At 36.2% G+C, this 68557-nt stretch overlaps 8 protein-coding genes and 1 long non-coding RNA gene across 21 annotated transcripts; 4 read left to right on the top strand and 5 right to left on the bottom strand.

Annotated features, from left to right (window-relative positions):
* The first annotated feature begins 13207 nt into the window (after nucleotides 1-13207).
* LOC133670196 (calcium uniporter protein 6, mitochondrial-like) lies at nucleotides 13208-16210 on the top strand. The gene is made up of 2 exons (XM_062090704.1): nucleotides 13208-14063; nucleotides 15426-16210. Exons 1-2 carry the CDS (start codon nucleotides 13536-13538, stop codon nucleotides 15906-15908), a joined length of 1011 nt encoding a protein of 336 aa, XP_061946688.1. The 5' UTR covers nucleotides 13208-13535; the 3' UTR covers nucleotides 15909-16210.
* Nucleotides 16211-16439: 229 nt separating this feature from the next.
* Nucleotides 16440-25449, bottom strand: LOC133670195 (uncharacterized). 4 transcript variants are annotated; one of them, XM_062090703.1, is made up of 20 exons: nucleotides 25294-25449; nucleotides 24938-25050; nucleotides 24755-24830; nucleotides 24510-24652; nucleotides 24331-24417; nucleotides 23997-24080; nucleotides 23014-23221; nucleotides 22172-22257; nucleotides 21800-22031; nucleotides 21518-21641; nucleotides 21247-21383; nucleotides 20703-20811; nucleotides 19577-19619; nucleotides 19252-19423; nucleotides 18760-18830; nucleotides 18568-18661; nucleotides 17679-17888; nucleotides 17394-17603; nucleotides 16883-17278; nucleotides 16440-16771 (listed from the first exon to the last, which is right to left on the bottom strand). In XM_062090703.1, exons 1-20 carry the CDS (start codon nucleotides 25309-25311, stop codon nucleotides 16751-16753), a joined length of 2634 nt encoding a protein of 877 aa, XP_061946687.1. In that variant the 5' UTR covers nucleotides 25312-25449; the 3' UTR covers nucleotides 16440-16750. The 4 variants fall into 4 exon arrangements, 2 of the variants coding, with proteins under 2 accessions (XP_061946687.1, XP_061946686.1); XM_062090702.1 differs by having other exon boundaries at nucleotides 16440-16760; XR_009834022.1 differs by having other exon boundaries at nucleotides 16621-16760; nucleotides 16883-17036.
* Nucleotides 25450-25615: 166 nt separating this feature from the next.
* Nucleotides 25616-28976, bottom strand: LOC133670197 (bifunctional bis(5'-adenosyl)-triphosphatase/adenylylsulfatase FHIT-like). Its single transcript, XM_062090705.1, has 4 exons — nucleotides 28615-28976; nucleotides 26439-27322; nucleotides 26187-26285; nucleotides 25616-26079 (listed from the first exon to the last, which is right to left on the bottom strand). Exons 2-4 carry the CDS (start codon nucleotides 26631-26633, stop codon nucleotides 25963-25965), a joined length of 411 nt encoding a protein of 136 aa, XP_061946689.1. The 5' UTR covers nucleotides 26634-27322; nucleotides 28615-28976; the 3' UTR covers nucleotides 25616-25962.
* Nucleotides 28977-29274: 298 nt separating this feature from the next.
* LOC133668902 (uncharacterized) lies at nucleotides 29275-31395 on the top strand. Its single transcript, XM_062088906.1, has 3 exons — nucleotides 29275-29607; nucleotides 30005-30237; nucleotides 31004-31395. The coding sequence occupies exons 1-3, from the start codon at nucleotides 29368-29370 to the stop codon at nucleotides 31194-31196; spliced, it is 666 nt and encodes a 221-aa protein (XP_061944890.1). The 5' UTR covers nucleotides 29275-29367; the 3' UTR covers nucleotides 31197-31395.
* Nucleotides 30058-33091, bottom strand: LOC133668900 (reticulon-like protein B6). Its single transcript, XM_062088905.1, has 5 exons — nucleotides 32675-33091; nucleotides 32410-32590; nucleotides 32078-32219; nucleotides 31921-31990; nucleotides 30058-31788 (listed from the first exon to the last, which is right to left on the bottom strand). Exons 1-5 carry the CDS (start codon nucleotides 32859-32861, stop codon nucleotides 31616-31618), a joined length of 753 nt encoding a protein of 250 aa, XP_061944889.1. The 5' UTR covers nucleotides 32862-33091; the 3' UTR covers nucleotides 30058-31615.
* Nucleotides 33092-33235: 144 nt separating this feature from the next.
* On the bottom strand, nucleotides 33236-36400 carry LOC133668899 (cytochrome P450 714C2-like). Its single transcript, XM_062088904.1, has 5 exons — nucleotides 35180-36400; nucleotides 34808-35034; nucleotides 34458-34705; nucleotides 34000-34357; nucleotides 33236-33853 (listed from the first exon to the last, which is right to left on the bottom strand). The coding sequence occupies exons 1-5, from the start codon at nucleotides 35457-35459 to the stop codon at nucleotides 33428-33430; spliced, it is 1539 nt and encodes a 512-aa protein (XP_061944888.1). The 5' UTR covers nucleotides 35460-36400; the 3' UTR covers nucleotides 33236-33427.
* A 6897-nt stretch (nucleotides 36401-43297) lies between these two features.
* Nucleotides 43298-44668, bottom strand: LOC133669317 (NAD(P)H-quinone oxidoreductase subunit N, chloroplastic). The gene is made up of 4 exons (XM_062089408.1): nucleotides 44129-44668; nucleotides 43923-44039; nucleotides 43683-43768; nucleotides 43298-43544 (listed from the first exon to the last, which is right to left on the bottom strand). The coding sequence occupies exons 1-4, from the start codon at nucleotides 44558-44560 to the stop codon at nucleotides 43484-43486; spliced, it is 696 nt and encodes a 231-aa protein (XP_061945392.1). The 5' UTR covers nucleotides 44561-44668; the 3' UTR covers nucleotides 43298-43483.
* A 2021-nt stretch (nucleotides 44669-46689) lies between these two features.
* On the top strand, nucleotides 46690-56154 carry LOC133669907 (ABC transporter B family member 25, mitochondrial). 3 transcript variants are annotated; one of them, XM_062090234.1, is made up of 19 exons: nucleotides 46692-47261; nucleotides 47366-47789; nucleotides 47888-47949; nucleotides 48058-48101; nucleotides 48218-48320; nucleotides 48567-48674; nucleotides 48929-49012; nucleotides 49210-49270; nucleotides 50153-50298; nucleotides 50394-50510; nucleotides 50795-50880; nucleotides 52201-52289; nucleotides 52697-52752; nucleotides 52965-53045; nucleotides 53171-53236; nucleotides 53321-53413; nucleotides 53919-53983; nucleotides 54601-54736; nucleotides 55418-56154. In XM_062090234.1, the coding sequence occupies exons 1-19, from the start codon at nucleotides 46938-46940 to the stop codon at nucleotides 55559-55561; spliced, it is 2289 nt and encodes a 762-aa protein (XP_061946218.1). In that variant the 5' UTR covers nucleotides 46692-46937; the 3' UTR covers nucleotides 55562-56154. The 3 variants fall into 3 exon arrangements, with proteins under 3 accessions (XP_061946219.1, XP_061946218.1, XP_061946220.1); XM_062090236.1 differs by having other exon boundaries at nucleotides 47206-47304; nucleotides 47486-47789; XM_062090235.1 differs by lacking the exon at nucleotides 55418-56154 and having other exon boundaries at nucleotides 46690-47261; nucleotides 53919-54011.
* A 6780-nt stretch (nucleotides 56155-62934) lies between these two features.
* On the top strand, nucleotides 62935-66738 carry LOC133669657 (uncharacterized). 8 transcript variants are annotated; one of them, XR_009833942.1, is made up of 4 exons: nucleotides 62935-64152; nucleotides 64430-64498; nucleotides 64591-64835; nucleotides 65878-66738. It is a non-coding gene; the product is annotated as an uncharacterized LOC133669657 (long non-coding RNA). The 8 variants fall into 8 exon arrangements; XR_009833937.1 differs by having other exon boundaries at nucleotides 62935-63311; nucleotides 63407-64835; XR_009833941.1 differs by having other exon boundaries at nucleotides 62935-63506; nucleotides 63727-64835.
* Nucleotides 66739-68557: the final 1819 nt, after the last annotated feature.

Raw genomic sequence — 68557 nt, 5'->3', positions numbered from 1 at the left:
CATGATCCAACTAGCAAACAAGAAGTGCAGTGAATGCATCTTCAAGGTGGGAGACTAGGTTTACTTAAAATTACAGCCCTACAGGCAACAAACGGTAAGTAGGAAGGGTTCACACAAGTTAGCAGCCAAATAGTATGGTCCTTACCAAATAATTGAGTTTATAGGGGCGGTAGCATACAAATTGAGTCTTCCCAGTTCAAGCGATATACACCTAGTGTTTTATGTATCCCACTTGAAGTAACATATAGGGAATAAGATAGTGTACGACAACTTACCTGCCAAAAACCCAGATTCGGAGTTGCAACCCCAAGCCATTCTTGACAGGAGGATGGTCAAGCACCAAAATTAGGCAGCGACACAAGTCTTAGTTCACTGGAAGACCTTATCACCATCTGAAGCCACCTGGGAATTTGTTGATGACCTCCTCATGAGGTACCCACAGTTTTCCCTTGAGGACAAGGAAATTTTTTAAAGGGGAAGGTATTGTTGCGAACTAGGAAGCACAGTAGCGGGAAAATAAATTTTAAACCAAAAGATCATTGATGAAACGATGGCATTTCAATGACGCTGAACCTGTCCTTTAGTTACACAGACCGTTTAAATAATCCACTGCCAGCATCAGTCTTGTGTTTTTAATTCTGTTATTTGTTACTATTACGAGAGTCTTGTATGACTCAGCTAATAGACTCTAGAATCTACCAACTCCTATAATTGTGGCAATGCATGTAACAGAAGAAAGAAAAAAATATACAATGCAATTATCGTGCTTCTCTCCTGTTCTTCCTCTCTATCTTTCTTTCCCTTTTGCCTTCATCATTCCTCTATTATTCTTAGTATTCTTATATTAACTAGAAAGGTGCCTGCCGCCTTAACTCATCAATTGGATTCCTTGCTAATTGGTTCTCTCAAAGTTCATCCTGCAACATATGGCAGAAAGATGAGGGTTATTTGGGAATTTTTTTTGCAACGGTTATTTCTCTATCTTCTGATAGTGTGTGTTTTAAAGTGTTTAAAAGAAAAATGTTTATGTGAAGAAATGAAGATAGGAAGAATAGAAGAGACAACAAAGATTGTATTTGAATTTATTACAGATTGAATGAGAAACCGATTGCATACATTCTATTGCAATCTTTACAAATATATATTTAAACTAAGCAAAATAGAATTGCAAACTTATAGCAATAAATCATGTTATGTTCTGTTAACATATTAACATATTAACTAACTCTTAGAGACTAGGAAAACAATTTATTATTTACATAAAACTGAAAATAACAAAGCAGAAATAAAATCTTTGACAGCTCCTTCTTTGACAACTCCTGAAGCAATCTTCAACATTCCTCCTTGCTTTAGAAGCTGCAAACTCCAATCTCTTGTCTTAAAAACTCAAACCTTTTTATTGGAAATGGTTTGGTAAACAGATCAGTTAATTGATCTTCAGACTTGCAATAAATCAACTTAACATCACCATTTTTCTGCACTTCACGTAAAAAATAAAGCTTGATGTTAAAGTGTTTTGTTTTTCCATGAAACACAACATTATGGGAGATTGCTATAGCTGCTTGATTGTCAACTGAGATTTTAGTTGCTTCTTCTTCTTCCATGTATAAATCACGTAATAACTTTTGAAGCCATAGTGCTTGATTTACTCCTGCTGTGGCTGCAATGAACTCTGCCTCTGCAGTATATTGAGCTACAATGTCTTACTTCTTGGATGACCATGAAAATATTATTAATCCTAGATTAAAATAGAATCCAGAGGTGCTTTTCATGTCATCAATGAATCCACCCTAATCACTGTCAGAAAAACCATGTAGTCTTAACTCTTGACACTTCAAAAATTTAACACCAAAGCTACAAGTCCCTTTGATGTATCTCAGGATTCTTTTAGCTACTCTCATATGAATTTCACTTGGACAATGGATAAAATGTGATAGAAGACTTGTTGCATGATGTATGTCAGGTCTGGTTGCTATTAAATACAACAAACAACCAATCAAGCTTCTGAATTTTTCTTCATCTACTCTGGTAGTGCCATCTTCTTTGCTAAATTTTTCCTTTTGATTTATTGGAGTGGCTATCGATTTGCGATTCTCCATATGGAATTTCTTCAAGATTTTCCTTGAATATTTCTTCTAACAAATGAATATTTCTTCTTTGCTTTGTATGATTTCCATTCCCAGAAAAAAACTCATGAAACTAAGGTCGGTCATTTCAAAAATTTACATCATATTCTGCTTGAATTTTTCGACCTGCTCTGTATTGCTTCCTGTCACTGAGAGATCATCAATATAGAGTGATATTATAAGCACATCATCGTTGATTCTCTTCACATAAAGAGTTGCTTCAGATAAACTTTTCTGAAAACAAGAACCTGTCAAATAGTCATCAATCCTACTATACCAGGCTCTAGGTGCTTGCTTCAACCCATAGAGAGCCTTATTTAGTAGATAAACTTTGTCTTCTTTTCCTTGAATCACAAAATCAGCTAGTTGTTCAACATAAATTTCTTCTTGTAGAATGCCATTTAGGAAGGCTGATTTAACATCTAACTAGAATACTTTCCAGTTCTTGTATGCAGCAACAGCAAACAAAAATCTGATGGTGTCCATCTTTGTTACAGGTGCAAACGTATCTGAATAATCAACACCATAAATCTGATCATACCCCTTAACAACTAGCCTAGCTTTATGCTTGTTGATGGTGCTGTTTGCATTCAGTTTAGTCCTGAATATCTACTTCATACCAATAATGTTTTTGTCTAGTGGTTTGTCAACTAGTTCCCATGTGCAGTTCTTCTTAATCATGGATATCTCCTCCTGCATTGCTTTCTGCCATTCTAGGTTCTGTTTGGCTTCTTCATAGCCTTCTGGTTCGCAGATAGCTACATTACTCCTTTGATAAATATCCTTAAGAGATTGGGTGCCTCTAATTGGTGAGTTATCAAATGATTCATCCTGCAATGGATCTGCAAGCTGCACATTTCTTTATGAGTCTCCCTAGTCCCATTGTTCTTCTTCATGAAAATGGACATCCCTGGTAATAGCCATCTTCTGAGTTTGAGGATGATAAACTTTGTAAGCTTTAGAAATAGCACTATAACCAACAAAGATTCCTAGCATAGCCTTATTGTCAAACTTGTCCCTTTTGATATGTGGAACATGAACAAAACAAATACTGCCAAAGATCTTAAGAAAACTTAGTGAAGGTTTGTAATTATACCAAACTTTAAAAGGTGTCTTTTCTTCCAGCAATTTTGTTGGAAGTCGGTTTTGAAGGAAAACAGTTATGTTAGCTGTTTCTGCCCAAAACATCTTTGGCAAATTCTTTTCATGTAGCATGCATCTAACCATCTCCATAATGTATTGGTTTCTTCTCTTACTGACTCCATTCTGTTCTAGAATGTAAGGAGTAATGAATTGATGTTCAATGCCAGCTTCCTCACAGTAAAGATTGAATTCTGATGAAGTATATTCTTTACCATTATCTAATCGAATGGTTTGAATTCTGCAGCTGCTCTTATTCTCCACATTCTTCTTGAATTGCCAAAAAATCCCAGCTACTTCTGACTTGTATTTCATAAAGAATATCCAGTACATTCTAGTAAAGTCATCAATAAAAAGTATGTAATATCGACTACCTTTTATTAAAAGTGTGCTAAGAGGACCAGCAACATCAGTATGAATCAACTGAAGTTTCTGTATAGACCTCCATGTTGATTTTGGAAATGGTTTCCTGTTTTGCTTACCAAATTGACAGGCATTGCAATTTGGTAAAAGATCAGTGAATGGAGGCACTCCTCTTACAACATCATGCTTCTTCATACTGATCATCCGTTGTTGATGACAGTGACCCAGTCTCTTATGCCACACTTCCATGTCATTCAGCTTTGTTGGAAAGGCTGTATACTCCTCCTCAAAAGATAAAAATGAAAAGCTTTTGCCTCTCATCTTGGCTTGTAATATTTTTTGTCCAGCAGCATCAAAGATATAACAAGATTGATTTTCGAAAACCACTTCCATGCCTTTCTCTATTAATTGCCCAACACTTAACAAATTCTGATCTATACCAGGTACATAGAGAACATCAGAAATAGTTTTTGTACTTGAGTTTGTGGTGATGGCAATCATTCCTTTTTCCTTTGCTGCTATACAATCACCACTACCAATTATTACCTTTGCAACTTCAGTAGATTGCAAAGTTCTAAAGAGACTTTTATTAGAAGTCATGTGATTTGTGCACCCACTATCAATTAACTAGTGATCTGAGGAGGTCTGGACTAAAAAACACGTAGCTACAAACATTTGATCTTCATCATCTTGACTGGCAACTTGAGCATCTTCTTCCTGTTTCTGAAATTTTGTTCTACAGATGATTGCTTCATGTCCAATTTGATTACATTTGCTACACTTTGCATCAGGTCTCTTTCAGCACTTACATGGTGGATAACCTATCTTATTGTAGTGTTAACAGGGTGGAAAGTTTCTCTTAAGAAATTTTCCTTTGTTCTGGAATTAACTGACAGTAGTCTCACTACTACTTGAAGCCTGGTTTTTTCTGAAGAATTTCTTCTTGTCAGAATCAGGATACTTTACTTGTAAAGCTCCTTCTGTAACACAATCTTGCCTCATAAGTCTCCGTTGCTCTTGAGTCTGCAAGGCATTTATTAGTTCTGCCAAAGTGATCTTGGACAGATCCTTTGTATTCTCCGAGGTGGTTATAGATGCTTTATATCTTTCAGGCACAGTTACAAGAATTTTCTCTACAATTCTGCAATCAGAGAAATTTATGCCAAGTAACCTTACCTTGTTGACAATTCCAAGCAATTTGTCTGAGTACTCTTTGATGGTCTCAGAATCCTTTATTCTCTGCGGTTCAAACTCTCTTATCAGGTTAAGACTTTGCATGCCACGGATTCTATCATCTCCTGCATATTTCTTCTTCAAATAATCCCAAACATTTTTCGCTGATTTAAGAGATATAATTCTAGTGAAGATGGTTGTGGAAATAGCAGCAAAAAGACATGCTTTTGATTTCGATTTCCTTGTTTTTCTCTCTTTGTGATTTTTGATTTGAGCTACAGTTGGATTATTGAACTTCGTAATCTTCTTCAACAACTTCCCAAAGATCTAAACTTCTAAATAAGTCTTTATTTTTACTGCCTAGAGTTAATAATTTTCTCCATCAAAGATGGGAGAAGAAATGTGAGAAAAACTAGTTTCAGCCTCCATTACAGGTCCATTTAAGATAATGCTCTGATACCAATTAAAAGTGTTTAACAGAAAAATGTTTATGTGAAGAAATGAAGATAGGAAGAAGAGAAGAGATAGCAAAGATTGTATTTGAATTTATTGCAGATTGAATGAGAAACCGATTGCATACATTCTATTCCAATCTTTACAAATATATATTTAAACTAAGCAAAACAGAATTGCAAACTTATAGCAATAAATCATGTTATGATCTGTTAACATATTAACAGATTAACTACCTCCTAGAGACTAGGACAATAGTTTATTATTTGCATAAAAACAAAGCAGAAATAAAATCTTTGACAGCTTTTTCTTTGACAGCTCCTGAAGCAATCTTCAACAGTGTTGTCGGTGATGAGGGAAAAATGAGGTGAGAAGACCCTAAAAGCTGGTCTGGGATGCTTTTCTTCAACCTCAATTTTTGATGGATCCTACCATTTAAAAACACTGGTTCAACCTTAGCTAAACACAAATTTTTGTGGCTCATTCAAAATTCACTCGTAGCCACATGCTCAAACACTACCTTAGGTGGTTAAGCATATATAGATTTACATACTAAAGGTTCTCTTTTCTGAGATCAGACCAACCTTTGTAAATTTAAAATGGTAAGGTTATCATTTAAAGGTTCTCCATAACTTCCTGATTTCTTAATTTTCAGCATTTCCTGCTAAATGCAAATCTAGGTAGTTTGACGTTGCTGGCCAGAAGAGCTCTAAGTTGTGCACTTGGAATGGAGTTATATAGTTCCTAGGGTGGCTGGTACTAACATACATGAAAATCCTGGTTATTTCAATTGCCTAGTAGTATTTTTCGTATGATATGCACATATGATGTGGGCTTCGTTCCTTATTTTGCAAGTATAATTACATTACTTTAGATATTAGTCATGATTGCCTTTACATAATATTTGAGTGTTGAAATTATCCAAATTTTTGTTTCGCACATGGCGGAAATGAATAAGGCTTGAATTGTTTGCATCCATAGATGGATCATTAAGGTCGAAAGGAAGAGAAACCCCTCATTTTATTCTAGACAGCCAAAGGTGGATGATTAAGAACACACGTTTTGAAAATGATGAGTTGCATGAGTCCACTCACAATATCTTACATTGGAATGCCCTCTTTCTGATGCCGTCTTCTTTTTGTGAGAGATAGTAATGTTCTCGCAGTCTTTTGGGACTATTTTAATTAGTTGAGGTGAACTTTAAAGAGGCCACTGCATATATGCCATTCCCATATGGGGATTGCCTTTTGAACCTTCAACTACATAATTGTTGAAGTAAACTTAATCTAGAAGGTCAAGGAAGGCAACCACCACTTGCAGCCACTAGCTGTCACTGCCCAACCACCACTTGCAGCCGCCAGTCACCGCCACCAGCTGTATGCCGCCAGCCGCCTTCACACTTGAAGTTTGATTTTTTTTTTACTTTCAATTTGTGTATAAATAGGCAGCTAAGTTTATGTTATTATGTGTGGAGAGATTAGAGAGAAACACTAGAGAGAAAGAGAGAGCGTGTATTGAGCTTTTGTTTAGTTATTGTATGCTTATTGTTGTTACAATAAAACAGTGTGTTTTATCCCCTCCGAGTGTTTCAAAGCCACCACTAGTGGTTTCTCCCACCAACAATTGGTATCAGAGCCCCGTTCGTCAGAAAACAGAGGAGTTTTGGGATATACCTGAATTTTCAAAGTTATCAAAAACAATTTTTGATAATTCCACAGTGTAGGTTTCATCCATACAAACTCACTAGTGCAAAAATCAGCTTCATCGGATCAGGAGGTAACCCACACGCGCCACCTGAAAGTTATGCACTGTATCTCACGCGCAGCCGACGCGCCCCGAGGAAGAAGACGACTGGAGTCCACGCGCGCCATATTTGAGCTGAGCCGCGCTGAAGAATATTCCCGGTTCAACCCCAGCGAACCACCTGACATCCAGAATCGGTTTCCTGACTGGTTCAGCCCATTTCTGACCCATTTTTAACAAAGTCAGACTGGCTCCCTACTATTTTTAGCATTCCGGATCCATCTAAGGTGTCCTTTTTGCCAAATTCAACTCCTAAAAGGTGATATAGTCATTCAAAGAGCAAAATAACAATAGAAAATGCACAAACACTCATCCCGAAGCTAACCAAAGACAATTATGATAGTTGGTGTATCAGATTGAAGGCATTTCTTGGTTCACAGGAGTGTATAGAGATTGTGCAATATGGTTATGATGAACCAGAGTCCAAAGAAGTAGAAGATACTCTACAAGAGGCAGAAAAGCAAGTCCTCAAAGCCAATAGAAAGAAAGACAATAAAGCAAAGACCATCATCTATCAAGGTCTTGATGAAGCAATATTTGAGATCATTGCTTCCGTAGAAACATCAAAAGCAATATGGGAGGCTCTCCAACAAAAATACAAAGGTCTTGACAAAATCAAGAAGATTCGTCTCCAATCTTTACGAGGTGAGTTTGAATTATTACAAATGAAGTCCTCATAATCTATTTCTGACTATTACACAAGAATTATGGAGATAGTTAATCAGATGAGAAGAAATGGAGAAGCCCTCATAGATGCTCGGATTACTGATAAAATTTTAAGGTCCCTAGATCTAAAATTTGATTTTGTTGCTGTCATTATTGAAGAGTCTAAAGAAGTGGACAAGTTGATGGTGGATGAGCTTATGAGTTCTTTACAAGCTCATGAGCAAAAGATCGTGAAAAAAAATGGAGATAAGGCAATTGAGCATGCCTTATAAGCAAAGTTATCTCTCAAAGACAGATATGAGCAAGGGGAGACTTCAACAAATAGATATACCACTCAAGGAAGAAGTCAACAAACATGAGGAGGATTTCAGCGATTTCAAGAAAGAGGATCTTGGAATACAGGTTTCAGAGGAAGAGGTGGTAGAAACACCACCAGAGGAGGTCGAGGACAACAAGCATTCACTCCTAGAGGAAGAGGAGGCGGTTATAATAACCGTGACAAGAGGAATATCCAGTGTTATAATTGCAATTAATTTGGGCACTATAGCACTGAATGTCAAAGGAAAGCTCCATTAGAGGTACGTAAACAAGCCAACTATGCAGAGGAGGATGCCAACACCAGAGGAGCAGCTGCATTATTTGTCCAACAAGGACTTGGCAAGAATCAAGACAATATTTGGTATCTAGATACTAGAGCCACCAATCACATGTGTGGCCAACAAGACCTATTTGATGATCTAGATGAGACCATACAAGGTCTAGTCACCTTTGGAAATACCTCAAAAGTTCCATTCAAAGGTAAAGGCAACATCCCAATCAAGTTGAAGAATGGCGATCATAGCTACATCGCAGATGTTTACTATGTCCTGGTCATAAAGCAGAACTTGGTGAGTATAGGTCAACTTATGGAGAAAGGTTATACTCTTTACACGAAGAATTGTCATCTGACAATTATAGACTACAATGGGAGATTAATTGCCTATGTGAAGATGTCCAAGAATAGGATGTTTCCTTTAAACATCCAATATGATGCAACAAAGTGTTTGAGTGCCATCACCAATAGTGAAGAGTGGCTTTGGCACCTAAGGCTTGGACATCTGAATTTCACAAGTCTGAAGATGCTAGCAAGCAAGAAGATGGTCAAAGGTATGCCCCACATTGATCATCCAGATGAAGTCTGTGAGAGTTGTGTCCTCAGCAAACATCACAAATCCAGTTTTGCCAAAGAAGTCAACTGGAAAGCAAACAAGCCACTAGAGTTAGTGCACACAGATGTGTGTGGTCCCATAAAGCCTATATTGATTGGACAAAATAGGTACTTCCTTACTTTCATTGATGATTTTAGCAGAAAGACATGGATATACTTTCTGAAGAGGAAGTCAGAAGTGTTCAATTGTTTTAAGGATTTTAAAGCAATTGTTAAGAAGCAAAGTGGCTATAAGATCAGAACCGTGAGATCTGATCAAGGTGGAGAATATACAACAAATGATTTTAAAGTCTTTTGTACACAACAAGGCATCAGACATCAGACAACACCAGCTTATACACCACAGCTGAATGGTGTAGCTGAGAGAAAGAATTGAACGATTCTTAACATGGCAAGAAGTCTACTCAAAGCAAAGAAGCTGCTCAAACAATACTGGGCTGAAGCTGTATCATGTGTAGTGTATCTACTGAATCTATGTCCAACCAAAAGTTTGCAAGCTGTCACTCTAGAAGAAGCATGGAGTGGTCACAAACCAAGTGTTACTCATCTTCGAGTCTTTGGTTGTGTGGCATATGCAAAGATCCCAGATGCAAGAAGGACCACACTCGATGATAAAAGCGAGAAATACATCTTTGTCGGATATGATGATAGAAGGGTAGGATACAAGCTGTATAATCCCATCACAAAAAAGGTAATTATGAGTAAAGATGTTATCTTTGAAGAAGATAAAACTTGGCAATGAAATGATGATCAAGAAACAGTCAAATGGATCAGCACTGATTTGATCATTGAAGACGAAGTGAAAGTACCAACAGTACTTGCAGAAGGTCCAATATTACCAGCAGAGCCACAAAGTCCGGTACACAGATTCCCTATATTCAACAGGAGAAACACACCAGAATCATCATCAACACCACCATCCTCATCCTCATCCTCATCAGAAGGACCAAGAAGGATGAGAAATCTAGAAGAGTTGTACGATGCCACTCAAGTCATGGAAGATACAACTCTATTTTGTTTCTTTGCAGATAATGACCCACTTAGCTTCAATGAAGCTGTTACAGAAAAGAACTGGATAGAAGTAATGGATGAAGAAATACATGCCATTGAGAAGAATGATACCTGGAAGTTAACTAATCTACCAGAAAACAAGAAAGCAATATGTGTCAAATAGGTCTATAAGACAAAGAAGAATGCAAAAGGAGAAGTGCAAAGATACAAAGCAAGATTAGTGGCAAAAGGCTACAAATAGAGAGAAGGCATTGGCTATGGAGAAGTATTTGCTCCAGTAGCCCGGCTAGAGACAATCAGACTGATGATCTCACTAGCTGCACAACATAGATGGAAGATCTATCAACTCGATGTGAAGTCAGCACTTCTGAATGGCTTCCTAGAAGAAGAGATCTATGTTGAACAATCACTTGGATACATTGAAGCTGAAAATAAAGGCAAAGTATACAAGTTGAAGAAAGCCCTCTATGGTTTGAAGCAAGCTCCGCATGCTTGGAATACCAGAATTGACAAGTATTTTCAAGAAAATGGATTTGAAAAATGTCCATATGAACACACAATATATATGAAGAAAGAAGCAGATGGCAACATATTATTTGTGTGTCTATATGTTGATGATTTGCTATTCACCGGCAACAACCCTACCATGTTTGAAGCCTTCAAGAAAAGCACGGTACATGAGTTTGAGATTACAGACATTGGTCTGATGGCACATTTTCTTGGCTTAGAAGTGGTGCAGAAAGAAGAAGGGATTTTTGTATCCCAAAGCAGTTATGCCAAAGATATTCTTGAAAGGTTTAAGATGGAAAGCTGCAATCCGGTATCAACTCCAGTTGAGAATGGAGTAGAATTGAGGAAGAGTAAAGTTGGAAATGTAGATCCAACTTACTTCAAAAGCTTAGTAGGAAGCTTAAGGTACTTGACATGTACCAGACCAGATATACTCTACGAAGTTGGCCTTATCAGCAGATATATAGAGACACCAGACCAGTCTCACTTGAATGCAGCCAAGAGAATTCTTCGCTACATCAAAGAAACAATAAATGAAGGTATGTTTATACCTCAAGTAAAAACTTCAATCTTGTTGGCTACTCGGATAGTGATTGGGGTAGAGATCTAGATGAAAGGAAAAGCACAACGAGATTTGTTTTTTCATGGGAGATACATCTTTCACATGGTCATCTAAGAAGCAATCGATAGTAACGTTATCAAGCTGTGAAGCTGAGTATGTTGCTACCAACTCAGCTGTATGCCATTTAATATGGTTAAGAAATATGCTGAAGCATTTGGGATTTCCTTAAGAAAATCTCACAGAGATTTATATTGATAATCGATCAGCGATTGCATTAGCAAAGAACCCGGTGTATCATGAAAGAAGTAAACACATTGATACACGTCATCACTTTATCCGAGAACATGTGAAGAACAAAGAAGTTGAACTGATATCATGCAAGACAAATGATCAAATTACATATATCTTTACAAAGCCATTGAAGGGAGAAATATTTATCAGATTGAAGTTCATGCTTGGCATGACATCCCTCGATTGAGTTTAAAGGGGAAATTTGTTGAAGTAAACTCAATCTAGAAGGTCAAGGAAGGCAACCACCACTTGCAGCCACCAGCTGTCACCGCCCAACCACCACTTGCAGCCGCCAGCCGCCAGCTGTATGCCGCCAGCCGCCTTCACACTTGAAGTTTGATGTTTTTTTACTTTCAATTTGTGTATAAATAGGCAGCTAAGTTTATGTTATTATGTGTAGAGAGATTAGAGAGAAACACCAGGGAGAAAGAGAGGGCGTGTATTGAGCTTTTGTTTAGTTATTGTATGCTTATTGTTGTTGCAATAAAACAGTGTGTTTTATCCTCTCTGAGTATTTCAAAACCACCACCAATAGTTTCTCCCACCAACAGTAATAAATAGAAACGGTAGAAGGTATGTAGTCTTGTAAAGGCCTCAACAGTCTTGCTAATATTTTGGATGATATGTTTTCACTTTCAGTCAACAATGTTCCTATCTTATGTCGTTATTCTTTGCTCCAATTCCTGTCTCGCTGGTGATTACACTAGGACAAATAGGTTCGTGTGAATTGAAAGCCGATCTTGTTGTTATGATTGAGTTTGGCCGGGACTGAACAGTGACAGGTTTCCAAGCTTGATGGTTTTCACTTGGCTTTTCCACGTAGCTGGAACCCTGCTCTGTAATACTACCATGCATCGTATTTGGTTTACTTTCACTGTTCTTTAATGTGACTCGATAAGGTGACAGCAACTGTTGATGTGGTCAGGTTGCAAGGTTTTTTTTTTTTTTAATCTTCTTCACTCACGTGTTTATGCATTTTGATCACAAGGCCGTGGGTGATGCGTCTCGGTTTAGCCCTTACCAAAATGAGTTTAAATATCCAACAGCTATAGAAGTAGCATGTTTTTCGACCTGTTTCACTCAAGGTTTGGAAATGGAATGGCATCAGAATACACATCATATTTGCTTTCACTCTGTACGTTTTTCGGCGGCTGTACGTGATGCTGTGATATGCCGGCAAGGAAACTGTGGAAATTCGGGATCATGCAATTATCTCAGTTACTGGTTGTATGGGTTTTTAGGTTACATTTACTTTAATTTGTGCTTGTCTCTCTTTCCGTCATCTTGCATATTTCTTTGTTTCAGGTCAGCCAAATTCTTCCATCGGATTTATATAGCATCCTTGTGATACCTTGTACGTTGGCGATCGATGATGAATGTGTTTTGGTCTTGGAAGATAGTGAAAGGTCTGGTGAAAACCTGTCTAAAGCTAGACATAGTCAGTGACCCTATCCCAGCCCTTTAGCTTGTGCTAAGATGATGAACATGTATACGTGTTAATTCTGGGTAGCTATCTATGTCCAGACTTGTGGAAGGTTTGAGGTCTGTGTAAACAATCAATTGTTGTATACTGTACAGCATAACAATCCTTCATGAAATTACTCCATATCGTGCTACTCTGGGCTGAGAAGTTAGTCCTCTATGTTGCTGTTTTCCAATCACATTATAATCAAATAGATAGTACTATTGTATTTGTAATAATGATAGGAGTCACGATTGGAAGCAGGAAGAGAAAGAGTCTGGTCTAACAGTGGGTGCTCAAAAATGGAAGATGATGGATCCAAAAGGATGGATTGCGGTCAAACTTGGAAGGCCTCGCCACCGTGTCCTATGGGTAGTTTTGGCCTTGGAATTGGTCAATTTAAGCTACTATCCCTTTTTAACTAGTTATGAACGGTAAGCTAATTAAAACCGGAGCATAATCCTATGCAAATGCAATTTTTAGTCCAGCGCCTAGTCACTGGCATACCACACCACACCTATGTTTGTCGATTTGATCTTATCGTTTCTTTTTTTCTCGCCTCGCTTGCATTGAATTTTCCCCTGCCTCCGATCGCCGTCTCGTCCCTCCATACTATAAACACTTAGACTTCTCCAACTGCGTTCTCCTTCCTTCCTTCCCCCTTTCGGCCTTAATTCCTTCCTTCTTTCCCATCAACCACCTTTTTCCATGTTGCTACACTGTATTATATCAAAAAGCTAAAGGTAAAGCTGAAGGAAAAAAGAAACAATGTGGAGCAGATTATGGTCCTCCTCTGCCCCTGGGGTTTTGAAGCGCACTCTGTTAGCCGCCAACACTCAATCCCTCTCAACACCACCGCGATGCACCACCACCAGGACTATTGCTTCCTCTGCCTATTCTTATTATTATTATTCTGGTAGGGGAGGAGGAGCTGCTGCTGATGCTTCAACTCCATTCTGCAAAATCACATCCATTTGTTTTTCTTCCGCTATTGATGCTGATGCTGAAGCTTCTTCTCCCTCCTCCAATAATAAAAACAATAATAAGAATGATAAAAATATATTGATAACAAGTTCGGAGGCGAAGAGGCTGATGAGACTGGTGAATGTGGAGGCTCTCAAGATGAAGCTTGGCATGGAATCCAGGGAAATTATCCCTTTCTCAGACCTCCTCGAAGCCTGCCAGAGCATCGGTATTGCCAGATCTCACGATGAGGCCGTTACTTTTGCCCATGTCCTTGATGATGCTGGGGTCGTCCTTCTCTTCCGCGACCAAGTCTATCTTCATCCTGATAAGGTAGGTAGCTACCCCTGCCCTCCTTTTCCATCTTTCTTGCTTTGCTTTATATGCACCTTTCTTCCCTTCTACTTATTATGTATGTTCTTAATTGTCAATCTTGTTTTTAACTTATTATCATATGTATGTTTCCATAATCCAATCAATTGCTTTGCTACTTTACTTTCGGGTGGATGGTGGGGGCAGACTGAGACATACACCGCATCTCCTCCTCCTTCCCCTCTCTTTCTCTCTCCCCTTTTCTTTTCACTGTTTTTATTCTTCTGATTTTTCAATTCCCATCATTAATTTCACATCCCTCCTTCTCTGTTACTGATTTATTGCTGCTCCATGATAAGCACAGGATTTTCAACTTCCAGCTTGCCATATTGAAGTGCTTCTCTCTATCTGCATTCTGTATTTACTCAGTCCCTCCCTCCCACCAAGCAAAGACCAGATTAATCTTTGAGTGATATTTAAACGTTCTAGACCGAGAATATGCCCTTAAAATTTCAGTATTGACTACGTTTACATTCAATCGATTTCTCCTTCCATTTATGTATATTTGACAATGAGCTGCTGCTATTAGTATCTTCCTCAACTCATAAATGTTCCCGCCATTCCTATTTTAGCTAGCTTGTTGGGGCTGGGTACATTCATCAAATCTTCCCTTTCCATTTACAATGTACTTTTTTTTCTCCGCTGTTTGAGCTTACACTTCTTAAATTCTCTACTTTTATTCAGCATCTCTTTCAAAATTTCCATTTCTCTATTACTACTACTATAGTATTTGCAGCGGTTGGGGACATACTGAGAAGCATATTTACTTCTTTCTTTGCTTATTGGAATGCCAATCGGGGCAGTTAGAAAGCTGTTCTGAAAACACCCTTCACCCTATACAATTTCTCTGTGTATAGGGTGCAGCAAAGGAAGTCAAATGAATGATAAACGTTTAGATTTTATTTAGCCACTATCCATTTGTGCATTTGGCAGTGAGCTTGCCTGCTGATATTTGTCAGAAGTTGCTTTTGCTTCTGTCTTGGTACGTTATCAGAGCCTTGTGTGCAGAACTCGTTTTCTAGTTCTCGTTTTGGTTGGGCTATATCTATGCTTTGAGCTTTCAGAGGAACACTATACTTGACGTCTAAAGACAGTATGGCTTGTGGTTATTGGGCTCCGAGTTGTATCAGGCAGAAGCAGCATGATCCTTGGTTTTGGGATTTCACTTGTTTATATATACAATAATGTTGGTACAGATTTAGAAAGTACATGAATTTCCTTTGTACAAGGCAAGGGATTTAAACTTTTTTTTTTCCTATGCCTTGGATATTAGTCGTCCTGACTACAAATTGGTTTTGCCTTGATAGTTTTCTTATGTTGCAGGTGGTAGATCTGATAAGAAGAGCAGTGCCGCTCGCTTTAACTCCTGAAGACGACCCTGCAAGAGATGAGCTAAAGATGCTTCAGGAGAAGAAAGAAGAAATTGACGTACAGGCACATAAGGAGGTTCGCCGGATCCTCTATAGTGGATTGTGTTTAGCTTTATTGCAGGTTGGGCTGTTTTTCCGGCTAACATTTTGGGAATTTTCATGGGATGTGATGGAACCTATTGCATTTTTCGCCACAACCTCTAGCATAGTCATAGGTTATGCCTACTTCCTGATCACTGCAAGAGATCCAAGTTACCAAGACCTAATGAAGAGGCTGTTTCTCTCAAGACAAAGGAAGTTGTTCAAGAAGCTTAATTTTGATGTTGAGAGATTCAAGGAGTTACAACTTAAACACAAATCACCTCTGGATGCCACAGCCTCTATTAAAAAACGTGTAGGGATGAAACTGGAACTGGACGATGCCATGCACAAGTAGTCACCTCTTGCTTTGGTTTGAAAGATGGGAATCCAAGTAGGATTTTCGAAACCTTTCGTGAGAATTTATCCCACTAACCATCTTGGTCCCTCCCGCCTTGCTAAAGGATTAACATCATTCTTCTTTTGAGAAAATACTATTTGCTGATTTGTCGTAGCTCTCTCATTTTTTGGTAAAAATTTCGTTCTATTAGCAGTGCTGGATCCTGTATTTTTTTTTGTTGAACAGCATATCGTAATGCTGAAAGCATCGATGCCCATGCCATTCAGATGCTGACCATCAGATACAAAATTTCTTTGAAATTACTGCCTCTTTCCACGATTAGGTAATTAGTCTTGGTAAAAGTAGTCGACGAGAGTTTGAACATAAGAGTAGATTTTTTATGATGATTTCTTGAAATTGCCCATCGAGCAAGTATTTAGATTGCAGCTTGTTTGCCTTGCAAATGATTGGATAAAGTTGCAGTTTTTTTTTTCCCCCAATCTTGAAAAGGGATTCTGTTGTAATAATTGAATATAACTCTCACTGGGATTCAATAATCAATGAACAATTTTCAGTTGGAAAATGAACTCTGCGCCTGAAGACAACACTCCAGCTGCTGATGATGTTCTTAACTGATTCATGTTTCATGACAACTTAAAGCTCATAAAAAAGCTACATGGTAAAAGTCTAAACAAAATGAAAATACATCCAAATTAGTGCCAGCAATCTTGATTTATCTCATCATTACAAAAGCATATACAGATCATTCTTCTTAAATATTACGAAGTCGCTTTCAAGGCTACTTAGTAAATCAATCACCAATTCCTCTTTGGACCCGTTGAAATGCTCCAAAATATCTCTCATGAAAACCTGCAACACATCTGCATCATCAAATTGCCACGTAAAAGAAATATGAAAGGCAACATATCCAAAGATCTTCATCAGTTAGTGCAGAGATATGGATTAAATGGGTTTGCTCATGCTGAACTCACCCCTTCATCATACTTCTTGAGCCAATCCAGTATGGAACTCTCCGTAGCTTCCAATGCAGTTGAGCTTTCTTCAGGTATATCTACCTTTTGACGTTTCCTTGGGGAAAGTACATTTGCATCATTGATAGGATGAACCTCTTGGTCCTGTGCAATTCTGACCATAAGGGAGGAAGTTTCTTCATTATGATCTGAGCAACAATGAGTAGCCATAATCTTGACTGATATTTCAACCTCATGAACCGTGTCCAAGCAGCTGGTAACAGTGGAAACCATTCCAGACTCACTTTCCACAAATTCATCAGCCTTCGATGTGTCAAGGTGGCTAGGTGGAGTCACTTCAGGTGAAAACCCACAGTTTTGCATTGCCAGACAGATCTTGATGTGTGCGTAGCTTATCTGATGTTATTAGTGAGTTTTCATTCAGTTGTATACTTTTTAAGTGATCCTGAACTCAATGATCAGTAACAAATATTAAGCCAGAAATATCAGAGAAATTAGCGCATCAACTTACATCTTCTGGTAATTCATCTTTAATGGGCTTCAACTTTTCCCTAGAGCCAACCTTTGAGATTGCACCCTCAATTTCTGACAATCTTTCACGTGAAAGTCCAACTTCACCGCACAATCTAGTCCATTCAATCTGGAGTCCTCCTTGTGCAGCTTCTAGAAGATATTCAACTACAGTTCCTTCTTTTATAGGAGCTGATCTACCAGGGAAATTCTGGGAATAAAAATTAAAGTGATTAAAGCACTAAAATGTCTATAACATATAATTGTAAATTTTGTCAAGAAATACCGCGATTTTTTGAATTGGTAGACCATTTTCATGCCACATTTTCCAAGCATCTAACTTAGCTGGGGTTAATATCTTGTGATTTGGTACTTGATTGGCTTTTCTCGTATTAGCAGTCTGCAAGTTTGCTCCCCCGTCCAAGGAAAGGTTAAGTTCTTGTGACAGATCCCTAATAGTTTGAAGAAGATAATCGCCATGTCTCACAACAAGATGCTGCAACATCACCACATTCCATTCTTAACATTGAGAAGTACAAGCAAAATGGTAAACCGTGACTGAAAAAACAAATTTTCTGCTTTTCTTAACTCCTTAAATTATTCTCTTGGTATGTACTAAGTATGCCCATTCACCCCACCCCTTACCTCCTTTGCAGAAGAAAATGGAAAGGTGTAGCAAAGTGAATGTCAAAGGATCAAATGTGATAATGATAGAAGATGCCTTATTTTCTTTTTTTTATTATTATTTTCTCAAAATCATGCAACAACAATAATAGGAAGACCAGCCACTAACCACCCAATCTACATATCAGAAACTCGATTGCAATATGGAGGTGGCTTGTCAAGACAAGTAAATATGACAATAAGTTCAGTGATCTCTGTTTCATGGGTGTGGAAAAGATTAAAAAGTCAGAGAATTTCAGTCACCGCATAATACATCTACAGTAGCCAGAAATTCTTAATTTACATATTGAAATGGATAGCGGTAAGATTGCTTGTACAAACATCAAAATTAGGAAAAATAAAATTTCTTTAAAACTCCATTCCAAGAAAAAAACATTTCCTGGTTAAAGCACAAGGAAGGATGCCAAATTAAGAGATAGATAACTAGTGCAATGAAGAAATGAATAAAAAATATTATGAAGAATTTTTTTGTCCCAGTCGTTAAGACTCACCTGGTTGACACCATCAATGTTTGCCAACCTTGCTTTGGTAGATGGTCTCACCAAAGCAATTTTTTTTATTGTTTGATCACCACATACAGCATATCTGTAGCAAGCAATAAGAACAGGTGCTCAGATGGTATATTCCATATTAACTAAGCAGCTCTTTAGGGATTTATAGCCTTCAAAGAAATATGAACCTACGGAGCAGTCCCAATGCTTTTAGCAAGCTTGGTTCTCTCATCCAAAAGCATGTGAAAGATTCGTGCTTCAGCCTGCATAAAAAAATGCATGACTTCACCAAGAAGTATATATGGTAACTAAAAAAAAATATTTTACTGCATGGGTGGCAGATCAGCGATGCAGTTTGTAAGCTGAATTCATGAAGTGTGAGTAGAACAGAATTCACAAACAGTTCTTTGCAAAAAAAAAAAAATAGAAGGAAGCGCATGGAAGAAGAAAGGGAGAATTTGCCTCATTGGCTTCATCTTGAAAACACACAGCATGCAGGGGTTTTGAACCAAGAGCACTTCAATAATAGTGCATGAAGTTTTAAAACATGCCTAACAAATCCAATCCCTCCTGTCATCTGATAATAGAAGCCCATATTCCTTTCCACCAACATATACCTCTGACAATATCATAAACAATGAGGATAAAAGAAAAGGGAACAGGAGATGGAGATAAAATATCAACCTCTGACAATTGTTCACATTCTAAAGTTGCCATGCTATTCAACTCTCCAACCCCGCCTGTTGTGCATTGTTGTTCTTCATCCTCAACCATTTCATCAGTCAATGATAATATTAGAGCTGGTTGGTGATCAGGTCTAGCAGACTGAATATATTGCTTCCCTTTTGGACTTACTCTGATGCATAAAGACATAGACTTTAGTCAATTGTACTTAGCTGATCGATTATGACAAACAGACATAGCGGGGGAGAAGGATAAACAAAAGAACTCTATGGAAGTTTTCTAGTATGTAAATTTGCACTCAAGAAAATGAAAGAGCACAATTTACCTTACAAATTTATATGTATCTCTAAAAGTCTCCATCAGATAACCTGTTTGTAAGTAACACTTATTAGCTAAAACTGGCAACTATGACTTTATTATTTCAAAGAATCATCAACAGACAGTACAATATAAAATTTTGTAGATAAAATGTATTTCAAGGAAAGACATGAACTATAACTACAAACATGAAGTCAACAACTAATGATTATTTGTGATAGGCAAGAAGATTGATTTTCAATACTGCAATTGGTGCTATGTTATGAAAGCTGGAACTGAAGCTTTTTATTGCAACTACGAAATTTTCTTTTGTGGATAGGCTTTATCCCAGATAAGCTCAATGTCAATCCTTCACTAATTTGAAGCTATTGATCATCAGCAGAATTTGTCTAAGTATCCTTTGTGAATGAACAGGAGAAAAATATATCTTCTTTCATCAAAATGCATACAGAACATCCAAGTTGTAACCATCCCCCCTTAATTAACTTGTCGATCATGTGCTGACAACCTATTGCAAGTTAGCTATACAGTGGTGCCCAGAAATTGAAGGGCACGTGCTAACTTGTACCAATCTACTCCCGTATTCTTCTCAAGAGTTTCCCCAGAAAATATTACAAGGAAGTTATTATCATTTGTTGGTTTCCATGTAACAGTGTCTTCCTCCTCTTGGTTGGGATAAAACCAACCACATAAAGTTACTTGATTGTTGACTAAATCCTCCAAGTGAGTAAGCAACAGGCTACCTACAATCATTATTGGAAATAGACACTAAGACTTCAATCAGAGGAATACTCTGCTATAAATCTTCAAGGGAGCCATGAAATGTGGAGAATCCCGCTATAAAAAGGTGTTTTGGCCATTACCCAGAGTGATGGGGAGTATCCTTTCTAAATCCATTTGTTTCAGAAGCTTCTTCTAACTCCCAGTAAAGATACTAGAATCTATTAAGCTACAGAAAATTCTAATTTTGAGTAAATATATGTGACTAAGTAGTCAATGCCAACTCACAATCATTATAAAACACGTCAATACAATCAATAATTCTTTGCACCAAGTAACCATAAATGACAATTGCTCATTTCTGAATGATAATAACTGAATTGTCAGTCGCAAATATATATTGCTTCAGGTACCGTGAGAAATTAATTGGTAAGCCAGTGATTTCCACCAATTTGACGAGTAGTCTTTCCCAAGTCCATGAAATGGTAGCTTGTCAAAATGAGCATTAAGAATTTTTTTTGCCTGTAAATTTAGAGAGACAGCAAAAGCATCTGCATAAGAATTGAGGGTGAAGAAAATAATAAAATCTTGAAGCCATAGAAAAACAAAATTCAAAAGATTCATAGAAAAGCTTAAATTAGTTGCCAATGCCTTATCATTACAGCTAATAATTTTCCTTATACATGCCAGCAACTTTAATCTCCTCCACTCCACCCACCAAAAGAACAGGTAAGTAAGGTGCTTTTATTTCTTCTTTTCCCCTCTAAAATATCTACTGAAAGCATGCAGCATTTTGTTGTTTATCAAAAGAGATATCAAAATTTCCTTAAATACCTTACTTTTAAGTTTATACATACATCAATGAATACAAGTATACATATATACATGCATGTATGTTTGTATCTATAATGGAGAATGACCAGCAATCATGAGCTATTCACAATAAATAATACTTACCCTGGATCCACGAAGAACATCTACAGGCATATTGAGGCCCCAGTTACCCTCACATGATTGAATGCAAGACATTAAAAGAAATGATTCCTTAGACATGTCACGCTCCCTCTTTGAGACCATGCAGTTATCACAATTTCCTGAAAGTGCAACGCATATTAATCATGCTCAAAATTGGATACAACAATAAGTAATTTTGTAAATAAAAGAAGGTCTGTTATTGAAAGCCAAAGAAGGACAAGTTCGATTAGATGTATTCAAGAAAGAACCAAACCACATTTCTCAGCTGAAAATTTTTCCCCGAAATAACTGAGCAAGAACTTTCTTCTGCATGTGGTTAGTGAGCAGTAGTGTTGCGCAGCCATCAATGACTCCATAACAGCCCTTCTTTGATTTTCCTGGAAAATGGCAGCAGGAAAGAAATGCAGAGCATAGCACATTTCAAATATTTCATCATTTAAGAAATTTAGCAGAGTAGGTCAACCATCAGCACCATTTTAACAAGCCAAAGAAAAAGTTTGACGAGTGTCATGAAAGAAGAAACAAAGTTGCGTACTGTTCTTAATCCTCCACAATAGAAATCAGCTTTTGCAAAGTCAGCTCTTGTATAATATAGCCAACAGACAGAAGGAATACCATCTCTCCCACATCGCCCACTTTCCTGATAATAAGATTCTATACTCTTTGGACAACCATAATGTATCACCTGCCTTACGTTTGGCTTATCAATGCCCATGCCAAAGGCAATAGTAGCAACCATGACCAGCAGTTCATCTCTTACAAACGATCTGAATAGAAGTAAAGGAATCAGTTAATAAAATAAAGAGATAATTCAAGGAGACAAATGAGAGTGCAACACGCAAAAGTTGATTAATTAGATGCAAGAAAACTAAAACCACTACACTCCTACAATACATAAGGTAAAAACCTGTGGGACTCCTCACGAGCTTTGCTGCTCATTTGACCATGATATATTCCAGTCTTAATTCCTGCCTCTTTCAGTGACTTGTGAATCTAGAGAATATATTACAAAGACGAAACATTGTTCAGAAGTTAGTCAAAATATTCATAATAATGACACATGCTTATAAAAAAACAAAAAAGCATCCAGAGGATGGAATGGGAAGAGAAATTGTCAGATAAAAATTTGTCAACATCTTCACATGGTGATGATCAAAATTAATACAGAAAGCAATCTGTGAAAGTTAATTTGTTCCGAAAGAAAATTTTAACTCCCAAATGATTAAACAACTTCTTTCCTGCTCCAAATGAAAACTGATGAGTACATAATATAACATTACAAGGAGGTTCTAATCCATGTGGTGCGGGAACATATCAGGCATCTTTAATATCTCTTTCTAAAAATCGATTTAACCTTCCTTTTCCTTTCTCAATCTCATCTCCTTGGTATATCACTAGCACATATCAGTAACAACCATATTCTCGCAGTCAAATATAAGAATGCCATAGCTTAGGCGGTACTGTGAGTTTTAACTAATCCTCAAAAGCCCTCAGACAGATACTCCCTAACCCCTTTATGGTTACATGAAAATGAAATAAAATCCTTTGTGGTTATACAAACATAAATTTGGTCCTTTGCTTTTAGAGCTTGGTCAATTGTAATTACAGTTGTGGGTGGTGTTTCTTTCTGAATTGAAATGGATGGTGAAGCTTAATTGTTTTGAGGATATGCAATTCCTCTTTTCAAACAAAGAAGCAAATAATAAAAGGCATACAATCTTTAGTAATAAAAACAGGAACAAAAAGAACCTGCTCAACATCTTTTATTGTTGTACAGTAAATAATAGTTGACCCGGCCTTCCTTGCATATTTTGATATTTCTTGCACAAGCTCATCCACAAATTGAAGACTGCGATTGAAATGTTTGACACCGTAGAAGAGATTTTTACGATCAAATGAGCCAACAGCAACATAAGGATTGTTCATCTTCAAAGAATTGATGATGTCAATTCTAACCCTGGCATTATGCATGCAGAATAGACAGCATTAGACTACCTCTCCCCAAAACATAGCAAAGCAAATAAATAAATAAGTATAGAACACCTAAGTAGATAACACCACAAAATTCAGTGCCTTATAAAACTACGAAACAAAACAATTATATACTACCTAGAAGCAAACAATTATATAAGAATTAATGTCCAAGAACATTTGTTGGCTTAGAAATACACAATTTTTACTTGATGTAGTTCTTGGCTGAATTATGAAAGGAAAAATGTGAGGAAAAAAGGTATGCTGCTTCTCACTTAATGTGGACAACTAAGAACAATATTCAGTTCCCTATTGAACCTTTGTAGCATCTGCTTCTAGATCTGTTAGAGAATGAGCAGTTGATCTGTGTTCAGATCATGTTTTCCAACCAAGCCATAGAGGATACGATGTAAAGATGTCTGCTGGTACATGTGTCTTTGTATTTTGTGGGAGGTAAATGCAGCTACATGAGGACTGGAGGGGGTTGGATTTTGAGTCTAGACTTCAAAAATGACTTGCTCTAGCAACAGAATGAGATGATTCATATATGTACACTTGAAAGTAAAGTATGTCATAAAGATAAAGTAACAATTAAGAGTAAGATCAATTTATAGAAATCTAAAATTTAGATAAATCCAACACTGAATGTCAGTGAGAAAGCATGAAGATTTTCGTTCTCCAAACACATTCTTATACTAGAGACAGGAAAGGACGATCAATAAATGATCACATCTGTTCACACAAATACACGAGGCACATACTTTTCAGTAGCAGTTGCAGTTAACGCAACAAATGGAACTTCCAAAAGAACATCACGTAACTTGCCTAACTGCTTGTATTCCACCCTGATAAACCAAAAACAAAGAAGAGAATTCCTCAAAACTAGTAAGATAATGAAAGCGATTACTGATAAAGAAAAAAAGTTAAGGAGTGATGCGGCATGATTGATCAAAATAAAATGTTTGGCTAGCATCATGAGTCTGATTCCAATTCTAATGGAACCATCAGATAAAAGAAAGAAATTTCGGACAATGTAGCACAAAAAAGAAGTAGGGAAATATAGAAGAAAAAAAACTAAAGCATTAAGGACGGGACCTGAAATCATGGCCCCACTCTGAGATGCAATGAGCTTCATCAACAGCAAAGAGACAAATTCCTGCCTCTAGCAATTTCAACCAGAAGCTACAAATAAAAAAGAGCATTTTCATCCTAAGTTGATAATAAAAAGTAAATGCATGTGGCAAATTAAAGATGGGGGGAGAAGAAGCTAGAACCTGAGAGGGGTGGAGCAAGCCTTTTCAGGTGTCATGAACAATAAATGAAAATGACCAGTCTGAGCTTTGGTATGGACGGAACCATCAGTCTGAGCACTTCCAAGAAACTCAGCTCTGATTCCGCGTTGTTTCAAACTCATAACCTAATTAAATGAGCTCATTTCATTCCTAAATTGACATGCATTGATGCATACAAGTATAGCGGAAATAAAATTAATTGGCAATGCAAATAAATAAGGACGTACCTGATCTTGCATCAAAGAAATAAGGGGGCTTATGACTATGGCAGTCTTTTCAAGAAGCAAAGGAGGAACCTGGTAGCTGTAGTTTAGCCACACACACCAAAAATATATATACACGATTGTGAAAAAGCAAAAAGGTTGAAAATTATTGTATAAAATGTAGGGTTGGTATTGGTGGTATGATACCATAAAGACTTTCCGCTGCCAGTGGCCATGACCGCTAAACAGTCCCTCTTGTCCAGAATCTGGTCGATCACCTCCTTCTGGTAAGCCCTGAAATTCGCATACCCAAAGTATTGCTGTGTACCCAAATCAAACAAAACCCACTCAGTATAATTTTAAGAATGATTAAATAATTGATTTTTTTTCTTTTTGGTTAATCAATTGTGATTTATCGTGACAAACAAACTATACTACAAAAACGAATTGCTGGAAAAAAAAAAGGTAAAACCGTAGAGAAATAAGAGGAGGGTGAGGGCTTGGGTTTAAGTTTTTAATTGAAAAAAAAAAAGAAGAAGAAAAGGTACGGTACAGCACAGCACCTTGAGTGTGGATAACATTGCTTGCCGTGATGTGCTACGCTGTGTGGTTTCTGGTACGAGAAATCACACACATCTGCTAATGCCCTGCTCTTGTAGTCTCTCTCTCTCTCTCTCTCTCTTTTTCCCGCTCTTTCTTCTCTTGCCATCTTGGTTGGCCCCGTTTGGTCCCCGTCCTCATGGGCTTCAGCCCACACTCCAGAGGCCCGTGTTTTATCTCTTTTTTTTATTTTATCATATTTTTCTGAAAAAAAAACAAAAAACAAAATTTGAAAATGAATTAACTGCATACATACATTTGTATGTCTTGCAGATGCAGCCCTCTCCATAGCCATAGGTTCATCCGAAAAGCAACCAATTAAACGCATACACACATACTTGTTAACATGGTATCACAAACAAAACTCTAATTTTCTCTCCAACCATTGGTTGTTCATCTGATTTTGACCTTAAAAAAAAAAAACAAAACAAAAGATATTATCGTCTACTAAGTTACTAGCAACAGACATGACTTCTCAGCGACTCCCTGTATTTCATCTCAAGTCTAGCCGCCATACCACAACATCATAAAAGTACACAGGACTGTCTGCATTTGAATGCACTGTATTTTCAAGAAATACATATGTTCCAACCTCCTTCCTTCTTTCAACAACTCTCTCTTAGATACATCATCTATGAGAAAAGCAATCTGTATCCATCTGCCTCTTGAGCCATCTCCTCCATGCTTCTGTTCCTCTTTTCCTCGTCTAAATCCAGCTTCCTCTTTAATTCCTTTTCACTCTCGTCTATCTGTATGACACCCACACAATCATTTGCTACACTCCAATTGATGCATGGAGCATAAAGATCAGGTAGCAAGCACAAACAGTGTAGGGTATACGTATTCTATAACTTACTGCATCATAGATCTCATCATTCTTCTCAAAGTCACCATCTTTTCTTGGGATGATGTGAACATGAACATGGGGCACACTCTGTCCTGCTCGCGGCCCATCCTAAAACACCAATGAACTTCAACTGGTTAGTCTTCAAACACCCAGAGCATGCATTAATTACCTAGTGGCTCTGATAACAAGCAAATACACTCATTCTAACCAAATAAATAAATAAAATAAGAGATAGTGTGAGTTTACTAGGAACTATCTTACTTGTATGGTAAATGTGAGAGATGTTGCCATGTAAAAACTCTCCAGCTGCCTGCCAACCTTCTTTGCCGTGAGCCATAAATCACTGGTCTCATGAGCACTGAGATCAATAAAGCGCTTCACTTCACGCCTTGGACAGACAAGCACATGTACAAAATGTAAAGGCAACAAAATAGAACACTCAACTACGCGTATCATTCATGATATATTGATTCAAACTATACAGACATCAAGAAACTCGATCAACAATCTTACGAGCATATTACCTTGCATGAAATGACTGCAGCACGTGAGATATTATCAGCTATGCCATGTTTTCTTACAATGTCTTTGTATAAATGCTGGAGACATATGCAAATTGCAAGTGCTTTTAATCTTCTGGGCCTAATGGTACTAACGGTATGCTCTTCAGTCAACTCACTTGCGTAAGGTTGTCGAACTCTATTATTTTCTTTAGGTTGTGTGCTTCATGTCCAATTCTTAAATGCTTAAAAGGACCACCATTAGAACCCAAGCCAGGGCAAGGTCAATGGTATTTTGAAACATAAACTAAGCTGGAGAATGAATACACTGATTGCCAGTAAGCAGATAATTCATGAAGTTTCCAAAACCCCAGACTGCATGCACACAATGTTACTGTGATTTACATGCATGTACTCAGAAAGGTTTTCCTACTATTCAAGCTTTTTGACTTGTAGTATAGGAGCATAATAGCATATCTATGTCCACAAATTCATCAATGCACCAAGCAAATAATAACACATTGAATTAATTCAGCTCCGCCTGTTTCTCAAACAGTTCACCCAAGAGAATTCCAATGAGACAACAGATGCTGTTCAGATAAATCTCAAAAAATCATTCAGACTTTTGACAGAAAAGGATATGACCTGCAGAGGAAAAGGGACATAAATAAGAACGAGAAGATAGGTAGGTAGAGAACGAATACAGAAAAGTAAAATAAATCTAATAGAGCATGCGCAATTGTGCACATTTGATGGATCTCTATTTGTTTACTGGTGCGACTTTTTCCAACCATTAGTAGTAGGTGGATTTGGATTTTTAATAGCTTCCTTGTTCAGTTAGATGATTAGTAACACAGTTTTTGGTTATGCTATATGTTCAACTTGCTGTAGTTTGTGAAAAAAGATATGAGATGATTTTTCTCCGACTACGATGTGAGTAAAGAAATTAAAGGGAAGCAGAACATAAGAGAACATGTTGCCTTTAACAGTTTGTAGTGACTCTAGTTGCTTTTGGTTGAGAACTGAGAATGTGTGGAATTAAGAATTTAACCTCCAGGCAGGAATTTTGTTATATCTATCTACTATGAACTCAATTCTTCTTTGGAAAGTGAACAAGTGAACTTTGTAGAAGCTCCCAGTCTTCCGTTTTTCAGTTCTTAGTTTTCATTGCATGTGAATGATAAAGTTTTAATTTTGTAAGGTAAAAGAATAATTCTTCATTTATATCTGTCTTGATTTTAAATAAAACCACATCAAAATTGTTATCTGGACTCAAGAAAAATGAAAAATCACTATCACAGATTCTCGGTGATACATTGTAAGCAACATAAATTAATCCCAAAAGAAAATCGGATTGCAATCTTAGTCTTGATAAAAAGCAAGCCACTTGCACAGATATGTGATACATAATAAATCCTACAATGAAATGCAATCAGCACATCACCCTAAAGAATCGAGTATCGATTAACACATGCATAAGAAGAAACAGAATTTTTAAAAAAGTAACCGACTTCATGGTTCAATCACCCTAAATTACAAATATTGGATAACCAAAAATTGCAAGAATTTCCTATCTGCGAAGTTTGGAGAAAGTGCATTATCCCAAAAGATTAGTAACTGACTCCTCAATCAATTAACCAAAAATTTGCTTTCTTGAGGTTGACTCATAACTACCATTAAACCACAGAGAAAAGGGAAGGAAACAATTAGTTTAGTTATCAACTAAACTCACTCAGGAATGCAGTTTTGGCTCGTTAATGTACAAATATTATACCACAAGATTTTAGCTATTAGAACCTTATGAAATACTATAGCTTGTATTTGTTTGAAGTTATCACTTTATTAAGATTTTCGTTGATCATAGACAACTTATCAGCTAAGTGAAAATAGTAGGCATAATAACACAGAAGCTCTAAGGTGTATATAGAAGTACAAACCAAGACGAACGGGACGGAGGTTGACCGTAGCATAAGAAAGATTGGTGGAGTAAAAGACTTGTTTTGGGTCTATTTTGTGAGGCCCGAACTGATAGTACTCCGTCGTCATCGAAGTCGACATCTAATCAGGGATCATTTAGGATCATTATCATCATAGTAAGAAGAAGAGAAGACAGCTTTTCTTCGTCCTTGGTGGTGGAAATGGGCCGGAATCCTTTTGACTTTTTGAGGAATAACAACGATGAGGACGAAGAAGAAGACAGCAGCTGTCAATACTAATGCTATGTGCCTCGTTTACCATTCTTTGACTCTTGAGAGAGGCTTCTGATTCGTTTGAAAAAACCAAGTGGGCCTCTGTCGGATTGGTCGCAAGTTAGCAACACGTTGCGAGTTCGAACAGGGAGTCTCAACCTTCTCATTCACAAGGGCTGATGTGGCCATGTTAGTCCCTCAACTTCTTTTGATGCAAGAGAATGGTCTGTGTAAGAGTTGATTAAAAAGAAATTTAGTCTTGATACATTAAAAACATAGAAATGGGACCCAATTGGAAAAGTTATGTTTTAGGAGTTGTATCGAAAACTATGATGATAGTTGAGGGACTAAAATGAGAAAAGGGGATTGTAGATGGATAAGCCAGATAAGGTTGTCTCTGATACCGGATTCTTTTTTGTTCGGCCTACCCACTTTTTTCTCATAGTTTTGCTTCCAAAGTACCACAACTGTTGTACAAGCAGGTGAAGGAGGAGAAAGAAAATGTTAAGCCTAGCACTGGGGTCATCAGTTGCTGCAATGAACAAGGTTTCCATACATTATACTGTGAATTATGGTAATGGTAGTGGGAAATCCACAGCCACACAGTTTGGCTTTATCAAGGGATCACAGCAACCACCATCTCTCCTTTCCGCTACTACCAATATTTCTTCCTCCTTTAAGACTGCCGTTGCCGCTGTTGATTCCAACGATCTCACTTCCTCTCCCACTCCTCCTGACAAGGTTCTTCAATTTCTTTCTCCTTTTCTCTTCTACCTCTGCTTACTCCACTACTAATTTACATGTTATATTAAGATGTTATTTATTGATAGAATGCCTAGTAATTCCTTTTCTTTTACAATGCCAATTGATCAATACTGTGAAAATTGTCACTTCATCATCATTTTCCTACAAATTACAAACTCCCATGTTGCTGTTTACTCCAATAAATCATGCATGTGTAATTGGCAACACAACTAGGAAATTCCCAGTTCCTCCTATAAAGAAAACCCCCATTTTGGATCCTGCTTGGAAGGCATCAGGAACCTATACATGCTCAGAGAATGTATTTGCAATTTTGTTTTTATTTTTTTGGCATGAAGCAGTCCCAAAACTTTACCTCTTTCTTGTTGCATTGCAGCAAGAAGCCAACAAGTACTACTTTGTTGTTGCCAATGCAAAATTCATGCTGGATGAAGAGGAGCACTTCAAGGAGCTCTTGTTTGAGCGCCTTCGTAACTATGGAGAGCGTAATAAGGAGCAGGACTTTTGGCTTGTGATTGAGCCCAAGTTCTTGGACAAATTCCCTAACATCACCAAAAGACTGAAGAGACCCGCTGTTGCTCTAGTCTCAACTAATGGCACATGGATGACGTAAGAACATTCTTCCACCCTTCCTCGTTTGGACTACAAGTTCTGATAATTCCTTGTTTCTGTGTATGCTTCCTAGCTTATACTTAGCATTTGATATATGTATTTTAATTTTTATAACTACCTAGGGAAGAGCCTTCACCAGAGTTATTCTAAAACTTCAAGACATAGATGATAATGTTTAGGCCTTGGAGGATTGAATGCTGTGGTTTATCATTTGTTGGGCGCAAGCCACAATCTTATTCAGTTTTTCAGTATGTCTAACAATATTCCCTATGCTGCCTTCTTGGTTGCAAGACAAACTATGGTGTTATGATGACTTGTTTATTCATAATATGTGTAGCAATTGACAAAAGTATAATTTCACTTGCCTAGTATGCCAACCAAGCTCACACATTTTCAAAGTCTGCTCATCAGCCTAGTGAATTGAACAAGACTCATGAATCAAGCTCTTAAAAACAGAGTTGTCTAGGCTTGTACTTAGCTAGAGCATGCCTACCTTGGCTCTGACACTCCTTATCCTGGAAATTATTGGGATTTCCTTTTTTATGACAATTTTGCACTTCTCCTGTTTGTTTGTTTGGTGAGGTGCAAGGGGATGCTTCCTAAAGAGCCTTGTTGCCTATCTGTTCATCACATATGCAGTATGTTAAAAATCATCTTCATTCCTCTAGAAAGATAAGATTCTTATGTGTGCTTGTGTGGTGTGTCCTTGGGCTTATCTCTCTTGCTCCTCATGGATGTGGCTTCCCCTTTTGTGGTTCGGCAGGTTTATGAAATTAAGGTTGGACCGTGTTCTATCTGATAGCTATGAAGCTGACACTCTAGAAGAAGCATTAGCCTCGAATCCTACCACTATAGAGTTTGAGAAGCCAGAAAACTGGGTGGCACCATATCCAAAGTATGAATATGGATGGTGGGAGGCCTTCTTGCCTGCTGAATCAAGAGAATCAAAAGTATAGAACATTTTGCCTAGTTGGTTTTCTGTCGTCTTACCAAGAAGGATTTTCATTGTATCTTAGATAATAGCACCCTTAGCTGCTGGAATCTGCATGCAGCTTTATGAGTTGGTAAGATGGTCAAACTTGTTAAGAGCCTTGTATGTTTGAAAGATTTTGTAACTTGATATCTATAATTCAGCAAAGAAGTGTCTTTAAAATAGCACTGTGAGCAATCCAATCTGGTACAATAACCTATTCAAATATGAGGCTGTTCTTTTTTGCACTTTGTTTAAACCAGCCATGGCATTACATTGCTCCTTTGTTTTGAGGATGATAAATGGTTTACTTTCTCTGTACCATGTACTCCCAGGAAATCTAAGCTTGCCTCTCACAAATGGTAAAACAGAGAAAAACTACTAACCACTGCAATATGCTTATTCTTAATGCTGCTTATGATGCTTCTCGGAACCAAAGATTGGGAGCTTTTGCAGAACATTTTCATTCAAGACAGCAGACTGCTTCTTCACTTCAAACCACAACTTCTCAGCATAAATGTCCACAGCATCTTCATTTTTCTCATACAGCATTGGCGCTGTCATTAGCATTACAAACACTACACGAACCATGTAACACTGTATCAGAACTTAAGCAATGGAAAATAAAATACCAATGAGACGAAGCCCAATCATGCCATGGATTTACTTAGAAAACAAAAGGCGTTAGAAGAGATTAAACAGAAGCTCACATAGGTATAACAAAGTCAAAAAACTGAACCAGCTTCCTATAACAGAGAGAACCCACAGAACCGCAATCACCTGCAAATCAAATTGCACATCATGGTTAGAAAAGTTGCATTTTAATGTGCTGCAAATTGCAAAGCCTTTGAGTGAATGAAAAGATACCTTAAGAAACTTCTTCAAATCCTTCCCAGAAGCTACATCCTGGAAGGATGTAAATGCGCGGTTGATGATGCCCCTAAGCAAAAGAAGGAAATTCACGAACAGTTCATCCGGCAGGGTTACCTCGGGGAGTTTTGGGGGCGACCTGCATCATCAAATAGAAACAAGTTTGATAACTACACTCTTCCCTAAAATTATAACAGAAATCCCTTATGCACGATCCTGGCAGTAATTTTCCTATTACCACTAAAATGTCGAGAAAACCAATAAAGACACTACATGGATGAGGCGCGGTGTTGAGGAAAATATAAGGGGTCGAAATAAGAGGAACTCACACATTGATGTAGGAGGCTAAACTGGACCACAGGAAGACCGTTGTCGATGACAGAATAAGAAAGTGGCAAACCAAAGTAAGCAAGTGATAACCTATGCACTCAAACAGAAACCATGTGACTGTGACACCGGCAAAAATGCGTGTTGAGATCTGCGTGTTTCGCCACAGTATGATATTGGCATCTGAACACAAAGAGATACACACAATCAACTACGAACGAGGAGATGAGGAAACCAAAAATGGATGTAAACACGGTTGATTCTTACGTTTTTCACCGCCAAGAACCAAGTGAAGAGGCTTCTGGCGTCCAAAGAGGTGATTCTTATGGGTCGAATGCAGCATGATGTACTCATCAATCTCAGTTTCAGAAGACGAGTCAAATTTCTCATTGTTATCATGGTCCTCGATCTCTTTGAGCAACTGTGAATCAAACCCATCCATTGGATCTTCCATCACAACGTCCTTTCCTGAGAGTTTAGTTTAGGAATAGGGACGGATGGTCGTGGTTGTCTTAAGTCTCTGCATGTTTTCAACATGAAACTGAAATATTCAACAAGGGAAGACGAAAGGGGTGCTAGATGACCCCCTGAAACTCGCAACTGGGGAATGGCTGCACTATTTTTACCATACCATGCGCTGGCTTGCATTTCCTGAGCTTCTAATTTTGGTATTTCAGCCTACCATTAATTGCTATGCACGGATATCCTTAATTGGAAGATCATCTAATTTTATAAATATTTATCTTTATTAATAAAACAAGGTGTGGGCTATTTTTATTTTATTTATGCAGCATGATTAATCACAATAATAAGGGGCAACACCGTCCGTTGAAGCAGGATGAAGAGGTATATATTATTCATCATAGATAACAGGCATATAAACCAGGTGCCAAGTGCAAAGGAATGGGACACGAGCAATGTGAATAAGTAAAATTGCAGCAACACTCATCATATATATAGCTTCTCTTGAAAGTTGAAGCGGGAGGAAGCCGATTCTCACTGCTTATATAGGTTTGCTGATCACAACGTCTTTATCAAGAGATCAACTCCACGTTCTGGCTCTATGACCAACCTAAGAGCGGGCGAGTGAATGTATTTGGGTGAGAGGGAGAGAGAGAATTGTGACAGAATGAGAGCTATCAGTATCTTGAGTTCAGCAATAGCCAAGTTCTGTCCAAGACACATCCGAGGCCCAACACCAAATGGCATGTATAGGTGTGGGAGCTTGCAAGCACCTGTTATGCCTTTTGCAAATCTATCTGGGTTGAACCTGTATGCATCCGGTCCCCACACTTCAGGATCAGTATGCAGTGTCAGCACCATTGTCCACACATTCACACCCTTGGGAACGGTAATGCCCCCAAATTTCATCTCCTTAAAGGCCTCCCTTGACACCACCGCCACTGGTGGATAAAGTCGCAACGATTCATGAATCACCATATTTAGCTGCATAGCAAAAGATTTTCTTATATTTTTCAAGTGTTCCTTGAAGCTTATATGCTTGGACTTTGAATTATATATTTGGAATGTAAATTTTAAATGACCTCAAATAGCTAATAAATCTTGTAATGAAACACTAGTGATTGTGATACCTGTTTCATCTTGCGAAGCATATCTGCGTCTGGAAGACAACCTGATCCACAGACTTCAAGAACTTCTGCACGGACACGATCCTGCCATTCTTGATTTGCAGCCAACAGCATGAGGCACCATGTGGCAGAAACTGCTGTAGTCTCATACCCTGCCAAGTATATATTCTTGCAGTTATCAACAATGAACCGGTCCATTGCATCCTGTCCCAGGTTGCTAGTTTTGGCACTCTCAAGGACCATTTGCAAGAGATCCTTCTCGTGTGCAGTTTCCTTTCTCTCTTTGACTATTTCGAGTATCAAATTGCCGACGTCTTTCTCTAACGCCCATGCTTCTCTATTGTTCTTGGTGGGAATATATCTGTAACAACCGATCACCAATCCATTGCTAATTTTGTTTAGAAAAAGATATCAAAGCGAAGTCATATAGGTCTTTAAATCTCAAGAAACGGCTAATTTACCTCATGCCAGGAATTCCAGTGGATAGACTTTTCTTGGACATAGCCTCCTGAAGAGCTCTTAGTCTCGAGAAAATTTTTGCTCCTTCGGAATAATTGCTCCCAAAACAGGCTCTTGAGATGACATCTCCGGAGAAGCTTCTCATACCCTCGTCAATTTTGATCTCTGCTACTCCACCCTCTTTATCAATTCTACTCTTCCATGAGTTTAGCAGCACAGTGGTGGATTCAATTATCAAGCTCATCATTCCCTGTAGGCCAAGATTTGATCTATCACTCCATCTTTGCAAGAGGTATCTAATAAAACGAGATTTCTTGCGAGTAAACAAGATATATGGGGCAAACGATTTTACCTTAACCTTGTCACCGTATAATTCAGGGGCGATGATTTTCCTCTGATGGGCCCAAACTTTCCCATTTGAAGTCAGAATGCCCTGACCAAGCAAAGAACCGAGTTCTTTCTGCTGATATGAAGGCTTCCCAAATTCTAATGATGTGCATGTACTAATTTCTCTCACCACATCAGCCCGGCTCACGTATAATATTTGTGTGTTGCCCAACGAAAATACAAATACTGGACCTGTACTTACAGATTACATAACATTAATTAGAATTAGGAGGACGGACTGTACAAATGAAGAGTTGATAGACATGGGTGGGGAGTATGAACGTATAAATGTGTGCTTAAGTATATGGTGTTGAAAAGTGTTATTTGGCTATAGTACCATATTGCTTCCTCCATTGCTCAAAAAATGGAAAGAGGGTAGCAGCACAGTTGTGGAAAACCGGTGGTTCATTTGTAGAAGCCTTTACTGTTGTGGATTGAGACTTCCTGATCTCGCTTATGTTTCCAAGCAGCAGGGATGGACTTGGTCCCCTAATGCCTTGCTTCCTTAGTACAGAACGAAGCCTTCCTGGTTTTAGCACCAGCCCAGAATACAAAAGCTCTAGCAATCCAAGAAAGGTTATCACTACTGCAAGTGAAATGAGTAACACAAGTTCCATATCAGCAGAGGTTTACCTTTCTAAGGATTTAATCTAGTGTCTTAGCACTCTTTCTCACGTACGTTTGCTAACACAAGCAAAAAGATCACTACTAGCTAGAGGGCTTATGGATGTTAGCGATTACCTCCAAGCCACCTTATATAGAGTTCACAGTATAGGGAAATTTCGTCGTACAGAGAAACAGAACATGTCAGATATACATGCAACAGAAACAGCATATCATGACGGTCAATTCATCCAGGAATAAGAGTGATATCATGAGTCATGGCTAGGGTCAAGGTGTTCTCGAGTAAATCACTTCTTCAATGTAAAATGGAGGTCATTAATAGAACAAATTCTAGAAAGTTTTCAGTGATAATTTACAATATATATATATAAAGAAGGTAAAGGTCAAGCACGAGGAGACTTTACTGGTACTAAAGAGACGGACGAGTTTATACCTGTATGGTAAACTGTTCGCACACATACAAATCTTAATTTTGGGAAACAAAACTAGAGCTTCTATAATGGATTAGAGAAATGGGAAAACTCCCTTTTTTTTCTATTTTTATTGGAGTTGCATGGTGTCTTCTCTTTTTGTTTTTAGAAAAGTTGCATGAAGTCTTCGTCCACCTCTCAAATCATTTTCTTCACGGGATGGCTGCGCTACTGTTTAAACAACAAGGAATTAGCTAGAACAGCAAAGACACGCTGGTAGTTAACAGAGGTCAAGAATGGCCAGGGCTCATTTTCTCATCAATGTTTGGCATCCGTGGACTGTCCTGCCATTATCATGCAAAAAGAACAAAAATTATGAGAATGATTCGTCGTTCGCATCTTATTCCTCCAATGTATAGTTGCATGATGACCTAACCAAACCAAACCACCCCGGTTTATTGTTACTTCACCCTTCCAAGAAAGCACCGCAAGTGGAGAAAAAACTATCCAAGTCCTGGTACATGAATTTAGAAAATTTCCCCTTTTTCTACTATTACTAAAAGTGTGGGATTTGAATGCCTGTAATAGATGTCTAGAGATCCTAATTGAGTTTAACTTAATTAATTCAGTTGAGAGTCACCTCACAGCTAGATGGTTGTTAGGTCAAAGATGGTCTCGTGAATAATATCCATCCAATATTTCTTCAAAAGAAAGAAAGCAGCTGCCACACTGAAATTACGAGTAAGAATCCACGAAGTTCCTCCCGCACTTCCTTGAGGTTTAACTTTTATCATGAAACACGAGCAGCGGCAAGCAAGCATATACGCATCTCTGGTCTTCGTTGAGTTTGCTTTCACACTTGTGAAGGCTTTAGATGGTCAGGGTCTTCGTTGAGTTTGCTTTCACACTTTTGACCCTCTCCTTCCTTGCAAGCGATCTCCTGATTAATCTTCCTCGGGGGATTAATTAAATTTCTAGGTAGTCTCCGGGCTATAATAATATTACACCGAGCTGTTTTAATTAGTAACGAGATGCATGCCGCGTGTTGTTGTTGTGGTTTATAAAATAAATATATTTAATAGTATTATAATTATAAATTAGCGCTAAATAAATAATAAAAACTAAAAATATAATGGAATCAATATTTCATGACAGAAAAAAAAGTTGTGTTGGTGATCAAAACTTAGAGACTGAACAAAATGATTTATAGCAATCCACAGTGTTTTGGGAGGAAAGATACAGTGTTTTCACCATATAATTTAGCTTTTCTGTTAATAAAAAGCAAAAAAAATTACAAAGCTAAATTCTCTACCAACTTAATATTAAAAAAAAACCAACAAAGATAATTTTGGAAGAAAAAAAACCAATGAGAAAAAATATTATAGCAATTGATAATGTTTTGTGAGGAAAACTAAAGTGTTTTCCCCAATAAAATAAAATCAATTAAAAAACCATTTAGAGAAATACTGTAGCAATCCATAGTGTTGTGTGAGAAAAACTACAACGCTTCCCCCATATAATTTAGCTTTACTGTGATTATAATTCTTAACCAACTTAATATTAAAAAAAAATAAACAAAGATAATTTTGGAAAAAAAAATCATATGGGAAAACACTGCAATAATTCACAGTGTTTTAAAGAAAAAAATTATAAAGCTAAATTCTTAATCAGCTCAATATTAAAAAAATCAAATTGATAGAGACAATTTTAGAAAAAAAAATATTAAAAAAACACAAAAAAAAGGGGGAAAATCATGTTGGAAACACTGTAGCAATTCATAGTGTTTTGTGATGAAAGCTACAGTACTTCCCCACATGATTTAACCTTATTTGTAATGACTTGTAATTGTAATTTTCAACAATGTTTTGTGAGGAAAGTGCTTTCCTCACATGATTAAGTTTTATTACAAAGTTAAATTCTAACCAACTCAATATTAAAAAAAAAAATCAACAAAGATAATTTTAGAAAAAATTATTGCAAAAAAAAACACAAAAGAAACTAGAAAAAAACCATGTGAGGAAAAACTGTATCAATCCATAGTGTTTTGTGAGGAAAAACTTGTATTTACTTGTAATTGCAATTCTTAACCAGCTTAATATTTAAAAAATAACATTAACAAAGATAATTTTAGGGAAAAACATAAAAAAATAGGAAAAAAAACCATATGAGAAAAAACACTATAGCAATCCACAATAATTTACGATGAAAGTTACAGTGCTTTCCTCATATATTGTAACTGCAATTTTTAACCAACTCAATATTAAAAAATAAAATAAAAAAATATAATTTCAGAGAAAATCATTAAAAAAAAAAACAATGCGGAGAAATACTGTAGCAATCAACAATGTTTTAAAGAAAAAAATTACAAAACTAAATTCTCAATCAGCTCAATAAAAAACATCGACAAATATAATTTTAAAAAAATAAAAAAATAAAATAGAAAAACTATGTGGGAAAACACCTTAGCAATCCACGGTATTTTAAAGGAAAAAAATTACAAAGCGAAATTTTTAACCAGTTCAATATTTAAAAAGTAAAATCAATAAAGATAATTTTTTTAAAAAATGGAAAAAAAAAGAAAAAAAAAAGGAAAGTAATTTTGGGAAAAAAAAAGAAAAAAAAGGGAATTTTAAAGGAAAAAAATTACAAAGCGAAATTTTTAACCAGTTCAATATTTAAAAAGTAAAATCAATAAAGATAATTTTTTAAAAAAAATGGAAAAAAAAAGAAAAAAAAAGGAAAGTTGGAATAAAAAAATGCAAAAAAAGAAAGAAAAAAAAAAGCATTGTGGATTACTGTTGTAATCCACAGTGATTTAGGTGTGGAGGAACAATGATTCCCCCACACCATTTAAATATTGTTATAATAGTAATAGGTCAATATCAATTTTTTAAAAAACTGTTAAGAGTATTGAGAATGTTTTAAGTATTAGATTTAATATTTATGCCAGACTCAAACGATTTGAGTCTGACAGTCATGCTAGACCCAAAAGCATCTAAGCGACTTGGATCTAACAGTTATATATGTCCAATCAACTTAGATCTGGCAATAATGTCAGACTCAATCGTCTTGAATCTAGTAGTCATGCCAAACCAAAGATCTTAGAGTCTAACAGCCTTGATAGATCCAAGCAACTTAGGTCTTGTATAATTGTCAAACCCATGTAGGCAAACATGTTAGACCCACGTTACCTATGTCTGACACCCAATTAATTTGGCTCTTGTGGGTCCAACTCAGCTTTTGGAATTTAAAAATAATAAAACAATGATTATAAAAAATTACACAAAAAACAGTATGAAATGACAAAAATATCCTCATATACAAAGCTTCTTTTTTGTTTTTTCCAAAGCTAAAAATGTATTCTAACTATTTAACAGTTTGTGAAAAGTCAAAGAATTCTTAGGCAACAGGTCTTAATTTTTTTAACCTTGATGGTAGAGTAATATTTTTATTATGCAAATAATCGTAAAAAGACTACCATACCCCCGTTGAAACGTTTAATGATCAATGAGCCTATGAAAAATAATGAAATACCCCCACAACTAAGGTTTCAATTTTTTCAACCAAATGGCAAAATGATAGTTTAACTTTTATGAAAAAACAACATTAGCCTCATCTCAAGCCTTTAAAGCTTGGAAAATCCATTGTGCAGGTATATAGTGGATTGTGCCTTAATCCATAATACACTTGCACAGGGTTGTCAGACCCAAGCGTTTGGGTCTAGCACCAAACATGGTTGCCAAACCCAAGGCGTTTGGGTCTGGTGTGGTTGTCAGACTCAAGGTTTTTTGGTCCTGGAATGGTTGTCAGACCCAAGTAACTTAGGTTTGGCATGTTTGTCAAACCCAAGGCACTTCTGTCTGACGTGGTTACCAGATCCGAGGTGTTTGGGCCTAGCGTAGTTGTCAAACCCAAGCGCGGGTCTAACATTGTTTTGGGCCTGACCTAGCATGGGTCAACCCAAGAAAATTTTTAAAAAAATATTTGAGATGTTAATATTTCATATGAAAAAATTAAAAAATAATCCATGTGGATACAAGTTAAAAGACTATTTCAAAATATTTTTTTATCTCACATTGAAAAGATATTATCTTATCCTATTAAGTTGAATTATTTAAACCAAAAAGGTTTTTTTTATCCCACATTGAAAAAACACAATTTTTTTTCTTGTGAACATAGAGTATATATATTAATGGGCTTTAAATCTTACTTTGAAAAAATAAAACATTCTTCTAATATTTATATAGTGAACTTTGATATCAGTTAGTAACCAACTGAAAAAGATAAAAAAAGGAAGGGTAAAAAAAGGAAGGGTCTCTAGCAAGGGGAAAAAAACACATTTGAGAAAAAAAAAGTCTTTATTGGGTTCTGCTGGGTCACTCGAGTCCCGAGTTGACCTGTCGTGTTGGATCGGGTCTGGTAACTATACTTAAACAGCAAAAAACGAGCTTGAGAGCGTTAATTATAATTTATTCCCTTCTTCTCAAGTTTAATAAAATCAGTTAATTGATCTTTAATATTTCAAAATATAGATTTAGGTTTGCTTTTGCACTATTATTTTTAAATTTTATTTTTGACCCAAGTGTCTGGGTCTGATAACCATGTCAGACCCATGCATCTTTTTTTGAATGCCAAACCTAAAACGCTTAGTTCTGGCAGCCATGTTAGATCTAAACATGATTGTCGGACCCAAGTAGCTTAGATCTGGCATGGGTGTCAGACCCAAGTCGCTTGGGCCTGGAATGGTTGTCAAACCCAAGTATCTTGGGTTTGGCATGGTTGTTAGACCCAGATGTTGGTTTGGCATTGTTGTCACAAGCATCCCTAAAATTCACTTAATTTTTTTTTATTAATCTCTAATTTTAGTGAAGAAAGCATCTATAAAATTACACAAATTAAGATAGTCAAAAGGACAATAAGTCTTTTACATATACAGTATTTTCTTTTTCTACAACATAATGTATCAATTCAAAAGTTTTCTCTTATGATTATATATTTCTAATTTTCGTATATACTAATAGTTATAATGTAAAATAAATTCTTCTTATAACAAACTTTAACAATTAGATCATGCAATAATATCTTAAATTTTAAAAAAGCATGAACCCTTTAAAAAACTGTCCACCACTTGGATGGAAACATAAAATTAATATTTTCATCCACAATGCATACAAAAAAAGAAAGTTTATTTTTGAAGACTTGAAATAAATCACTTAGAACTCAATATTTTTTTTCTTATTTTTTCCTCTTCAAATATAACAAATTTATAAAATAAGTTGCACAAACATAAAAGAGTTTATAATTAAGTTTTATTATAAATGAATAAAAAATCTTGCTTTAATGAACCAATTTTTGTTTTTGCAATCCAGTCATGCTTTTGAAAAATTTTAAATATTTTAACTCAGACGTCTAGATCTGGCATGATTGTTAGATCCAGACGCGTGGGTGTGACATGGTTGCCAGGCCCAAAGTGCGTGGGTCTAGCAACCATGTTAGATCCAAGTTCCTTAGGTCTGACAACCATGATTGATTTGACAAACAACAAATAAAAAGGATCACAAATGTGCACTTTAGTTTTTAGAAGAGAGAAAGGAAAGAAAAAACACAAACAGTCAATTATCGACAACAATCCAACCATTATTTGTCTACAAGTATCATACCATAGAGAAGAGGGCATGGTTGCACATCCAGTAAAATGGCGGATGGACAGATTTATCAATCAAGAATCGCCACACAAATCTCTTTAATGGTGCGGGTGTCATCTTTTTGCTGGAGAAAAAAAAAATTATAAAAGGATAAGAAATTAAAATAAAACTATTATTACAATTTATAATAAAAAAATTTCTTGATTTACCGTAATTTTCCTAACAATTTAGCTTTTACCATAATGATAGAACGCTAGAACGCTAGAGGGACTGTTACTGTTTGTAACAGTTAAGCCCAAGACGCTTGCTAGGGCCTTGTCTAGCCAGTAGCCTCACCTCACATGTAGATTGCAGTTTAATTATTATTTTTCTTTACCTTCTAATTTGTGTTTTGCCAAAAGCCATTGTCCTTTTTTTGTGGCGATGCCAAACTTTGTTCTCTCTCTTTATCCGGAGCAAGAACTAAGAGGCATGGGAGATTGAAATGAGCAATTTTACCTTAGAATATGCCAGACTTTGCTCTTATTGGTGTGAACCGTAAATTAAGAAGAAGGTACGCCAGCCTTAAATGGTTCGTTTGGAGAAGTACAAATATAGATTGATCAAGAAATATTGCTCCCATGCCTTTTGGTTTTTGTGTTTGTGTTATTCTTTTCGATAAATGGTTCCAAGGTTCGTCTTTAAATTTAGCTTTTCTATCTCTCCTCTTGTGCTAAAATAGCATGGTTCATGCAGAGCTCGGCTGGCCAAGGGCCTGCAGATTGCAAATAATAGTATGGGTAACCTTCAACTCGTTGCACAGTATTTGACCATCCTTGGACGCTTGGCTGGCTCTTGCCCTGCATGATACTGTACAAACCAGAGAGATCTTGAGATCTTCCCTTACACTGGCAAATAAGTTGTTTGATATCGCGACTCATATCTGAGTGCTTCTGTTCTGACAGGTATAATAGCTAAATGTGTTAACCCTTGCTCATGATTTGATTTAGTCAACTCAGATTAGCACTCTTTCAAGACAATATTTATTTACAAATTACAGGTTTCTCTTTTGGTGATTCAAGAATGCAACCCTAGCTTGGAGAACGAGTTCTTCTGTTTCAACCTCGACATTCCAGAATCTGTTGGTCTAACAGCTCCATTGCCAGCGTCTTCATCGCCAAGGCTATTAGATTTGGACAGTCTGGACAATCGACGGCGTGGGAAGAGAAAACTTTAGCTTGTAGGTTGTTTTGTTGATACAAGAGAGAATGGGAAATGAGACGGAGGCTAATTAACACTTCAACATGTACAATTGCAGGCACCGTTCTTTGCATTGTTGTCGCTTGTTAGAAGTAAACCAACGAAAAATATCGTCCAATCTCTTTCTCACTCAGCTTCAATCTGTAGGCTAGTACAGGCTGCTTCTTTTTTTCCCTGTGATGACAAATATAAATAGCAATACACTGCAGTGCAGTGCTTGGGATTGCAAATGATGGTTTGGTGGAAAACGAACTGGCAACTTGCAGGGTTTATTCATTTTGAGATTCCGCCGATTGCCATAACTCCCAAGAAAAGAAAAGGGTGGTCATTGTATCATTTGCTTTGTAGACTCTGTTTCTCTACCGTAAAAGTAAAAGTGAATTCTCTTTGTAGAGTTGTATGCGATGTGCAAACAATGCCTGTACGTTGTTCAATTCCATCTTTTTATTATTATTCTTTAGGATGCTTGGTGAAGGTTGTATGATATGACCAGATAATTAAGGATCGATTCTCTGTTGGATGAAACATATTCACACATGGCCAATTGGTGAGTGAGCTTCACTATTTAATATGATATTGTGAGTTATGGAGGGGTATAGAAGATAAACATTGTTAATCAGCTTCATCTTCGGTTTCTTCCCGAAATTGAAGCTGAGTCCCACAGGTGACAAAAAAGACCAGAGCTGCATTTCCATGTGCCTCTTTGTCGCCTCGAGTAGCCAGTCAAGCTCCCTCTGCGGTTAGTCCAGCTATCTCTTTGAGTGGTTTCCACACGAACTTTCTCCTGCACATAATTGAGTTTGCAATTATGGAGGTAAATGCAAGCGTACAACATTAAAGTTTGCAGTGTGGAAAAACGGAATGAATAAGATGCAAATAGGACTAAACAATTGGTGAATTATCAGTTCAAAGCAAAGCTTACCAGTTTCCACATTCAGCAACGACTCTGACGTTAGGGCGGAGTGTTGGCAGCAGAGCAAGAAACTGCAGTTCCGCCTTGGACAAAACCTGTACAGGCGGTATGCAAAAACATGAGTGAATGAAATTTTATTCGATTTGAATGCTTGCCGGCTATACTTTTCTTGGTTCCTCCTAATTGTATCACGAAAAAAACCATAGAAATGTAACTGAAAACGAAATGCGTTTGGGTAATTTCACATACCTTGGCTTCGATTATCCAAACCACCAGTCCCTTGGCATTAGGGGGCAGGTGTTCAAGTCTAAAATCAACTTCTGGGGGGAAATACCACCTTGCTATGGGTTGCTTCCCTAGATGTGCCTGAAATTAATGCATTCACCGAAAGCATAAGCTATCACGAAAAGAATATTGATTGATGGTGGGAGTGCATCCAATGCATAATTACTCACAGGACAAACAGGATGAACTTTGGTGAGGGTGGTCTCAGGATCCCCAAGGCCACGAGCACTGAGGTCAAGGAAGTAGTAGCCCTGGCGGATGAGGCGGTTAAGGTAACGACCCTCGTAGCCTCCTTCGTGAGGGGGGTAAATGGCAAGGGCTTTGTGCTCCTCCACATCTGACAGCCACTGCCCTATATCAAATTTTACCAAATCCCCTCCAATGAAGTCACCTAATCCTATCCCACTACACTTCACCACCAACCCTGCAGTTGGTCTCCTCTTAGATACATTGTTATTATAAATAAATCCCTGGAGCAGCATAACATTTCTGTTTCCTACCATTACACTGATCCTTGGGGAGCAAGAGCGCTGCTGTCTGTGGTGGAGATTGATCGAGGCCGGTGCTCTCCCATGTTGTTGCAGGCTGCAGGTAGATGCCATTCTTTCTCTGCACTGGAGGACCTTACCAAGTAATTATTAACTGGTGGTGTAGAAGAAGGGAATCCATCATGATGTTAAGATAAACGACAAGGTTTTCAAGAGGCATCCAGCTACTAGCTGAGTGAAGCCAAGTGATAGTATGCTGAAGTTGTATGGTAGAGAAACAAGATAAGAAATTAAATCACAAATGGACAAGGATTTGTAATTTTCTCTTTCTTTTCTCTTTTCTAAAGTGAATGAGCAATCTCACGGTGTTTGTGGTTGCGGTGCACTTTTAAAAATATTTAATTTTTTTGTTTTATTTTTGTTTTATTTTTTAATATATTAATTTCAAAAATAAATATAAAAAAAATAAAAAAATAATATATTTTTAAGTAAAAACATTTTAAAAAATAATGTTTTTTGCTCTTCTAAACAATTACTTAAAAGGTCGTGTTTATCTTTCAAAAGAACTTTTATATTTACTTTTTCATGTTTTACAGTCTAGGTGATAATGGAGACTTAAGTTTTCTTTATTATTATTTTAAAAGCACGTTGTTTAAGAAAACATTTTAAGTATTAGTATTAAAATTCAAATTCAGATTGTTAAAGAAAAAAATAAGACAAATAAGTGATGAAAACTTTGCAAAATTATTCCTCTGGTAAACAAGGAAAAAACTTTTAAAATATTGGATTGAGAATTGATTTGACGGATTATTTTATAAAATTAGCATAATAAATTAATATGAATTCAAAAAGATTGAATGAAATAGTATAGTTTGATTATATCATATTTTAAAAACAAAATATTTATTAAATATAACTATTTTTAAATGCGATAAGATAGTTGTCGCTCTTCAGAATAGTAATATTTAGTAAATATCATGTTTTTTATTGATATAATTGTATTAACTAGTCAATCATTTTATAAAAAAATTTATAATTTTAGGAAGGTGTTTTTAGATATGTTTTTTAAATTAAAATATATATTTATAATGATGTAAAAGTAACTTTAATTTCTTGTTTCTTATTTTCTTATCATTTCCACCTAAGACTTTTATAGTTTTTTGACGGATTATTTTATAAAATTAGCATAATAAATTAATATGAATTCAAAAAGATTGAATGAAATAGTATAGTTTGATTATATCATATTTTAAAAACAAAATATTTATTAAATATAACTATTTTTAAATGCGATAAGATAGTTGTCGCTCTTCAGAATAGTAATATTTAGTAAATATCATGTTTTTTATTGATATAATTGTATTAACTAGTCAATCATTTTATAAAAAAATTTATAATTTTAGGAAGGTGTTTTTAGATATGTTTTTTAAATTAAAATATATATTTATAATGATGTAAAAGTAACTTTAATTTCTTGTTTCTTATTTTCTTATCATTTCCACCTAAGACTTTTATAGTTTTTTATTTTGATTCTCAAATTTTTTTATTATCATTTTTAAGTCCATGAATTGTGAGACATGAAAAAGAAAGTTGAAAATGATAATGGGCGAGAAAGAATCATGCTAATGATTTTGTTTTCAAAAAAAAAATTGTTGATAGTGATTATTTCAAGATTATAAAATGATTTTAGATTATTTCAAGATTTAAAATGAGAAAAATATATGTGTGTTTGTAGATGGTTTAGAGGTGTTATCATTTAGATTTAAAATGATTTTAGATTATTATCATTTAGAGGTGTTATCCGGTCAAAATGAGCTTTCAAGGTTAGAAACCTAGTGGTAGAAAAAAACAAATTATTAAGAGATGCAAGGAGAGAATCGGGAAAGAAAAATGGAAGGAGAGGCTTGGAATGAATTATTAATATTACAGGGGGGGAGAATCTAAATACCAACCATAATGGGCTCGCTTGTTCTTATTTATTATTGTTAATTTGTCTTAATTTTGTAAGTGTTTTATTTGAATTTAACTTATAAATAAATTGAATTTATATATCTGGATTGAGAGTAATAAAATTTAAATAATTCTGTTTCGTTGTTTTCATATTACTTCTTAGAAGTTTTTTTTAAAAAAATATTAGATGAGTATTTTTAATCTTTTTAAAATTAAAAAAATTAAAAAAACATGTTGTAACAGCACTTTCACGTCGCGCGTTGAATCAAAAAATAATAAACGACTTTCACGTTGCTCTATTTTCCTGGACTTTGAACCCCACCAAAAAAAAAAAGGAAATAGAATTTTGAGCAAAGAACAGGCTGAAGCAAACAGAGACTTCCTTCTGTTTTGGAGTCATTTGAGACTGTTTTGTTTTTCTTCTCGGGAGTGGAGTGAATGCAACACTATGTCTTCTTAGTCTTATAGTATTATTTAGTATTCTATTTTAGTAGTTTAATTTTGTTTTCTAATATTTAGTCGTGGTGGAAGCAGAGCGATTATGTTGGCGGCGGCGGCGGCGGCATCTAAGAAGTGCTCTAGGGCTCATAACAACCTCCTCCTTGGCAATCACAACATCAAGAATAACCCTCTCTTGTCTTTATGCTTCTTCAACCATTCCCATTCCATTCATACTCCTAATCATAATAATAGGCCAAGATGCTTTCCTGGACGGAGCAGCGGCACTGCTATTTTCGCCAATTCCCCCTCCATCAGCAACAGATCATTCACCACTCCATCATGGAATCATCGTCGCTATCTCAATCTCAATGCTTTCCTATCCAATCCTGCTTCCTCCTCCTCTACTCCTCCTTTCCGGCCACCGGTTTGTCCTTTATCTCATTCTCAATTTTCGATATTTTATATTCATAATTCACCTTTTAATTACTGAAACTGAAAGAAATACTCTTTATTTTGTTACAATAACAGAACTCTGTGCTGAATGGCCATGCCTTATTCTCAACAATGTCAGCTCCAAAGGATAAAGATGGTGTTGCAAATAAAGCTCCTCCTTCTTCATCAGCTACTACTGCTACTAATAAATCAGACCAACAAGTTGCTGACACGAAAATCCTACGCACTCTTGCTAGTTACTTGTGGATGGAAGATAACCCCGAATTCCGCTTGAGGGTTGTTCTCGCCCTTGGGTTCCTTGTGGGTGCTAAGGTTTTGAATGTTCAAGTTCCTTTTCTTTTTAAGCTCGCTGTTGATTGGTTGACTACTGCCACTGGCAATGCTGCTGCTCTTGCTTCCTTCACCACTGCCAATTCCACTCTCCTTGCTCTCTTTGCTACCCCTGCTTCTGTTCTCATTGGTTATGGCATTGCCCGCACCGGATCCTCTGCTTTCAATGGTAAATCACTGCCGCTATACACTATTACTTACTGAAAATAAATACTAAAGATTGTGTCTTCTATAGTCTCTTCTCACGTTTACCCTTTTTTTTCCCAGAATTGAGGACTGCTGTGTTTTCTAAAGTAGCTCTGAGAACAATCCGATCTGTTTCTAGGAAGGTTAGTCAATGCTTCTTCCTATTTATGAGTTTCATTTGTGAATGTGTTCGTTTTCCTTCTTATGATCTAATAATGTAATCTGCTTGTTTTTCTTAAATCAAAGTTCAGGTCTTTTCACATTTGCATGAGCTTGACCTCCGCTATCATCTTAGGTATTCATGCTTCATTATAGCATAGAAAGCCCTTTCTTTCTATCATATATAGGCTACATTCAATAAGTCATCCACCACATTCTGTTACGCATCTTACTTCATCTCTGTCTTTCCAGTCGGGAAACTGGTGGATTAAGTAGAACAATTGATCGTGGTAGCCGTGCAATAAACTTCATCCTCTCATCTATGGTGTTCAATGTTGTACCGACTATTTTAGAGGTATGAATATTCTGCTACAAATTTTTTTCTTCTTTTGAGCAACCTGACTTTTTTTATATTTTGGATTTAGTCAAACATATTGGTATCCCTGTTAAGCTGCACACTGATCTCCTATGTGAATTCTTGATAACTTTCCATAATGAAACACTTCAACTCCTTGTTCATAACCAGCTAAAACATCTACCTGTACAATTGCTTCCTTATTTCTGAACATTTTTTGACAGAATTTTTCATCCATCCTTCCAGATCTCTATGGTGGCGGGTATACTGGCATACAAATTTGGCGCCCCTTTTGCATGGATCACTTCACTCTCAGTGGCTGCATATGTTACTTTCACGTTGTCTGTGACACAGGTACTATATCTTCTTCCATTTCCTTACTACCATTGCGCACATTGGCTCTGAAATAGATAGTGCACTTTTTTTTTCCACAATCATCTTTTTGCATGGATTTTGAGGATGAGCTTTGGTGCTATCCTTGGTCATTTTCACTTTACACAATGTGATCGCTTGTTTTAGTTCTATGAGCTGCTCCCCCTCCCCATTTTCTTAAATTTCCAATGTTTTTGTTGATCACATTTTCATCAATTTTTCTTTGTCATGTGCAGTGGAGGACCAAGTTCAGGAAGGCCATGAATAAAGCTGATAATGATGCTAGTACAAAGGCAATTGATTCCCTTATCAATTATGAGGTGAGATTATGATGCGTCTTTTTTGGTTTTTTTCCCTGCTTATGTACTGTTTGACAGTGGTGCATCATTTTATGAAGGATTTTCTGTCTAACTCTTATTTGATGCCTCATTTTACTGTGCTATAACCTCTCTTTTTTTCCCATTGTTATGGTTTCCACTTATCTTGTTTTTCTCCTTTTTCCCCCTGTTTCTGCCAGACGGTCAAATATTTCAACAACGAAGCTTATGAAGCTGACAGATATGATGAGTACTTAAAGAGTGAGTGGTTGGAACATTATAGTTGTTATCTACTTCTTTGATGTTAATTCTGAAACAAACCAGCCACTGCTTGGAATAAATTAACACATTGATGACCATAAAAACTTAAAAGTGGCTGTCATGATGTGGCATTCCTAGAATGACATGTTGATTAACATTGATTTGAACTCCTAAGCACTTGGTCAAAAAGGTTATGATATCATATAAAAAAACCACTCATCCAAAAAGCTTAAGCTGCTAATTGAGTCTAGAAAATGGCTTTATATTACACTCTTTAACGCTTGCTTGAAATTGGGGCTTTGAACTTACAATAGAAACCCTGCAACAGTCATGTGGTGAATAGTTGAACCTTGACTTAGCTCGAGACTAAGTTAGAGTTTCCAAAAACTATAATGGTTTTTCTGGCATTGCAGTTGATTGCATCATCCCATGTTATTATTCTTAACTTATCCTCTTCTTTGTTTAGAAAGTTCCTATTCTTCTATATATTCGTGTATGTGTGTGTGTGTGTTCTCTGAGTAATTTTAGATTTGTGTATTGATTACACTTCAACTTGAACTCTTAATAATTCCATTATCATTAATGTCTGTAAAGGCATCCTGCAACAAGCACTTGTCTTTTCCTTGTTTCTGCTTCTTGCTTTTATGTATTCTTTTTTCTGATTATCTTGGCTGACAAGCCAAGCTAGTGGTGTTGGCACAATCTCATCTAGAATTCAAGGATATGGTACTCTAGGTGCTTGACTCTATCTGTCATGCCGCACTGCTTTGCTGAACTTAAGCAGCCCTTTTAAACAGTCTCTTCCTGTGCTCATATCTGCTTCTTCTTTTTCTTTTTCTTTTTCTTTTTCTCTCTCAATTTCAAAACAATGCTCTCTTTCAGGATATGAAGACACTGCCCTGAAAACATCACGAAGTCTTGCCTTTCTGAATTTTGGCCAAAATGTGATTTTTAGCACAGCTCTGTCAACAGCTATGGTTTTATGTTCACATGGGATCATGAATGGCCAGATGACAGTTGGTGATTTGGTAAAGCTTCTTCATAAAAGAAGAAACTATCATAAAGCTCTATATCTGGTGTTAACTGATGGTTAGACAAATTATGTATGCATGTGAAAACACAGGTAATGGTAAATGGACTTCTCTTCCAGCTCTCCCTTCCACTTAATTTCCTTGGCAGTGTTTACCGTGAGACCATACAGAGTCTTGTTGACATGAAGTCCTTGTTTCAATTACTCGAGGTATATTTTCAAGGAACTCTCTGCAGTTTTCTTGCAGCTCAAGAGTCAATCTAGCTTATTTTATTTCACTCTTTACAATTCCATTTTCTTTTTTAAGTTTGTAAAGTAGCTTTATAGTTTCTGAATGTGCCCCCATAAAGCATGGAAGCACAACAAGAAAAAAAAGAACAATTGTACGGTGATTTGATTGTTGATCCAAATGATTGAAGCTTTTCTTTCTTAAAAAAACCTGCTTTCTTGTGGACTTGGCTTATAAAGTACCTTGTTCTATTGATTTTTTGCAGGAGAAAGCTGATATTAGAGATAAGGATGATGCAAAGCCTCTTATATTAAAGGGAGGTGACATTCAATTTGACAATGTACACTTCAGGTTTGATGATGGTTCCTTCTTTATTGAAATTTGTTTGACAGATAGCTAGTATGAATTCCATATCTTAAGTTTAGTTGTTGCTTCCATGGTCACAATTATTTTGAATTAGCTGTCAATTTTTTGCATTTGGCATGTCTGTTCCCGAAATCATTGCTATCCAAAATTACTGCTACTGCAGTTTCTGATATTGTATTGATTTTACTTTATTATGGGTTTTTTTCCCTGGTTTCTAATTGAGATCATTATATTGCTTTTGTAATTTGTGGTGCTATTCTGCCTGTACCTGGATGACCATTTTTCAAAATGAAAAAAAAAAAAGAAATTGTTGCCTGGGTCGTGTAGATAATTGGCTTTATGTGGCAACCCAGCAATTGAAATCATTCAAGTTTAGTGGTTGCTAATCTTATGTAGATTTTCGCTGCTTGTTTCCAACTTGAAGATCGGATTTTCATTTAGAAAGCAACTGGAAATAATTTACTTTAATGGTGGTAAACTGTGTGTGTATGTTGGAGAACTCTCACTCCAATGCAAGCTTAAATGTCAGACAACTAAAGTTGTGCTCCAAGTTCTAGACTTGTCAGCTTGAAGCTCCATGATGTGGTGAAATTTTTACCAACACAATGCAGAAGGAATCTTGAGTCTGACCTGAAGGAAGTCTAGGTGTGAAGGCTGGAAACTTTTTGCTTTTTTATTTCTATACAAAATCTCTTTTTATGATAGATCAGATTTTCTTTTGGTATGGTCTAGAAATCAGATTACAATTGCTTCAAAAGCTAGTCCTAGCTACAAAAAGAGGGAAAACAAAATCGATATAAAAAATACTTCTGACAATATGACATTTTGGAAACAGGAAGCTATTTTTTTCCCTTTTCTATTAAAAGAGAAAACCATTGTTTCGATGTTCACAGAGTTGGGAAGTTTCAGAATCTCAACTTTCATTTGTTTTCTTTTATCCCAATCGTAACCTAGTTCCTTAAACATAGCCACACTTATCCTATGTATCAGTCATCCTTTATCACCTTCGGGACTTGAAGATCTCCTGAGGGACTTCAATTCATTGCTTGAACAAGTTTTGGAGTTAATTCAGCCCCCCCTACCTGTCCTCAACTCTCTTTATGCGTGGAGGCTAATTGTTGTTTTGCATCCATATGCAGTTAAAAGAAAAGTTGGTTTGGCAGATTAGCTTTTCAGATTATATGTTTGTTGTTTGATTGTGGTTATATTTGGAATTCAATATTTTATTATTATTCATTTGTGAACATCTGATGATTTTGTTGATTATTAATTGCCTGTCCACTGTACTTGTTAAACTTGTGACAGCTACTTGGCAGAAAGAAAAATTCTTGATGGCGTAGCTTTTTCTATACCAGCAGGAAAAAGTGTGGCTATTGTTGGAACAAGTGGTAGTGGTAAGGATCTAATTTGTTTTAGACACTACTATCATCAGCTACTTGTTTTTGCACCCATTTTTGTTAGAATCGTTCTGTGATGTGAAATGTATTTTTTGCTTTCTTCATATACTTAAACTTTCCAAAGTTCATGCATAGTTCTGGTATTCCTTGCTGGATGATATTTACTCATGATGTGATGTTTTGTAGGTTGAAACCAGGGCTGGGATAAATATCATAGTAATTTACAAATATGTCTCCATTTGTGTAATATTAAGCTATTATTGTTATTAATTTGTAATCTGTAACAAGAGCAAGTTCATTTACAGGTGCTGGAATTAAATTGATGATCCTGTATTTGCATTAGCAAATGCTTTTTCACTTAATTACCCGCGCTGCTAATTTATTTCAAATGTATTTGCTTGCAGGTAAGTCAACCATTCTTAGATTACTCTACAGATTTTTCAACACTAATTCTGGAAATGTAAGAACCAATTCCTCCATTGTTATTGTCATGTGGTCCAACAGATCTTAACTTCCAAAAATAATATTTTCCTTGTAAGAAGATCCTATATATTGTTTCACTTCTTCCTCCCAGTCCAGAACATTTTTCTTTGATCCAAAAACAATACTGTTAATTTCAATTAAAACTCTTCCCTATTCTTGTTTTAGCAATTGACACTTGCTTTTTGGCAGATAAGAATTGATGGTCAAGATATAAGGGATGTAACACTGGATAGTTTGCGGAGGTCTATTGGTGTTGTCCCTCAAGACATAGTATGCTATCTTGAGCAATTTAGTTCATGTAGTTTCACTTTATGCATATAATTTAATAGATCTCCCTTGTGAGATCTTGCAAGTTGTAATGTTAATGAGCTGAGCTACTTTTGCTTCATGTACAGGTACTTTTCAATGATACAATATTTCACAACATTCATTATGGTCGTCTTTCAGCAACAAAAGATGAAGTGTGTCTTTTTTCTTTTCACTCTCCAAAGTATGCATTGCTTATGATGCTTATTACTGCTTCGCTTACACTTCTTTATCCTCAGGTCTATGATGCTGCCCGACAAGCAGCAATTCATGACACTATCATGAACTTCCCTGAGAAATATTCTACTATAGTAGGGGAACGAGGGCTCAAGGTGAGAGGTCTATTCCTATCAACTAAAGAAATTTTTTATCAGAAATGGCTGTAGGACACCTAACTTCAAGACCTTGGATGGAATACTGTTTTGGGATCCATATATTATCATTCCCTTCAAAAGAAAACTGAGAAGCATAAAAGACAATGAGTTACTGCTAGATGATCTTTTCACTTTCAATCCACGCTGTATCTTCTTGGCCCCTCATTTTGACTTGAAACTGCATGGGTTAGGCTAAGGTGGTCTGGATTTTGATCTATGCCAGTCTTAAACCATGTGTGGCTCCATTGCCCTCTAGTACTGTCTTAACAAATATGATGAAATTTCCTGGTAGACTAACTCTATCAAATGTGGATAGTTTGGGAATCTACTTGGACACGGTGCTCTGTAAAGAGAGAACTTTTTGTGACCAAATTGCTCTAAAATGAAATGAGACTACTATCTGTGTACTTTTCTTTTCTGTGGAATCTTGAATGTTTAATAATGAGGAATTTTTTCCATCCAGTTAAGTGGTGGTGAGAAGCAGCGTGTGGCATTGGCTCGTGCATTTTTGAAAGTGGCTCCTATTCTGTAAGAACTCCATTCTTCTTCTTGACCAGTAAGCATTCTTCCATGATGGTCAAGTTGGTTACTTCTTTTCTCAGAATCTTAAAGAGTGCTGTTGAACAAATATTCTGTCTATTCCAGATACTTACCCTTTCTATCTTGGTCTTGCATTCTTGTGCATTTAACAATTGCATTTAGTGCCCAACAAAATGGAGTGACCATATGATTTTCACTGTAAGCCATAGTTCTGATAGATAGAGTTTTTGCATGATAGTGCCTACTGCTTCTGTAAATTAAGAAAATATTTCTGTAGTGCTTTAAGCTGTTTTGAGGTTTAGGGTAGTAAACTTCTTCTCAGTCAGCATAACAACGCATAATTTTGATGATGAAAAATTGTCTGTTCCATTGTCCATTATCAAAATTCTAGTTTAACTGCTGCTGTAACTCACCAAGCTGATTTGATCTAGATGCAGTTATGGCAATTTTGAGCCTGGCCCAAAGACAAGGGTTGCATATGATTCATTATCTTGAACTAAATCAACAGAATCAAAACTTCAGACAAACACATATCATATATCGGGTTCTTATTCTTCCCTTAGTCACATATGCCTAATGAACTTTGTCTCATTTGATTTCCTCAGGCTATGTGATGAAGCTACAAGTGCGCTTGACAGCACCACAGAAGCAGTGATTCTAAATGCATTGAAATCATTATCCAGCAATCGAACTTCAGTTTTCATTGCACATAGGCTTACAACTGCTATGCAGTGTGATGAGGTGAGCATTCTTGGAAACCATGTTTCATTATTCTTTTAGGGTTCTAAACTTTTAGGGTCTTGATTCAGAGTATTTACAGAATTTGATTAGAGTATGCCAGCTGTCTTACTCGCTTAGATTTCATGCTTCCACTGTTGCCCGTCTTTACTTATAAGATTAGGTTCTTTTCACTTTCATCAGCAGGTGTTACATCCTTTTTTTTTCCTTTTAGCAAAATAATAGGCATGCCTTTTACTCCCTTTGATCCATGGGACACAGAAATGCACTTGCATTGTTAAAAAAGTTCTCTGTTGGTTTTGTATGAAATTTTGTACGATCTTATAGTTCATATTATCTTAAACTTTTGCGTTGAATGTTTTATCTTGGATTGGAGCATGTGTTAACTTGCATTGCTGTTGTTGATGTAAACCTCCATGCAACACCTATTTGTTGATTGCGAAAGAAGTCCCTATGTTGGCCTGCTAGTGAAGTGAGATGCTAAAGAAGATGTTAGGAAGTTTGAAACAGCCTTATAAACTGTGGGCTTCTTCATGTTAGCTTTTTGATCCAATTTAACCTTAGTTGAACTCTCTTAAGCGTTTAATGCTTCTTGTGAATGTCATTATTCTTTGTGCATTATTCTCTTACCAGCTCACTATATATTTATACATAGTTTCCCATCCTTCTGAAATGTGGTTTCAGATAATAGTTTTGGAGAATGGTAAAGTGGTTGAACAGGGACCCCATGAAGTTCTCCTGACCAAGGCAGGTAGATACGCACAGCTCTGGACACAGCAAAACAGTAATGTAGATGCCCTTGATTCAGCCATTAAATTGGAGGCATAGACGTTGCAATCTTCCCTTGAACACACAAAGCTTAGTGTTGTTTCGGCTGCCAATAAATTGCCCCCCGACGAGTTGTAACGATGTTGTACCAGTTGATGGTTGTTGTCTGTGGGTTTCACCATCACAATGAAAAGGCAAGGGGGTGATATCCGTAACATCTTAGAAGAAAGAAAGCAATACTGAGCAACGGATTTTCAATTGAAAATATGGCGAGACGCACATAGACCTGCATGAATCGTTCGATCATATACATAAAGTTGTAACATCTGGAATCACCGTACAGTTGTCAAATTGATTGATTCACGTTACACTAACCCCATGACTGACAAGTTGCCCGACAGGAGTGGTATTGTTAAAGTCTGTCGATGTAGCGGTCTATGTAATGTTTGAAAGATCATTTTAGGTAGAAGGTTGCTTAAGAGGAAGAAGCAATAGACATTTAGCCAGTTTTGGAAGCTATCCTACTAGTGGTCTCTCTTTCTTTTCTCTTTTCTTTTTGTTTTTTGGACTTGAATCTGGTTTTGGTTATCCAGTTGGAATCCGTACTTGACGAAGGATGGATGTGGGCTTGAGATCCTCGTTATTAAGCAAAATCAAGTGTAATGGTAAATTTAAACAGGTAGATTTTTTTTTATCAGACTGGGCTCATCTTATAGTAAGGCCCGGTATAGATGTTTGGGCAAATGGATGAGGCCCGTTAATTAATTAAATTATGAAAGGACAGGTGAGGCCACGGGCTCTTTGCTGCATATGACAAACCGAGTCGTTCTGTATCCTGAAAGACTCGGATTTATGAGCAACTCCTCGACCCCAGTAAAGGCCTTCCTACCTTGACATGAGGCTGCTCCTCTTTCTCTTCAACAATTTTCTTTTCTTTGATGTTCCATTTCACAAGACCACCTTAATGAGTAGCCGGCCTAGGCTCTTATCAACCAAAACTGTCCAAGTCCAATCCAACCCTCCCCACGTGGCTACGGTTACGCTTCTTGATCGTTCTGTCCTTGAAGATTCTGATGAATTAGATGATTGGGACATGCAACATCTTATTGATCATTATCAGGAAGATGAAGTGGTCGACTTGGATGCCATATCCAAATTGTCCAACACGTATACGTACAACAACGTTATGAACAAAGTCTGCTTTGTTCATAGCTAGGATTTGCTGCACCCATTTTTTCTGCTTTTGTTGGGATTGCTGGACGTTGCTGCCAAGCTCATGATCGCTGATGGCAGTCTCACAGCATTAGCCAGCATTCCCTCCTGCGATGTTCAGCTTCTTGGTTCCAAGAAAATGATACTTGCAGGATATTCTTGGCGTCCAACAGGTAGTGTGGGTTATAATATTGAGCAAGGAGATGTAGTTCAGGCCACACCACCATCTCTGTGAGCTCATGCTTGTAGATTCTTGGCTTCAAAATTGAGAGGTCTTCGAGAGGAGGCTTGTAAGAAAATAGAAAAGTGGCAAAAGCCTCGTCCTGCATGCCAGGCTACCTAAACCACTTCCAGTCCCTGCTGATGCTTCTCAGAATAAGAAAAGGAGAGGTGGTCAGCGGCTGAGGAAGACTAAGGAAAGATATGCCTTGACTGACATGAGGAATTAAGCTAGCTAATAGGATGCAATTTGGTGTGCCTGAAGAGAGTTCATTGGGTGATAGCTTTGGAGCAGGTCATGGAATGCTGGGTCAGGCTGGGAGTGGCAAGCCGAGGGTAGCAGTGGAGAAACTCGAGATCAAGCATTGTGTGAGAAGGAGTGGTTCTACCAGCTCAGGCATTACTTCATGTCTGGCATTTAGTTCTGTGCTGGAGATGGAACTCCCAAATCCACTAACTCATGAAGAGAAACTTGGCTATGGAACTGAAGGTGCTTATTATTATTTTACTTTTTTGCCAAAAATGGTATTCAAATTCCAAAATAGGGTAAAGGAACAAACTTATAATCAGGTGAAGCAAACCTGAGATATTACACCATATCCACAACCTCATATCAAGAGATTGTAATAATCCAACAAAAAAAAAATAAAGTCACCTTTTTTATTAAAAAAAAATACTCATGTTAATTTTTTAAATTTATGATTCAGGTCATTAAACCCAAAACACCCAACTTAGAAAAATAATGAAATGCAATTCTAAATTAATCAAATATTGAATGATGAAATTAAAAAAAAAAATTAATTATATAAAAGGATTAAAAAAATAACAATTACAATAATGAGGATCAGAATTAAAATACAAAATAAATTTTATATTTGATTGAAGGATGAAATTGAAAAAAAAATCAATTTAGTAAAAGGATAAAAAAAAATCAAAAGAATGAAAGTTAAAATTGACATAAAAAAAACAATGTTTTTATTGAAAGGTGAAATTGAAAAGAACAGTAACTTTTACAAAAAGTCCATGAAAAAATTAGAAATCAAAACAATGAGGACTGAATTGAAAAACATAATACCATCAATTTGAAATGAATGATGAAATTGAAAATCAATAATTAAAACTTTTACAAAAAAAAGCCAAGGCAAAACCTTAGAAATTCAAAGAATGAGGACCAGATTGGAAAATATAATATTTGGTAAATTAGGATCAAATGATGAAATTAAAAACAAATAAAACTTTTACAAAAAGACTAAGACAAAAAATGAGAACTTCAAAGAATAAGGATTAAAGTTGAAATACTAACAACTAAGAAAGTCAAACTGTAAATTTTTAGGGGATGAGAGAGAAAAGAAGAAAAAAATAAGAAAAAGACTAATCAGCGATAAACTGGACCATCACTAGAGATATGCGCTACAACAACAGGAAGAAGACATAACATCACTTTCAACGACATAGCAGAGATCATTTTTTAACGTTAAGACGCACCTCACGCACTCTCAGGTATGCCACATGCGTACATCATTTTTTGTTTTTTTTATTTAGTTAAATATCAAAGTGCCTCTGAGCTGACTTTCTAATTATAAAAAAAAATCATTGTGAAAAACAAAAAAAACCTTTGACCTTAGGCTTAAATTTTTTTATTTTAAGGGTTTTTTTTTTGTTATTTGATTGTGTATTTTAATTTTTTATTAGTTTTTATATTTGGTCAAATATCATACTGTCTCTCAGCTTAAATTATAATAACTAAAAAAACCATTGTGAAAATACAAAAATACCCCTTGAAGCCAAATAATTTTTTTTTTACTTTTAATGGTATTCTGGTTATTTCACTGTGGAATCAAAGATTGAAAAATATTTATTTGTACTTGGACAATTTGAAAATGACAAATGGTCTATATGAAAAGATTTCAATGCTTTTAGAAGCCAGTATCACAATAGGAAATTTTTTTTATCAAAATAGGATCATCACACCAAGAATCCTAAGTAGTAATTTTATTTCTATAAATGATAATTTCTACCTCGATATGAAGTTTACTAGTCTTTAAATAGCTCTAAAACTAACCTTAACAAGGAAGAAAAATCATAATCTCTAAAAAAGGAAAACTAACAAAAAATCTAAAAATAACATAAAATCTAAAAATATCAAGGAAAAATAACAAAACTGACTTAAATATAGTCTTCAATGCCTAATTTGAGAATCTTCTAGAGCTTGGTTGGTTAAAATAATTAGATTTTTTATAGAACTAGATCTTGGGAATCTCCTGAAAAATGAAGCTCGATTCAATGATCGAATCAAAAGTTATGACCTTTTAATGTTGTTTTGTTGGTATGATGTGATCGGGTCTCCTTTTAAGCTTAAGCTTAAGTTTAGTTTTGTTTCACCAGTCCATAAGTGCACCTACTAGGCTATTTGCATAATTTGTTGATAATAGATCCCCATCTAACTAAGTTAGTTTCACACCTGACTATTTAGAACATTTTCTTTTTACAAGCCCGGTTACATCACCTCACCAATACTCGAGCTAGGCCTAAGCACTTAGAAGATGCTTCCCCTCTTTTTGAGCCAGTCTAAATACGTGGGTTTTTTTTTTAGATTTTCATCCCATGACCCAAACAAAAAAGGGCCTTTGGATCAACAATCTTAGACCAAATCTCAAACTTTAGCTATCACACAAAATAATAAAGGAATACACATTTCAATAAATTAGTATAAATATTTCTTAAAAGTCATGGTTAGACACTACAGCCAAAGGTTGTTAAAATCACGATTTTGACACGGTACAAAAAATGCAAAACAAATTCGGATCGTAAAATTGTAAAATCGTAAGGAATTTTAAAATACATTAACAAAAAATTCATGCTTCAAATAAAGATTCATACATATACTATACAATTAATTTTTTCTAAAATCATTCCATTATTCCATTAATAAAATCAATTCCATCATTCCATCATTACTAGATTTGCATTGAAGTGAAGAAGGTGTGAATATCATAATCATCACACATTTTCAATCTAGCTATAACAGAAATATATTACGTGTGGCTTTGAAAAAGGAAAAAGAAACGAACTCAATTCAAAAATGTATAAATGCATGAAGCAGAAAATTTTTTTGACTAACAATTATATCTATGAATTCCAACAATTGCAGTGAAGAAGGTGTGAATATCATAATCATCACACATTTTCAATCTAGCTACAACAAAAACATATTACATGTGGCTTTGAAAAAGGAAAAAGACACGAATTCAATTCAAAAATGTATAAACGCCTGAAGCAGAAAAATTCTTTGATTAACAATTATATCTATGAATTCTAACAAGGTTCATACAACATCTACTCTCCATTATGCTAAACTTCTCAAGAAAAGAAACTTATGACTATATATGAAGGGTTAGCACTACAACTCAAAGAATCTTGCAGATAAAAGAAGATGGAAAGCCTAAAGAATGAACAAGTAGTACAAATAAAGAAGTATATTAGTACTTGATATCAGGATTTTGGACCAATAATCTGTCATGATCTACATAAGTTTGCAGTAACAGTTTCTTATAGGGAGAAAAATCTGATAGCCTTTGTCACAAAGACATTTGCAATGTATCATCAAGCATTCCCCAGTTCTCTTATCGTCACAGATTCTTCACAACCTGTCACTGCATTACTTTCCATCAAACCAACAATCCACGTATCAAAATTTTGAATACATCCTAGGAAACAAAATTCATCCCAGAGTTAAGGTCAATACAATAGTTAGGCAAACTGGAACACGTTACAATCTAACTTTGATTTTGATCCAAATTTTCATGGAAGTGAACAAAGTGGAAAATTAAAGATAAATGGTTGTACCTTGATTGCATTAGTGCTCTCTAGTTCAGTGATTTTACAATCTTCTTCATGATTTTCATGCAGTGGCTCTTCATCTGCAGGCATTATAATTTCATCCCAGTATCCCACCACTGATTGATCTCCGTCATGTTGTTCCTCATTTTCTTCAGCCACTATTATTAAACACCAATTCCAAAATTTTCATTATAATTAGACCCAATTATCTTAGAGAATAATTAAAATTAACCCAAGAATCCAAAAAGGTTAAAAAAAAAACTCACATATCTACTTCTCTATAAGTATTTCATAAACCCATTTTAATACTTCAATGTGAGCTTACAACCATCAAGCCTTTTACTGTTGAAGCAGTAAATAGAGGGACAATGATTTGTTCTTCTCCACGTAAGGATTTCAGGTGGACGATGCAGGGAGTAAAAACGAGACAGAAAAAACCAGAAGCGAGATAGAAAAAACAAAGCTTGAGAATAAATTCGTACCTTATTCTTGATAGGAAGCAAAACCAGAGGCGCTGAGAGAATGGAGAGTGAAAAGTGGAGATTGGAGATAATTAAATTTAGAATTTCAGATCTTAAATATTCAACAGACAATTAGTAAAAGTGGAGAGTAGAGAGTGGGAACAGGAGAAGGGGAAAGGGGGAACTGGGGAAAGGGGAAAGGGAAAAGATGGAGGCGCTGCAGCTCTTTTATATTTCACGTGAAATCGTGAAATCGTGAAATCGGTTCGTGTTTAATGTTTTTTCCGAGTTGAACCGATTTTATGTGAGTTTGATCGGGTTTAACTGATTTTACTAGTTTTCAAGTTTTAAACCCGATTTTGCATTTTTTATATGGTTTGACTCGTAAAATCGTATAATTTTATGAGTCAAAACGCGATTTTGATAACCTTGCTACAGCCTCATATATTTACATTAGGTTGTCTAACATATCGCTTTGTGCGCGCGCACACATTTTTTTTTCTATGCAGAGCAACGTCACTTTTCTCTGTAATTATTTCATATTTCTTCAGCAATATCACATCAAGCACAACAACCACTTGTAATGTCAACCCCTCCATTAATGGTGCAACTCCCCTCTACACTTTAAGGTAAGCAAGATATATAAATAATAAGAAAAAAGAGCCAATTTCAAGCAACTTTCAAGCTAATCCATGTTATTAAATCCAAACTAGGAAATAAAAGCCAAGCTAGGCGATTTAAGAATCGTTTGTCTTTGCAGTAACTGCTGCGTTTTTGCTTAACCTTAATAGTATAGTGTTTGGTTATAAAATAAAGTTTGATTTGGTTTAAGGTACCCGCTAATAAATGAGGTTTAACCTCAGTTTTTGATAAAGTAATTTTTTCATGCTTCTCATCCAGCATTTTGTATTTTTACCTGCTATGTTTTTGTTCACAGGGGAGAACATATCCACTGTTCATGGCTGGAGCAGGTCCGACCCAAACTTAAATGTATTGGACCGGGTCCGACTCAGTAAAAAAATCCAATTATTTTTTATTTTTAATTGTGTTTTATTCGAAAAACTAGTGTTTAACATTATTCAATGGCACTACATAAATTAGAATGAGATCGTATGATGACGTAATATTTGCAGAATTTGATCGCAATCTCAATTTTGTTCCTAATGATATTTTACTTGATGTTGTTGCACGCTTAGAAAACCATAGAAAATATAGTCCTTGTTAGATGAATTTTGTACATGATGGAATTGTAAATAGCTTAATGGAACAATAAAAAATATTTTATATAAAGTATTATTTATTTTATAATGTAATAATAGTAGTTAAATATACAATATTTAAATTAAAAACCATCAATATTAATATATATCTTTTTTTTTATTTTATAACTTCAATTTAAAAAGCATTATTAACCAAACACATTAAATTATTTTTTATTCAACCTTAATTTTAATCATAGTTTTAAATTTTTAACCAAATATTTATAAATATCAAACTAATTTTAATTTAAAATAATTTTTATAAAATAATTTTTTTCATAAAAATTATCACAATAGTAAACTTATATCTCTAATATAAGTAATGGCATTTACAACACATGGCGCTTGCTTCTCTTTCTAACATTTTTTTTATTGCTTATTTTTCTTTATTTAAATTATTTTCTCCTCCTATATATACAAATTTAAGCATTAAAGAGTCTTGTTCTGACAGGAGACTGGCTTGTCAAAAACAATCAAGCCTGGTAGACACAGTTAAGGAAAGTCCAGTCCAATCCAATCCAACCCTAAAGTTTCCACGAATTCATCACTTGCATTTATCTGTTCGCGGGAAGATGAAAACCCAAAAGATGATGATGATGATGCTTTGATCTAAACTGGAATTTATCTTTGACATCCTACAAGGGTGATTATCTTGATAGCATTCATTTGTGTGCTTTAAGCAAAGAAAAGAGCCGACTCCACTGCTTGAATCACATGGATGATCATACGAATAGGGTCCGGTTTTTGTTATCTCAACATTTCTTCTGACACGCGGGAGACAGATCAGAGATATTTGCACAACCAATTGACCCTGATGAGGTTGGTAGTTGGTTCTTGTTCACTGTGCACGTAGACCTGAAACAACTCGCTCTCTTCCTATCCACGATGACGTTAATAGTGTTTGTTTCTTTTAGAGGTTATTGGCTATTACAATATCATTAAAGAGTCAAAGATTTTGGAACCACAAGGGCCAAACTTCAGTAAGGAATGTATACAAGTCTGGAGCAATTTCAGGTAATGCTCCAAAATCAAAAAGGCCATCATCCTCTTTTCCTTCATGGTGCTTCCCTGCAATGTAATTACTTTGTAGTGCAGGTTCCCCAGCTTCTGCTTTTATCCTCTACTAAAGGAATATCCAAGTTTTCAACCTGACTGTTTTATTCTCTGATTTTTCTTTTTGTGCTCTTGACTTTACCTATCTACTGATGGTTTGGTTCGATGGTCAAACAACAAGAGCACTAGCTATCATTTCATGGTTTCCCCCTAAATCTCATGCGCTAAAATGGAATGTTGATGGTTCTTCTATTGGGAAACCTAGACTTGCTGGTATTGGAGGGGTTCTTCACAATCATAAAGGTTTGGTTCTGGGTTTTTCTCTGCTCCTGTTGGGATTAAAGATTCAAATGAAGCTTAGTTGCTAGGTATGATATTAAAGCTCTTGAACTATCTTCTTCGTGAGATGATTTTATTGGAGGAAAGCTCATCTTTGAATCTGATTCTGCTGTTGTGGTTAACTGGGTAAATAAGCCACTTAATAGGCCATGGAGATTTCATGCTCTTTTCATCATTGTATCTAGATTTTCTTCACATTTGGACTCGGTGTCTTTCTCTCATGTTCCGCGCAATGCTCACCATGTGGGTGATGGTTTTGCAAAACAAGGTATGACTAGAAGATGTGATTTTATGGCCTGGCTTTGATCTTTCTTGTTATGCAGTCTTTCTTGGTTCATATTATCTTGTCTCATAGATTGTGTAGATGTTTTTTTTGTTTCTTTTTTCGCCTCTCTAGAATCCCACCAACATTGTTTTATATATATAGTTTTCCAACTATTGAAAGTAAACAAGCCTGCAGGTCAGGTTGTGAAAAACAGATTCTTATCTGCATTTGTTCAGTCAATATCATAAGAAGATCTCGATTTCTTTGAATTATTCTGCAGCATGATGTGTTCCTCATATCCAGCAAGGCAATTAAATTTAATTCATCGACAACTTTGTATTATACAGAGGTAGAGTTGAAAGTTTTTATTTTGCAAAATGGTAGCATGATAGTAAAAGAAGATATTAGGCATCTCAATTAATGCAACACTGTGGTTTCCAGGCTCGTGCTCTAAGTGAACTGGCTCTGCAGGTCTTCAAAATTCTCTGAGAACTGAACCAGAGAAATTTGAGCTGGAACACTCCGAGATGAGAAGATGTCCTGCTAAAAAGGCTAGGGCGAAGCTGGAAGTATACTGAATAAGCTTTGCTAAATTTGTTGGGGCCGGAGGTGGTGCTTCACTAAACAACCCCTTTCTAAAGAGAGCTACCCAAACACACCTTTCTTCAAAACATCTAAACCCTCTGGTAAGAGATGAAATGATCTACAACTACTCCTTCTTTATTGACTTGACGTGCTTGAACAACCATTTGGATGTTGTCAATATTATAAAAGCACCTTTTGAAGATAATTTAAGTAACCTATTCTGGTAAGGATCGTCGGATGTGGATTCATGCACTGGAAAATGATTCCATAAATTCATGTTCATTAACTTACTGTGGAGACCAGAATTTCATGAATTTCTGCCTTGAAAATTTGAATAAACTTGCAAACCCTTCTCATTGTTTTCTTTAGCACTGCTACACATGCATTTATCTCTAACCCCATCTGCTTATATAGAGTGAAAGGAAGCTGACACTATATATCTTCTACTTGCATTGAACGGGCTAAAGAGAAAGTAGAAATTTAGACTCCTTTGAAACTGTTAGGCTTGTGACATACATGCCTCGAACGAACTTCCTCTGTCAATGGCAATGGGTCGATCGTTTATGCAGACCATAATGCCCCAAAACTACTTACCCCTGTAAGTTCATCGTGTAATGTTGAGAAAGCAACACAGTACATATGTCGACACAAATGCACCCAATTATGTGCGCACGAAGGAACAGGACATGCAAAATATGTAAAACCACAGCTATCAAGCATGATTTGATACAGCACGCACACAAGAATTGACCTGATCTACCTGTAAAACAATGCAGACATTATTTGCTTCCATTCCTGACCTTTTGAAGTTCTTCTGGATAAGGCAGGAAAATGTAGAAAAAGGGAACATAAATTGTTTGAAAGATCACAAAAATGAAATGCAAGTGTTTGTTTGTGGGTTCAGAACCATGCGTCCTTGTCGCTGTTAACAAATAAGAGCAAAAATCCTAATTTTATGAACATCTTGGCTTGGGGAAATAGAATCCTCAGTTCATCCATTTCTTCTAAAACTTAAATGTGAAGTTCTTCAAGTCCAGTTAATCTCGAGTGTCCCAAGCCAATGCTGATTATATATTCTTTGAAATTCCATCATTTTCGTTGCATAACCTTCCTTAGGCTGATTGATGTGATTCGATGCTGCAGGTTCCGATACATCGAAAGTCTAATGCAATTTGTTAAAGATTTGGGATCAACAGCTTCAATTGAAACTCCAAATTTCCTGTACCGGATGCCAACCTCTTTTAGCTAGAATACAGATTCTTTAGACCCTATATCAACCGCAATTGACAGTCCTCTCGTCTGACCGGGTTAATGATGGTTGTATGCCTCACAATAGTTTCAATTCTATCTCACCTGTTTCTTATAAAGTAAAGACGGTCTGTCCCAATGGAGGTGTGAATGGTTGTAATACTGGAGGAATGGTTCCTACTCGTAATTCTCTGCAAGGGGTTAGAGCTCACCCCAACAATGATGGAAGCATGAATTTGCTTTGATGGGAGAAAAAGCTGTCAACACAAGCAAAAATGTGGATGCTTGTGGCTCTTCAGAAGCAAAAATGAGGGGCACCAATGGCAATATGGATCTTCTTATCGCAACTCTCGGGCAAATTAGTGCTTTCCAAAATCGGGCACCAATGGCAATATGGATCTTCTTATCGCAACTCTCGGGCAAATTAGTGCTTTCCAAAATCGAAATTCACAAACACCATCAGGTTATTTCCCTCTTACTGGAATGTATGCTGCCCATCAAGAAGAGTCCAGAGGTCAGTTCTTTTACTCAATAATTAAACTTGGTGGATAGGCAGGAGCTTGACCCTGATCTGGCTCTTCAATTGTGAGGTCAATATTTGTAGGGGTTCCGGTGCGTGCGGGTTAAGAGAGAGGATGACTGCATGTTGGGTGTATCCCAACAGATGTATGACACATGTTTTTGTCTTAATTTCAAACTTATTCCTCGTATGCAATATCCGGCATGAAACTAGAAAATTTAGTTGTTTTTTCTTCAGCCTTGGGATTTTAATTTGGTGCAATTCAGGGAGTAGTTTAGCCTTGCTTGCTCTCTCTCTCCCTCTCATTTCTTTTCACTCAGCTCGATCGTCTTGATGGTTGGTCTCTCCTGTTTGGTTTTCATTTTGGTCAGCTCAAGCTGGTGCTTAATTATCATCTAGGCTAGCACTTCCAGCTATGCATCAAGCCTATGAGATGGAATGTTGGAGGAGCACTGATGAAACCTGCAGGAGCACTACTAGAAGTGCAGTAGAGAGGGAAAGTGCAGTGGAGACAAAATGGACATTATTAATCGGCCTCCTCAAGCCTATCAACCTCATCGATCGTGTAGGAACTAGAAAATAGCAATGGTTTCCCCCTTCCTTCCTTCCAACTTAAAAACAACAACAATAATAGTGATTCACTTTTCTAAATTAATAGTACAGATCCATTCTTACCCTAATTCCTATTCCTTTAACGAAATTACATGCAACTAGTAAGACAAACAGTAGTGTCCATGGAATATATATATTAATTAGCCTCGTCTTTCTTTTTTTTTATTTAACTAATGTATATTATCCCCTCTCTTTTTCAATCAAAATATATTATCAGTTTCCTAGCTTGTACATGAATAATTAACATAACAAAAAACTGAATTGTGTTCACATGAACAATTTATCACCTGCCAGTTTTTCTAAAAAAAAATTCAAACTTTTTTTTTTCAACTGCATCATTGTACGTTCTAATTATATGAAATTAAATTCTAAATGAAAATAAGGATAAAATACATGGCTCACCTCAAATTAATGACAATTTATATTTTAGTTTAAAAATTTATTTTGATTATTTTTTAGTACTTAAGTTAAAAGAATAAGAAAGAAAGTTGTCGGAAATCATGAAAGAGAGAAAATAGTTGATTGTCAAGATATCAACAACAAAAAATGATCAAGTTTGGTGTCGACAGGATCTTTCCAACGAGAAAAGTTTGATATAATAATGGCTTTTTTAAAGCCCTAATATGTTGGGCTACTCAGACACGTACACCTGGTTTAAATTGTTTTTTTGTTTTTAAAAAACACCTTTAGCGTTGGGTTTTTGATGAATTATTTTAATTTACTTAATTTTATTTTTTAATATTTAGTTGATTTTAAATTGATTTTTATTTTTTTCTATCATGCAGTTAAAATAAAAAAAATATTTGAACCCATTGGAATTAACAACCAAGGTCATTGATTTGATAAGTTAAGAAGGGTTGATCGGAATCGATCAAATATATCATTGTCTCAATGTTAAGAAATTAATGTGAGCTTCGAATTTTAAAAAAAAAATCAAACTCAGTTTTAATGATCGTCTAGGTTGCCTTTAAACATGCATGTTTAATCTTTATTTTTTACGTTATTTTTTCTTTTTTGATTCTTTTAACTCAAGACCCGTCAAGTCAACTAGATCACATTAAAATAATTCTTATGTAATTTTATTAGAAAACCGAACTTCACAAAAACTCAAGTTGAAAATTTTAAATATGACTTATTAAACCAAATTTAATAACAATATTAAAGAATTCTTTCTACCTCAGCTATTGTTTTTGCGTTCAAAAGAGATTTAGTAACCGTAACATAGTACGAGTATGTCTCGGAGGCATGCCTCGCTAATTCTATGTGAAAAATATGACCCCCTGGGTAGAATCTTGGCACATCACATGTTATATACAACACCCCCCACTGAAGATCAATTCGACCTAGTTTGTTTTTGGCTTCTGGTAGTGTGAACGAAACAGGATAGATGCTGGAAGGATCCCATTTTCGAATCTTTACTTGAATATAAAGACAGAAGGAGTA

Source organism: Populus nigra, chromosome 12, assembly GCF_951802175.1.
Source record: "Populus nigra chromosome 12, ddPopNigr1.1, whole genome shotgun sequence".
NCBI classification, from domain to species: Eukaryota; Viridiplantae; Streptophyta; class Magnoliopsida; order Malpighiales; family Salicaceae; genus Populus; species Populus nigra.
The sequence above is the reverse complement of the archived record's forward strand: the minus strand, read 5'-3'. Positions and strand labels throughout refer to the sequence as shown.

Excerpts from the sequence above, each read along its gene's own strand:
- LOC133670196 (XM_062090704.1), top strand. The coding sequence starts at position 13,536 with ATGTGGAGCAGATTATGGTCCTCCTCTGCCCCTGGGGTTTTGAAGCGC. Across the intron at positions 14,064-15,425 it reads TCTATCTTCATCCTGATAAG|GTGGTAGATCTGATAAGAAG; the intron begins GTAGGTAGCTAC and ends CTTATGTTGCAG.
- LOC133670195 (XM_062090702.1), bottom strand. Across the intron at positions 22,032-22,171 it reads GCTCGTGAGGAGTCCCACAG|ATCGTTTGTAAGAGATGAAC; the intron begins GTTTTTACCTTA and ends ACTTCTATTCAG. Across the intron at positions 17,889-18,567 it reads ACATTGATGGTGTCAACCAG|CATCTTGTTGTGAGACATGG; the intron begins GTGAGTCTTAAC and ends GTGATGTTGCAG.
- LOC133670197 (XM_062090705.1), bottom strand. The coding sequence starts at position 26,633 with ATGATACGCGTAGTTGAGTGTTCTATTTTGTTGCCTTTACATTTTGTA. Across the intron at positions 26,286-26,438 it reads CTCTCACATTTACCATACAA|GATGGGCCGCGAGCAGGACA; the intron begins GTAAGATAGTTC and ends TTGGTGTTTTAG. Across the intron at positions 26,080-26,186 it reads ATGATGAGATCTATGATGCA|ATAGACGAGAGTGAAAAGGA; the intron begins GTAAGTTATAGA and ends GGTGTCATACAG.
- LOC133668902 (XM_062088906.1), top strand. The coding sequence starts at position 29,368 with ATGTTAAGCCTAGCACTGGGGTCATCAGTTGCTGCAATGAACAAGGTT. Across the intron at positions 29,608-30,004 it reads CTCCCACTCCTCCTGACAAG|CAAGAAGCCAACAAGTACTA; the intron begins GTTCTTCAATTT and ends GTTGCATTGCAG. Across the intron at positions 30,238-31,003 it reads ACTAATGGCACATGGATGAC|GTTTATGAAATTAAGGTTGG; the intron begins GTAAGAACATTC and ends GTGGTTCGGCAG.
- LOC133668900 (XM_062088905.1), bottom strand. The coding sequence starts at position 32,861 with ATGGAAGATCCAATGGATGGGTTTGATTCACAGTTGCTCAAAGAGATC. Across the intron at positions 32,220-32,409 it reads TTAGCCTCCTACATCAATGT|GTCGCCCCCAAAACTCCCCG; the intron begins GTGAGTTCCTCT and ends TTGATGATGCAG. Across the intron at positions 31,789-31,920 it reads TTTGACTTTGTTATACCTAT|TGTTTGTAATGCTAATGACA; the intron begins GTGAGCTTCTGT and ends TGGTTCGTGTAG.
- LOC133668899 (XM_062088904.1), bottom strand. The coding sequence starts at position 35,459 with ATGGAACTTGTGTTACTCATTTCACTTGCAGTAGTGATAACCTTTCTT. Across the intron at positions 34,358-34,457 it reads ACTGGAATTCCTGGCATGAG|ATATATTCCCACCAAGAACA; the intron begins GTAAATTAGCCG and ends CGGTTGTTACAG. Across the intron at positions 33,854-33,999 it reads TGCTTCGCAAGATGAAACAG|CTAAATATGGTGATTCATGA; the intron begins GTATCACAATCA and ends TTTGCTATGCAG.
- LOC133669317 (XM_062089408.1), bottom strand. The coding sequence starts at position 44,560 with ATGGCATCTACCTGCAGCCTGCAACAACATGGGAGAGCACCGGCCTCG. Across the intron at positions 43,769-43,922 it reads TTTGGATAATCGAAGCCAAG|GTTTTGTCCAAGGCGGAACT; the intron begins GTATGTGAAATT and ends CCGCCTGTACAG. Across the intron at positions 43,545-43,682 it reads GTTGCTGAATGTGGAAACTG|GAGAAAGTTCGTGTGGAAAC; the intron begins GTAAGCTTTGCT and ends AATTATGTGCAG.
- LOC133669907 (XM_062090234.1), top strand. The coding sequence starts at position 46,938 with ATGTTGGCGGCGGCGGCGGCGGCATCTAAGAAGTGCTCTAGGGCTCAT. Across the intron at positions 49,013-49,209 it reads ATTCCCTTATCAATTATGAG|ACGGTCAAATATTTCAACAA; the intron begins GTGAGATTATGA and ends TGTTTCTGCCAG. Across the intron at positions 53,046-53,170 it reads GTGTTGTCCCTCAAGACATA|GTACTTTTCAATGATACAAT; the intron begins GTATGCTATCTT and ends CTTCATGTACAG.